The sequence below is a fragment of the Caloenas nicobarica genome, chromosome 1 (genome assembly GCF_036013445.1).
Source record: "Caloenas nicobarica isolate bCalNic1 chromosome 1, bCalNic1.hap1, whole genome shotgun sequence".
NCBI lineage: Eukaryota > Metazoa > Chordata > Aves > Columbiformes > Columbidae > Caloenas > Caloenas nicobarica.
The window spans coordinates 45,670,323-45,731,270 of NC_088245.1; the positions used below are offsets into that span (position 1 = coordinate 45,670,323).

At 40.0% G+C, this 60,948-nt stretch overlaps 1 protein-coding gene across 2 annotated transcripts; it reads right to left on the reverse strand.

Moving 5' to 3' along the window:
- Nucleotides 1-29,360: 29,360 nt before the first annotated feature.
- Nucleotides 29,361-55,824, reverse strand: NEDD1 (NEDD1 gamma-tubulin ring complex targeting factor). 2 transcript variants are annotated; one of them, XR_010606386.1, is made up of 16 exons: nucleotides 55,723-55,801; nucleotides 54,460-54,603; nucleotides 52,495-52,589; nucleotides 50,911-51,027; nucleotides 49,478-49,618; nucleotides 42,094-42,323; nucleotides 40,860-41,061; nucleotides 39,719-39,905; nucleotides 36,888-37,019; nucleotides 36,637-36,684; nucleotides 35,924-36,147; nucleotides 35,035-35,188; nucleotides 34,594-34,750; nucleotides 32,310-32,376; nucleotides 32,018-32,080; nucleotides 31,542-31,607 (listed from the first exon to the last, which is right to left on the reverse strand). XR_010606386.1 is itself a non-coding variant. In XM_065637846.1 (15 exons), the coding sequence occupies exons 2-15, from the start codon at nucleotides 54,593-54,595 to the stop codon at nucleotides 31,503-31,505; spliced, it is 1,995 nt and encodes a 664-aa protein (XP_065493918.1). In that variant the 5' UTR covers nucleotides 54,596-54,603; nucleotides 55,723-55,824; the 3' UTR covers nucleotides 29,361-31,502. The 2 variants fall into 2 exon arrangements, 1 of the variants encoding a protein (XP_065493918.1); XM_065637846.1 differs by lacking the exon at nucleotides 32,018-32,080 and having other exon boundaries at nucleotides 29,361-31,607; nucleotides 55,723-55,824.
- Nucleotides 55,825-60,948: the final 5,124 nt, after the last annotated feature.

Genomic DNA, 60,948 nt, shown 5'->3' on the forward strand with positions numbered 1-60,948 from the left:
AACATAACCTTTGGGCACCAGTGTTACATTAACTGTGACCACCACCAGTTCATTAACATGAGAGAGAAACTGCTGATGCTTCAACAGGATGAAAGAGCAAACAGAACTGGTACAAACAATTACCGATGTCCTTCTGACTAATTTAACAAAATCATTCATGTTAGAAGGGACCTCTGGAGGTCACCTCATCTAAACCCCCTGCTCAAAGCAGAGTCAACTACAGCAGGTTCCTCAGGGCTGCATCTGGTCAGGTGTTGAATATCTCCAAGGATGGAAATGCCACATATTCTCTGGGAAGCCTGGTCCAGTGTTCGGCCACCCTTAAAGAATAAATCTTTATTGCATTCAAACAGAATTTCCTGTATTTGAGTTAGCACCCATTGTCTTTCATGCTGTCACTGAACACCACTGAGAAGAGCTTGGCTCCATCTTCTTTACTCCCTTCCCTCACCATCAGGTGGTTACACACATGGTTAAGATCCCCATGAGCTGCTCTTCTTTCTCCAGGCTGAACACTCCCAACTCTCTCAGACTCTCCTCGCATGTCAGATGCTTCAAGTCCTTCCATCATCTTCATGGCCCTTTGCTGGACCCACTCCTTTAAGTCCGTATCTTGCACTGGAAAAGACATCACTAGACCCAACCCTCCAGCTGTGTCTGACCAGGGCTGAGTAGAGGGGAGTGAGATGAGTAAGGATTAATTTAAACCAGATTCAGTGTTGCACACACTCTTCCCACGTGGCTGACATGGAATAACCAATCTAAAAGCAAGAGCTATGCTTTCCCATAGTTCTGAACTACAGGGTTTGAATTTGTACATCAAAATGTCATTTTCTTAAATTGACATTCCTGTGAAAGTAAAACCACTTCAATCTGGTTATCCTGAGGTGTAAATCTGAAAGCTAACAAGGTCTTTGGGCCTTGTGCCACATAACCCATAAAGTACAATACAATCAAAATTGTCCTTTCACTTGTCCAAACCTACCAAGCTAAAGCCAACAACAGTACATTTGAACAAGTATATTTCCACAGTAACAGAGAATTACAAAAGTAAATAAAACCACAATTCATATAAAATTATCATGACCCTCAGCTTTCAGAACTGCCAGTACAATAACATTAGTCACCACTTGAGACTCGCATTAGCAGCAAGCCTTAGCCATGTGAAATCTACAGGACTCCATTTTTGTATTTGTGTATGTAAATAAATTACATACATACCCACACACATAATCCTAAAAAAAAAGGATCCAGTTCATCTTAGATCACAGATCTTACAAAAACTTCTGAGAAAGCACAGCAGTAAATATAGCTAAAGTTTGAAACTCTTCCTGCTATGATTCATTCAAGACACATGGCAAAAACAAAGAGATCTATACATTAGGGCAATGAAACTGTCTTCCTCTGAGTGGGCAGTACCTAGCGTGCTGTCAAGGCTACTGAAATACGAACAAAAACAATGAGACTAAAACTAGCTTTTGAACACAAGATGTTTACACATGATTTAGAAAATACATTTCCTGCCCGTTTTTTGGAAGCTGAATTCCACCTTACTGGATCACACATTCAACTCTTTGTACCAGAAAATTATGTAAGACTCTGCATTACAAAACTGAATGATGTAATGGGCATTTTTAAAGGAGCACCAAGGTAGTTATTAGAACAAGCCACTTGCACCTCAACATGAATACAGGTTCAGGCTTTTTTTTTTTTTTTTTTTAAAAAAAGGTCTTTTAACTCCATATAACTTTTCATTTTCTAATGCTTAATATTTTAAAACAGAACTGAAAGAATAAACAAAGGCATGAACATATCCCATTCTTGTACTATGACGAGAAATCTTGCTAAAGTAATGTGGTCCTACAATTCAAAATCTTGCCCAGGTCTCCAGACCTCCTCTGTACCTTCAGAACTGTATGTAATACCATATGAATAGATATGTAGATTATCCTTGATTTAGGAAATACTGGAGTATCATGCATTATCATAGCCAGCAGAAAATCTGTAATCTGAAGAAGCATCTGGTCAACTTCAAGTAGCTGTCCTTTTCAGCATTAGAACTTTTTATTTGTCATCTGTGACTATATATGTATGTGTATATATATTTATCAGCAAAGGTTTACAACTACAGCAGTCAATAAGTGAAAACTCACTCTGGCCGTGCACTCGGAAGACATTTCTTAGTGGGGTACAATCAGTTTGCACACAGCATCATACATACCACAATCCCACAGCTTCTCTGGCTTATTTCTGGCTGCTATTGTGCACCAGGTGTCCCTGCACCAAAAGACTGTTTTGGTACATGTTGTCACTTGTTTAGGTATTTTACTCACCTTTTGCTTTCTTTAGATTTTTCTAGATCTAGTTATGAAATACTAGTAAGTCAAAATCCCATTTTTCTAGCAGTTATTTGTAAAGTCTGAGTTTAAAGAATAAAAAGCTCACAAAAGGCTCTGTGCCTTCTTTACCATCTCCTAAAGTCCCCATGTTAAGTTCTTGGGATTCAGCAGGAGGCTGTGTTTATACCAGGAGAAATTATTTCAAGTTAAGGTAGAGATCTGCCAATGAAGTTCAGCCAAGGCAGAAGATATTTTCAGGACCAGTCCAACCAGCATTTTTGTCATTCCTCCCAGTTTCTGGTTCTCAGGTCAACACCTGTATGGAACTGACAATTTCGTTCAGTAAGAAGCAGGAACTGTTTTGAAAAGTGATTAATTCCTAAACAGCTATTCATTACTCCAAAACATTCACTCAATAGACTGTCACTAGCATAACACAACATTGTTTTCATGTATGTACTGTTGATATTCTTTCTTTGCTTTATACCGTCTTTAGGTACAAATTTTAATTTGACTTCCCTCTGCTTTGAAGAAAGAAGTAATGCAAATGATGTCTAATCTCTTTTTGTTCAGGTATAAAACTTGCTACTAGAGACTAAACACTGAAGTTAGAAGGCACAGCCTTATTAAATATTAATATTCTGCTAGATTTTTATATTCCATTTCAATATATTTGTGGCCAATAACCATCCATTTTCCCTCACTTGCAGAAGCCGAGCAGGTGTGCAGGTAGCTGGTTACCAAGACAACATACTGGCAAGGGATTAGAGCAGACACTTGTATAACTCTGAATAATGCAAACACCGTTAAGTGATACATTTTTCATTATCTGAACATCACATGATGTTTTATGGCATTTACTTTTTTTTTGCCTGTTGAACATGCTCCTGTTAAGAACCCAATTCAAACCTCATAAGCAAATGTAATAATAGTTTCATTATAACAATGAAAATACCACTTTACACATTTCTTCCATGAGCTAGATAAGTAGCTATCCAAACATCTGTTCCATTTCCTACACCTCACATTTAGAAGAACTAAGCAGCAAGACACAGACATTTATAAAAACAAAAGTAAGGTGAAGAAATGTATAATTTTATAAAATATACTTGCACTTCACCAAGAAGGCTGGGTACTTTGAAGAAATACATCTCTGCAGTAATTCTCACCTAGTTGCTCTAGTAACAGATACCAGTCCTTTAGCAATACCTTAAATTTGCCTTGTTAAACTCTGGAAAGCACTGCAGAACATTTGACAGTGTTATAGCAATGAACTATGAATTATAATGTTAAGCAACAACCTGTTAATAAAAAAAAAAAATCAACACAGGTGAATAGAAGCCACATACTAAAAGCTTTTCTGTTCTTACAGACAATTTGAAATGCACCCATTCAAAAGAAAACCTTTACATAGATTAGAATATATACCACTGCATGCTATTTTTAATGGTTCATTTTTATCTTACACATACAGCCAGAGGACACAAAACCTACGGCTTTCTCCATAGTTCTTATAGTAGCAGCACACTTCAACTATAGCAAAATGCATTTCGTAGGAAAGCACAAAGTAATGAGAAATGGCCCTTTTTTGATCCACTACAAATCAGATCAACAAATTCATATAAGATCGAACACCTATGCTTTATAATTCAGCAAACATCAGCCTCCACGTTACTCATTATGATCATCTTCATATGGATGGAAAATGTTAAGTGTAACTGTCATTCTGTCCTCTGCCACATGAAGGAGAAAGAGTTACAAGTGCACAGTCCTTCAAACAAGTATTTCTAGAAATGAAACTTGAGCAAAAGGTTTAACAGCCGCTACTTTACATTTGTAGATTGCAAAATGAGGAAGATAAAACCTGATGTATTTTAATGGGTACACCTACACTTTTCAAAGGAAAAGAGAAACAGAAAAGACAAGTTCATGCAGTTTTCATCCTTCTTCTATACTGCGACTGCTTCCTGCTATGAGCAAACCACCTTCACTTGCCCAACACTGAAGCAACACTTCTTCTGTCTCAACAAACGTTTTCAGGGATTTTTCAAAATCTTTATCAAAGTCAAATCTCCCCAAAATTCTGGAATTTACCTAGGCTTAATCTCATTTCAAATTTTTCACTGAACTCATAAAACATAGAGGCATCTGGTGGATATTAAAAGCATTTTTAGTAATTGAAATGCCCATCCTCCTTTTAAATACCTGGTGGTTAGATAACTCACTTGTCCTGGTGACTCTGAAAGTCCTACATATTCAGTAATTAAGGGTAGAACCTCAACAGCTGAATAATAAAAAGTGGGCTTAGGCTGCTGAAGTTTCTGGGAGTGAAGTAAATGTCTACTACATATATCTCAGTACTAGAGGTTTAGGGCCTTCGATATCACAGAAAGCCAGCAGAAATTAGACTCCTTGAGTTTTGACATGTCTTGGCTTGAAAAACCTTACTCTAGATCTTTGCAGACTAAAGATGCAAATCCTGGAAGCACTTCAGCACACGTGACTGATCACTGGAGAAATCCCATTCAATTCAATGAAGCAACTTGCATGGGGCCAAAATGATGCTTATAATTAACTATTTCCAGGATTAGGGTTTTGAATTTTGCTGCAGACTGCTCAGAAAAGATGAGAGACCCAACCTGTCAACTGCTTAATTAGACAGAATTGCAATTCTCTGACTAGCTTCCTCCAAAGATACAGCCATCCGTTTCACGTTGCAAACATCCCTAATGTCTCATCCTGCTTTCTACTGAACTTATGAGAAATACCTCTTAAAAACCAAGTCCAAACCATGCAAACAGATACTTGTAGAGTTAATGCCATCCATAAGCTCACTGAAGCCAGCGCAATTTTACAACAAAATTGTGGTGGGGTTTTTTTAACTGCTATAAGTCTTTTGTCACAAACATCAGCAAAATATCAGACAGGCTTTGTCAGGACCCCAAGGACACCCCCAGCCCTGACTGCCCCCAGTCCCCTGGAGCTCCCCTCACCCTGCCCAGCTCCCAGGACCCCATGTCACCCCCCAGGGCCATCAGGCCCTGCCCCAGCAATTTGGCAGCAGCACTGGTCTCCAGCTCCCCAGAGCCCTGCCCGGCCACGGACCGAATTCTCAACTACCCACGGCAGTGGGGAAGATGAGAGATAATCCAGATTAAGCGAAATTCCGGATAAAACAAAAATGTATTGAAATTAGAAACTATTAAAGACAATCTCATACTGTCATTTTTAAATAATTCAACCAGATCTCTGCTGCTGTTGCTTTTCATGAAATAATTGTTCCTAGCATGCGACAAGTGGTATAATACACAATTAAAGTTTCTTGCCATAAGAAGGCAGACCAGTATCTGCTTATTCCTCCAGAACTTTATCCTTCCTGTGAGTTAACCCTGGTGAGCAGCCAAATGCCCACACAGCTGCTTGCTCACTCCTCCTCCTCCTCAGTGGGATGAGGGGAGAAAATGGGATGAGAATGCCTGTGGGTGGAGATAAAGGCAGAGACAACGCTTACCAATTACCTTCACAGGCCAGACAGATTCAACATGGGGAAAATTAATTCAATTTATTGCCAAGAGAAACACAGACAAACATTAAAGCAGCACCGTTCCTCTCTTCCCTCCCAGACTCTACTTCACTCCTCCAGTCTCTTCCACATCCCCAGCCCCGAGCGGCACAGGGGGAAGAGAGGACCGGGCATTACAGTCAGTACACAGTGGTTCCTCCCCACAGCCCTTCCCTGTCACTCTTTTCACCTGCTCTGGAGGGGGTTCTCCTTCAGGAAAAAATTGTGTCCAGCATGGGATCTTCTTCAGGCTGCAGTATCTGCTTAGGCACCATGAAGCATCTCGTCCTCCTCCTCCTCCTCCTTCTCTGACCTCTGTTTCTCTCTCCCGTTTGTCACACTCCTGCTCTCTCTGTCTGGCATTTTTTGCCCCTTTTAAAAATACATTTTTACAGAGGTGCAAGACCCATGGCTGATGGGCTCAGCTGTGTCCTGTGGTGGGTCCACTGCAGCTGGCCGTATTCCCGCATGGGGCAGCCCCTGGCCTCTTCTCACAGAGGCCACCACTGCAGCACCCCACCCTCAAAACCCTCCAGGGACACTGGAATAGCATCTAGGTGCAACACCACTAAGTTTTTTGAAAGAAACTGAGACTGAAAGTATACCCAGAGTCTCGAAACTCAGGCAGAAGTTAAACATTGTGGCATCACCCATGAGGAATTACAGATGTGAGACGACAGGAAAACAGCCCTTATGACAGCAACGCAGAACTCCGGGGGTGTTAAGGAGCAGAAGAACAGAATCTGTTCTCTCAAAATAAAATATAAATAAATAAATATGTTTTAGTTTAGTTCTTAGGGATAGGGGCGGGGGAAGGGGATAGTTTACTGAACTTAAAACCTGGTCACCTTCGCAATATAACCACAACTTCTCAAGTGCATTTACAGCAGAAAGACTGCAAAAGGCTGAGCAATGCTGACCTCGGGGGCAGCGCAGATCAGGGTTTGTGCTGGAGAGATCAGAGGCATCTGAGTAATTCTCCACTTTGCTCCACAAAACCCCTTTCCCTCCAACCACTTCATAGCTTTTGGTTGATGAGATTTCGTGGTTCTTAACCCTTATTTTCTTCGGCTCATGGCATGGCCCAGTATATAGATTTTAGGTTAGTGCATTTGCTTAAGAAATCGTCATTTCAGTTACCATCTCTGCTGTCGTCAAACTTAAAAAACGTATTCTTGTATCAATATACACTACATTTGCCCCCAGCATTTCCCTTGCTGAAGGGGGCTCTCTTGCATATTTTCAAACAGGGGTTTTCAGAGATGTAATTAAAATTGAACAGGGGCACGTTTATGTTACATCAGAAAGAGGTATTCCCTGTGGTCTCTGGTAATCCAAACATTGCAGAGGAGAGACTTCAACTAAGAGCTAATCGGATTTTTAAAAAGAACTTGTTTGCAAACGCAGTTTTAGCTTAAGCATCCATAAGGTTCTAATATGTTATAAAATATTTTATTTCCTTGAGGTTATGTTTGTTATCTACTTAAGTGAGAATCTAATTCTGCATTTTTAATAATAAACCTAAAGCATTTAAACTAATAGCTTTAAGACATTCAACACACATATACCGATAATGGCCACCCTATTATTCATTATCACACACACATAGCTGCTTGTACAAACCATGATGGCCTCCAGTAAATAAAACTGGAAGAGAAATTAAATTCTCACACTAATATAAATACAACTCGGCAGCTTCTCATTCATAAATGATACTGTTTATATATCGAAGTGATATTTTCAGACAAAGGAAATTATAATATCCTACAGTACCATCTTTCCATATGTTTTGGATGGGTTTTTTAATTTTGTTTTTTAAATCAAAACACTGCTGTAATTTGATCCTCAAATTTTTTAACATAGCCCAAAATTTCTGAATTGCAAAACACTAAGTTCTGCATCCTGTTGTGGATTCTTCTTTGAGGAAAGAGAGCAAACAGTGCTGGTCATCCTCTCCAGCCTTTCAAGTACATTTTACGTAATCAACCTCGGAGCTATTCTGAATCCTGTAGAGTTAAACTGAAGGATTTCTAATACGGTTTTTATCAAATCCAGTGTCACTCCAGAAACTGAGCATTGGTAGTGTTTACAAAACTGTTCCACCATTTCCTCCCACCAATAGGAAAAAAAAAAAAAACAACACAAAAAACAAAACACACCACACACAAAAAAAAAAACACAAATAAACAAACAAACAAAAAAACCCACAAAATCACGCAACTATACAGGTTATAAAAATCTGGTAGTTGTCTTCCATACTTTAACTCTCTAAAATTGGCAGAGTTGCAATTGCTTCACACCCCTCTCTTCACAGCAAGAGGCAGTTATCGGCACCTGTAAAGGAAGTACTTTTAGCTGAGAGCTCTTAAAGGGAGGGTTCTTCCTGGACATCCATTTCTGTCAATGCATACACAAAGATGATGTGTGCTACGACACTCTCAGTGGCAATTTCTCATCATGCTCTCTCTTACATGTCTGACTTTCCAGGGGAACAGCTAATTGCTTCTATAGTTTTGGCTAAGCAGAGTGGCTGAAATTCAGTCCAGAAGAAGCTGAGGCAATATGAACAGAACAGAAGAAAACAAAAGTAAAAATTTAGTAAGCACTTCAACTCATGCTAGAGGGCGTATGCCTCCAGTGTGTATTACAGGCTGAGACCATGTTTTGATACTGAAATAGAAAACAAGTAACTGCATTCTTTCTGCATCCACAGGTCATCTATTATTCATGCTCACATTTACCACCGATGTAAAATTTCCAAAAATCCTAAAACAATCTCCACTTCTAGAGCAGAACAACAGGAGACAAAAATATGGTGTGAAACGGGAAGAGTCAGAGATCAAGGGGACTGTCGATGGGCACGGGGGACCTACAATAATAAGGAGCCAGTTTGCTTCCTCAGATGATCCTGAAAGTAGATTGTAACTAGAGTGAAAAAAGGAAAAAATCCCATTAAATTCTGCTGGCTCCTGATAAGCAAGCTACGGAATACTTGAAATGTACCTAGCATTTGTATAACATGATCATGGTGCATAATACACACATAATCAAACATCTATTCTTTCCTGAATACTATAATTGCTAAAAACATGAGCCTCAGCTCTTGCCATAGGCTCACCTCTACCTATCAGAGGACTTCTTCCATATATATGTTCAATGTCCTCTAGAAAAAGAACATTGTGTACACACACACAGTAGTCTTGGTGAGATGAAATAGCCACCTACTGCAAATGCAGCTCCAGCTAATCCAACTTGCCTTTGCTTTACAGTATGTGCAGTTTGCTCTGGGAACACTGCTTTCCCCAGCCAGCTACTTTTGGAACTAATCTCCATTTTCTCCAATAAAATTGAGGTTAGGTTACCTGAACCTTTATCATGAGGTATTACGGAAAAAGGTGCAGCTTTTGGAGCAAAAGCACAATCCACATGGAGTCAGCTCAGGTTCATAGGGACTAGTTTTCACACCCTGACTTGGCCCTAACAGACCTGTACTAATACCTGCAAAGACACAGGTGGATCTGCACTCAATCCTTCAGCACTCTAGCTCTGGGAAGACTGGCCAATTCAGCATTAGCATGATCATCTGGATTCATTTCAGGTCTAGTGTTCCAACCTGACAAACTCCCTAGAAACCCAAGCAGCTCTTCAGGGACCCAACCTGGCCCTACCAGGGCTCACAAGGCCAGGCAATGTCTAGGAACCATAGTACTGCTGAGATAACTCAGGAACAGCATAGCTCACTCTGAATCACATGACAGTGGAGCTACCAAACCCTGCCAGAACTGAGCAGGTTCTTCATAAGGCCAGCTTTGACATTGTCTTTTGTAGTCTGATCACACACTGATAGCTGGAACCCAACTCTCTTCCTGCACCAGGACACAAGATGTGATCATCTTCCACCACTCAGCACTATCTCTCTATTCCTACTTCCCAACCTTCTCGTGCAATGAGCAGTAATTGCTCACCTCCACTTCTGCATCTTCCTCTGTCCCACTCCAGATGAGAAGAAAGGGCAGTTGGCAGACACTGCATGATGCTGAAGCCACAAAAACAGGCTGGAGAGCGGACTTCTGGTCAGCCTAGTACAGCAAAGCCATCATCTTCTTTCTCAGGCCACAAACCATTTCAGCTTACAGAGTGCTGCAGTTTGTTGGGTTCACAGTGAACATACCTTACACACAGCAGCAGACATGGACCTTTGAGTAAAGCTAACAACAGCAGCATCCCACTTGCAATTGTTTTTGTGTCCTTTTAAGTGAGGTACCATTTCTCCACCTCTGTGTTTCCACAGAAATATCAGATGAAAACTAAAAGCACCTCCCTGCTACTTTGTGGTTTTAATTTGCTTGCAGAAGGTAATAAAGCATCCATGAGTTTTCCACACAGAATTAGACTAGTGCAGTTTAGATGAATTCAGGACTCTGTATAGCTAGGTCCTTGGTATGGAGCAATTAGAACTGGCTACAATTTTTTCAAAAGCATGCTGCTTCTGCACCCATTGCAAGATCAGATCATCCTTTGTGTGTGAACTTTTTTCAGAAAGAAAAAGCTGGCATTGAAAGTCTGCAGAGCCTCTAATTGCTAGACTTAAAAAACTGCCAGAAAGATAGATCAATGCATTCAAATTCTTCCACAGAAGCACTTTAAAATTATGGGGTTTATTTTGTGATCTGCTCCACTGACAATGGAGCTGCTCTCGATTATTTCAGAAATATTTGGCCTCTTCCACAGTAGGTCACAAAAGGCCCTATGCTAAAAGAAGTATCTAGCTTCAGATTAATGTAAAGATCTATCTGCAGTCCACCATACTTGTTACAGAGATGCATGCACTTGCTCTCATTGTCATCTTTGTTATTTACAAGACAACCCATGCCATCCTTCTACTATCCCACAATCATTTTCTTTGCTTCCACAAGTAGATTAAAAAAGAAGAGATCCCTCCATGACATGTACGCCGTGAAGCTGAATTTCTTGAAGGAAGCAGTGCCAGAGCCATTAAGTCAGCCTGTACCCCAAAGGAATAAAGTCTTGCAAGAGAAGGGTCCAGTCCCAACTGGGTACTTACTTCAAATGAAGGAGAAGCAATAAAAAGAGATCTCACACATGGGAGAGAGTAACTAATGAATCCCTTCTGCTGTCCTAAAACTCACAAGCACCTATGTCCTCAGAGTTCATGAGCTACGGTACTATTGCTGAAAATGAACCAGAGAGACCGTAAAGAGAATATAGTGTATGAGACAATCCTTTTGCCACATTTTACTTAAAAAAAAGAAATCATGACACACCTCCAAAAAGCACCACGCAGCACATGAAAGAAGCATGGAGTTCTTAACTGGAGTAGGGTAGACCTCACAGGAAATGTACACACGGCTCCCAAAACAAATTACTATCTCCACTCATGTTCAAAGAAACAAACTGATGCTGAATAGTGGACCAGACACATGACAGCTAATAAGAATGAGTTTGCAGAGACAGAAATTGCAGAGATGGAAGTAAAATCCAAACACCTTATTGCTGTCAAGTCTGGGTGGCAGAGCAATCTTAATCACAGAACACCAAAAGAACTGGTACATGAAATTGCAAGTCTGATAGTATGGTTATTAAATAAATCCATCAAATGAGGGAGTACCACATGACTGAAGAAAACCAAATACGGTGCCTATACTTGAAAGGAAAGATAGAGGGCAAAAAGTCATTTTGACAGTACAGACAAGTCAGTCATCTACAGATAGCACACAAATTTTGAGAAAAGAATGGAAAAACAACAGAAATCAAATAAATTACAAAAGACAGATCATGTCACACTAGTCCAAAGTCTTTCTTTTTTATTTTATTCCCACAAAAAATGTCATGAATGTAATCTATCTGGATTTTAATAAATCATTTTTCAAGACACTGCATAGGCTAAACTGGAAAAAGTGGAAAAAGACAGAAAAATACGTATAAATCAGATAAACTACTTAAGGAGAAATGAGTAAGTGGAAAGTACCAGGCAGAAAGCTCCTTACTAAGCAAGTTCCTTCAGACTGATCTGCAAGAACATGAAGTTGAGCACCAGAAAGGAAGAAAAGCATGACAATGAACAGAAGAGAAGGTCTAACAGTGCAAGACGCAGTGCCTGTAAGAATTGCTACAGTGCAGGATGATTCCAAACTATCAGCATGGCATCATCATGAGACCAGGAAAGTGCAGGCATAAGAACAGGCAAATGCAACTGATGATGCTTTCAGAACTGCTTTGGAGAAGGGCCCTGAGGCTGGCCAGAGCTTTGGAGGTGAATCACGTTATATTGAGCCTTCTAAAGAAGACCAGAAGTTTTCTGCAGCAGACTTAGGTACTCAAGCTCAAGAAAGCCAGGTTCTAGCAGAAAAAACTAGAATACTCAAACTGGTTAGGGAAAATAATAGAAAAAGGGACTCTACACAGTCCTCTTGGAGGCCACTACTGTCCATGCTCCCCATGACAGTCTCTTTCTGCTTCAGATACAGACTCCCCTCCCTGCTCACAGAGAAGCGCTTCTGCCTGTGCACGACCATAGCTCCCCACAAAGGAGCAGCCTCCCCCTCTCGAGCAGGTTGAGAACCTCTTAAAGCCATTTGTCAAAGGTGAGCAGACCAAAACCAAACACTGTACATCACAGGCAGCAACAGGATGCCATTGGCAACATCATCCAGGCACACAGATTGCTTTAATTAAGGACAGTGTGACTGATTCCGGTCAGCCTACCGTGGAAAAACAAACTCAGAAATATGGATTCTTTAGCCTCCTCAAAATCCTGGGTGCAGCTGGCAGCACAGCACAAACAGCAAATTCCACCCAAGAAACTCTTGAGCATGAACCTGGTCACCTGGCACTGATTTTTACACTGCGGGGACTGTGTTGCTAACAGTCTGTCAGCTGGGGAGCTCAAAGGTATTTCAGGTGGGTCTACAGAGGCACGCTTGCAGCACCTCTGCTATAAAGCACACTCAGGAGATAGAAGCCTTGTTTTTGCATGTATTATAAAAACCACTACGATTTGTCTAAGTTAAGATGAGAAAGAACAGTCCTTCAAACCAGAGGACAAAGAGAAATATATATTTAAACTCAAAATTACAGGGGTTTAACTGCTAAAGAGTTTGGTTTGAGAGCAGCTTTTCAGTAAAAGGAACCAGAGGAAATTGTTCAATTGATGCTGGGATAGCGCTAAGCTGTTTCTGAGAAGATGCTTCACCCGTAGAGGAATACACTGTGCACCCGACAGAGTTAATAGAGACTGAACCTGATGACAGGGTGGCCCTGCCCACCAACTTCAACACCAAAAAAAGCCACATATGACCACCCTATCCCGTTCTCATTTCTTCTTTTCCCTCCACTCGTATGCATTACAGACCTGTTGTGCCTTCCCCAGTTCAGATGGCAAACCCTCCAGGACCATGACTGTGACTTTTTAGGTATAAGTATGGTTCCTGACAGAAGCCCCAGCAAAGCCTCAAGGCTTTACCCAACACACTTAGAAATTATGCAGCAGTGAAGCTTAATGGTTCCGCAGGATCCACAAGCACAGTCGGTGAAACTGGTGTCTAACGTGGCAGTTCAGCAGGAATTTAGACTGGTTGAGCTTTTAGATCACATCATTTGTATTTGCTGCCTCCTGTACGGAACTGGTAAAGCCCACACTACAATCTCAATCACATAAAACATGAATCGAAAACCTTTGAAGATATAAAAAAGCTAACCCTCAAGACAATTCTGATTTTGGATAACTTTCATTCTATTCAAATCATGTCTCAGATGCATGTCTACTAATAACAACGTTTTCCCATAACAATGCAAGAATGGAGTAAAATATATGTGTAAACAGAGCTCAAATAAGGTACACAAGGACATTTTACCAGACAAAAAGTATAAACGCTCTCTACATCTCAGTGCCAACAGACACTTATCTCTGCGTGAGAGAACTCAAAGTACAAACGCAATGCCAGTGCTCATGTTATGCAGACAGGCAGAAATCAATGTGCAAAACCTGGTACTCAACCCCTGCCTCAAAGACAGAATTTAGGCTCCCACAGGGATCCCTTTGTCAGGCTTGTGTAGCTCTTTACAGAAACCAGAGGGCAATGTAGGCTGAGGACCTAAAAAGAGATTCAGAGACACATCTCTGAGCAGCCACGGCATCTTCCAGTCGAGCTCCTATCTTGCAAGGCAACTTCCCTCCCTTTCCCACCCTGAGTCACCAGGGCCCATGCCCAAATCCCTACTGTCTCACTCCTCCCCTCTTCCCATCTCCTGACACAGCCTAGCTTGTATTTCTTCTGCATTTAGACAACCTGCTGGTCACTTGGTGCTTTGGAAACAGAAGCTCCCTCTTCTGTTTCAGGGTGCAATTCAACCTTCGGAAGGTCTGTTTGAGCTCCCAGTAACCCTGGGATTCAACATTCTTTCTTGCTCAGCGAGGATGGGACATCCACTATTTAATTGCAGAGAGATGACAGGTAAGCTTTCAGGATTTTATTACTGGCACATATTTTTCTGAGGCTTCTAAACTTGGCAAGAATTAAATAGAAGCAGCAAAAGAACCGCTTTCCTCTAAAAATGCAGACTTCTGCCAGACCTACCCTGCAAAGCCCATGACACTGTGTTTGAAAAGGCTTTAGCAAGTGGCAAAATAATACATTTTCTCGCCACAAATTCATTCTCAAAAAGAACCCTAAACATTTTGATGATACAACAAACAAAAAAAGGCAGCTGGCATAAAAAACTTCAGACTCAGTGCTTAAGAGTTTACTAAAGCTTACCTGGAAGGAGCTTGCAAGCCTAATAGAAGAGTATTTCCATCTTACAGTTCAATAAGCCAAATGTTTTTGATGCCTCGAGTCCCATATTGAACTCACTACAAAAAGGAGACTACATGTAGAGTAAAAGATGTTTACTCTAGAACAAATATCAGAGAACATTTAGAATTAGGAAAACTTCACAGATAGGGCTTTCTTTACTAATTGAGAAAAGACTAGATAAACTCAAGAAGAGTTATCTGGTACTGATGAAACTGGGATGAAATTTTAGGCCAGGAAAAAAGATACAATCAGCATCAAGAATGACTTTCAACTGTATAAAAACCACAAACGGGAGGCTTACAGAACAGAAATACTAGCTCAATCAGCTCCAGTGGTAGCTGCAGTCAGCAGAATGCCAACTCCATTGTATTAGGGAAAAAAAAAAAAAAGGCACATTGACTAAGATGTAAACATAAGGCTTAATGTACAATTGTGTTCAGAAAACTGTATAACAGTATATGCCAGCCTGGTACCTGGCAGATTGGTTCTGTGTACCCCAAATTACAGTAGCACACTGAACACACTGCTTTAACCAAACTGCGGCACTACAAAGCCCATACATTTTAGAAGGACCAAAGCAAGCAATTCCTGAGTATATTAAAGTTCCATTTGTAAAAGGACAAATATCTCCCATTTGACCAGGGTTAGGCAGCGTAACAGCAGAAGTGACAATAACTAGCTTATGCAAGTGCTTCTGGTTTTGATGGCAAGGCTAGAGGTGAAGGAGCACCAGAGGAAATTACTCAGGAAGCCCTGACGATGATGGCAACATCTGCGCCTGACAGAAGAGGGAAACCAGACAAGTATTCATCGCTGATGATGTTTGCACAGTATTGTTTACCCACAACCTACCAAGTTAGCCACAACCGCCCATCCTCCTGGACTAATGATGGCTCAACACATACCATGCAGTCTGACAGTTTGTGCTCCTCTAATAAATTCTGAGCCTGACAGAGTTTCAACCATCTACAACACAGGGCTGGAGTACTGCTCACTGGTTTCAGGGATGTAGGGGGAGACTGCAAGTCACCGTGGGGAACCGGAGGAAAATGAGAGGTACTGAAGTATAAGGGCAACTGGGGAGTGGGGGATGCCAGATATCAACTTGGGTGGGTAGCTCAAGTGACAGCAATACTACAGAAAACCAGACTTTGCTGACTGAGATATTCACAAATTACTGTTTCTTTGTTTGTTGTGGTTATGTCCCACCCAATCCAAACTCGCCATGGTGAGGGATACAGAAAGAAAGAAGAGGTATAATACAGCAGTCATTCTGTATCCCACTCTGAAAGCCTCTGCTTCCAGCCCCTGCTACTCATGCATACCACCTTTCCCTCCTCTCCATGATGCAGTTTTATGTCGGTGTGAGAAAAACAAGGCTGCTGGAGCACACAGGTGGGACTCTCACATCTAATAACTTCTCAGATATTACTGCAAATCCCTCGCCATTCTCTCCAGAGGCATCTTACTCCACTTGTTATTTCAGTTCCTGTTTGTAAGCTTCCTTTTATTTAATTTCATGCAGCTTAGCTGAATAGCATCAAGCAATTAAAATAAGGCAGATATAACACTCACAAAAATACTGAAGAAGTCTCCAATGTTCTCTACATCGTTCGAATTAATTCATCTTTCACAGATACAAGCCTACAATGCCTCTTTCACTCTGCACTTCACTCCCGTTTGCAGATATTATAGTTAAATGATATAATTGAATCAATATTCATCAGTAAAACATCTAATTACCCACCAGTTTTACACCTTCAATGTCTCTCATGTTAGAGTCAGTGCAGAGATGACACGAGTCCTGAAGCAGGAGTGTTTCAGCAGCAGGAACGCAACCATGGATCTTGGCACGCAACCACGCATTAGTCTTTTGTTCACTGCAGAAATTGCTGGAGAAATCACTCCTTGAGTGTGGGACCTCATCAAAACATAACCTTTAATTTGAAAACAAAACACATTCCCTGTTCTCACAGTTGTGAAATCACTGACATGAACCAAATGCAATCCAGTGCAATATCATCTTCCTTACTCTGGAGACAGTCTGAGCAAATCTGAAAAGTTAAGAACGGAGTAGTTCACCTAGTCAGGTTTGTTCAGAAACCTAAATGAGGGGGCAGGGGGAAAGGAGGTAGGGTCTTAATCAGTTCTGTGTCCCTGACAAGCTTCTTGGGAACATCCATTAAAATTTTCAATTTAAATTCCAAACTGCTGAAGTGGTCACTGTCCCTTACAAAGCTATAAAAAGCCCAAACTCTTTCCAGCTCCTCTTCCAAAATTCAACAATGTAGTTAAGCAGTGTCAATATAAAAGCATAGCATCTTGGCAACAGAAGATGCAGAAAAACTGTGTGAAATGCAACCCAGTTTATAAGTTTCGGGCATCTGTTTACAAGCTGCACTCTCTAAGTATCTGTCTTGCTGTTTCATTACACATTGCTAATTTTTTCTAGTTTACTGCAAAATTAGACCAGGCTATATATTGTACCTTCTATCGCATCTTTGCAGCCCAATCTTAGTGCTCCAAAAACATGAATACAAGAGCCTGCAAGGAAAGCTCCACTGCAAGTTGAAGTTGCCCAGAAATCTCGTTAACATAGAACAACCTCTCTGAACTCTGTGTTTCAAAATACAATGCATTTATTCACGCAGTCCTTACAGAAGGACAGTTAAAACATGCATGAGAGGTTTAATTTCTGAAGCTACTAATAAATATGATTTTCCATAACTCCAAATCACAAGGGGGCACCACATGCACTGCACTATTTCAGCACCAATTAGCACATTGTTTGGAAATAAGCTCTCAAAACAACCAGTGCGTTGTATTGTGGAAATAACAGCTTCCCAATTGTTCTAATGAATACAGAACAGGAAACCTGAAGAACCTCTGCTGGTGTGGATCCATCTACTTAGTCAAGCTCTGTTAAAAATAATTTCAGCTTTGTCACTTAGAAAGTATGCAAGCAAAGTAACAATCCCTTTGAAATTAAAATTCTCTGGCACTTTGTGTGGATCACCACATATCTATTAAGATAACAAAATTGATCATGGTTTCTCTATCTCAGCCCTAGTTGTTTTCATGACTTCCACTATTGTAGCAGCAAGTCCATGCTTCTCTTGGAAAACATTGCCTAGAAGTTAAAGCAGTTTCCTGAGTATTTCCATTATCACACTCATTCCCAGACTATGAAGCTCTCACACTTTGTTCTACTTGGTTATGTCTCTCCCTTAATTTCAGTATCACCTGATAACTTCACATAATGCAGCTTTACGATTGCAGAGAGCAAAATCCAGCCATTCGTCTTCAGCCAAGCAATTGAGAAATAAAGAGAACATAATAATTTTCACTTTTAAAAGCTGCTGTTCCTTAAAACAGTATAATATCCTAAATTGTTTCAAATTTATTTACAAGTTGTTTATCTCATGCATCTTAAGGAAATTAGAGGCTTATTATTCTGCCCTGCTTCAGCCACGTTTTAGGTGCTTTATTTTGAATCGTAACCGCAGGTTCATCTCTGCTTGCTTTCGGAATACATTTCAAAGCAAATAACCATCAACCTTCACATATGGTCTCAAGCATCCATTTGACTTTGTTTTTGTTTTCCTCAGCTTCAACACCTCCTCAGATTACTCAGCTTAATTCTCTCCTACCAAACACACATTAGCATTCAGTCTTGTTTTATTTACTACCTCCTCCTGGGTTTCACCCACTTAAGATCTCCCTTATGGTTCTTCAAACCCGAAGCTGTATAGCGCCAAGTACACGGTGCCTGTTTTTCCTGTACTACAAATTCACGCTACAAGCATCAGTGTGAGTCAACTCCAAAAGAGCATTAGAACAGTACTTGCATTAATTATTAGTTATTTCTGACAGCCCTGGAGAGTCTTCACTTTAAGAAATGCTCTCTTGAAACCATTTTAAGATTGCTCCCACATTACATGGCAACAAAAGGCCAAAATGAAAGGAAACTAATAAGGGGGCACACACTAGAAATGTGCATTAAGAAAAGCTACAGAGAAGGTAAAGGAGATGCCACCCTGTCTCAAACAGAAAATGCACACAATGAAACTACCATAAACTGAGAAGATGTCATTTTAAGGAAGAAAACCCACTGAACTCCAAATTAATTGTCATAAAACATGATATTCTTATAGTCCACTGTTAAGAGTGAAAACAGTCATTCACATTGAATGTGAAACATTTCCCATTATAATGTTTAAAAGAAGAAGACATTTTTATATATAGATATATATACTATATATATATAAAAGCAAATCTTTGTCCAACGGACTCAAAGAAAATATTTCTTCTGGGCTGGTTATTCAGTAATTACTCACAACACTGTGCCTCGTGCCTTCCTGAGGCACCAGATTCTAGCTAACATCAGAAACAGAGTATTAATTCAAACCAGGACTTACCCCTAACAATTCAGAAACATGGAGTAAAGCAGCAGTACCTCTTTCCCCAGCTGACAAACCTTGATTTTTTGTGACAGTGGCTCTTTATTGTTTTATTTCAGCCTATTAGTTAGAAGTCTACTGCTTTTCTTCAAGTAAACAGAATAGCACTCTACTAGATTTTCTAGAAACAAAAGGAGAAGCTCAACACCAGTGCAGTGATAGATGAAGAATAAATAAAAGCCATCATAAAGTAGCTAAGATGAAGAAAAATGTTTTAAAAATAAATCTTCACAATAGCTTATAAAGAAATATGCACATACACAGCTTTAACCAACATTATTAAAATATATGAACCCTGAATCATTGCTTTTGCGTAATGTCAAATGAAATGTGGGTGTTTTCTTGTTTCTGCTTTAAATGCCAATGGCCATCACCATTAATAAACAAGTGAAAGATTAAAACAGTCCATAGACTGTAGGAAAGAATGAGAAAAGGGGAGAAAAAATATCTTTCAGTCATGTGAAAATGACTCCTCCATGGTTTCACAGGCAGCCTGTTCTTTCCTTGTCCTCATTCCTTTAGCTATACTATTAAACGGCGACATTCAGGACAGGCGGCAAACCTGAAACGAGCCAGGACATGAATGCAAATGGATGAAGGGGAGGATGTATATGTACTACCTAGCTTTGAGCTCCTGAATTATCTACCCGAACTTCCAGCTGTACCCCCAATGGAGGGAAACATTCCCCCAGGGACTCATGCTCCCATTCGCACCCACAGGAGCGATGTCTCCTCACTGGCTGGAGAGGAGGCTCAGCAAGGCCGGCCACTCAAGTGCAGCGTCTGTCCCCTTCTCCAAATGTCAAGGACACCTGTTGGTTTTGTTTTTTTTTTTTTTAAGCCAGCCACACTAGGAAGGTAGCCAAATAAAGTCTCAAACGCTACACTCCATTGTCAGTGTCCAAGATCCTCCTCCAGCCAGAGCTTGTTAGAACATATGCATCACCATATCTTCCACCAGTGAACCCTTCTGCCCACGGATGGAGGACAAACACCCACAAACATTTATCATGGACTCTTCCATAGCATCTAGAGCACCAAACATCAAACCTCTTGTGTCACACCTATGATGCTACCATGGACACAACATCCCCAAACATCTTCTCCTACCCAGAGCGTTGTTATAGGACAACAAGCCAAAGGCTCATCTGTGAAGATCCTCTTGAACACGTTACCCAGGTACATTGCTCCCTCCTGCACCTCTTGGCTCTTCAGTGAACATGAAGTTTAGTTCAAAGTCTCCCTCATGATAAAAAAAAGAAAGAGAAACAAAGATCTTTGTGTTCCACATACCACCTACTGAGGTTTTTTTTCACCCTATGACCACAGCTCTCATCACAGTCGCATGGTCTCAAAACTAAGAGATTACCCCAGGAGAAGCCAGTTCCCCTTATGTCATCCACAAACCCATGCAACTCACTCCTGCAAAGGGTGTGAATGACCGCCACAGAATCCGCTGTCTTCACGAATTTCCTCTCCCTTCCTGCACTACAGCCATTTCACACATAAACACAGTCTCAGAAAAAAAAAAAAACTCCTGTCAAGTTGAAATGGCTACCAAACAAGAAAAAGGTGATTCAGCTCTGAGGACATGCTCTGCTGTGCTCTAATAAGCACTGAAGCCTAAAAGAGTGGAAACCAGTGAGGCACAGGCTTTAAAAACTCCCTGTTGCCTTCACTTCTATTTCCTCTTCTACTGAACAGAGGCTGATAGGAAATTTTGTTATTGTTAAAAGATATAAACAAGACAGTTGAAATAGCTCAGAATTTGATTGACACCCTAAATTGGGGCCACAAATAACAATTCCAATCACAATTTCTCACCCTGTATAATTAACTTTAAGTTCATCTGGCCTTATTCTATTTCTTCTCACCTCTGTAGATATTTTTTTCCTGTCACATTGGTAACTCCTTTAACCCACAAAGAATAGCCTGACGTGAATTTCCAACAAGTGAAAACAATTGTATAAATCTATGTGAAAGCTCCAAGACTGTAAGGTACTTGAATGCCCCTTTAAGGGTCTGCATCCAAAAGGTGAGCACTGAAGTCGCCACCCAGGCCCCATAAGCACCTGACAGACTCCCGCTCTCTGCTGCAAGGTACACAAAGAACTACTAAAATCCTGACAACACTGAACAACCTTGTGCTGTAACCCAGGCTCTGGAAGGCACTAAATAAGATCGTCCCATGACTCGGCTTGTTCACAGAATCCACGTGAAGAGAGATGGACTCGATGATCCTTGTGGGTCCCTTCCAACTCGGGACATTCTATGATTCTGTGATACATCTGCCATTGCAACAGTGACCACTGAGGGAGCATAGAGTCTGTGAGCAAGACCTCTCCTTTTGGAGTTGAGAGATGCTGTCTTCAAATCCCTTCAAAACCCACATCAAAAGGAAGATGAGACTGTACATACCCACTCCTTTAAAAGAAGGGACCAAGCCATACTGAGCCCTAATGTCACCAGAGCAGGCACTCCCATGCCTGCTGATACAGCCCGGCCACCCCAGAGTCAAGTCTAGTGCTTTTTCTTGGTTACCTCACACAGATGCAGCATTAACAAGGATGGCTGTTCTCTGGCAGCTGTCAGACCTTGAGTTAAGCAGGGAATAGTTCCCCCATCCTATGACTGTTTCAAGACTCAAGATAACTTCTCTGGTGAATGAGGGTGAATTTGACAACTACCAAAAGCTTATGAGAAAGACATGTTCTTAGAGTGCTTCTCATGAATGAGGATAATTTTGCTTCTAGTTCCTGCTCTACCTGAATTGAAACAGAAATACTGACTAATCTTTCAGTTTGACCTTCTTGAGCTCCACTACATAACCATTCACTGCAGCCATGAGTTGAAGCAGGGTACCCCAAAACATCAAAAATCACATGGACCTTTGACTATAGGGACATATGCACTGTGCTATTAGAGCTGTATAAGTACAACAACACTGAGTTAGAGAAGGTCTGGTTCTGTGTCAGAGAGGTTAAAAATACTCACTAAAATACCTTAAACTACTTTTTCCTTACTTCCTTGCTCTTAGCATTAGGAAGCTTACTGTTTTCACAGTGGAAGGACATGAGCAAAGGCAAAAGAGATCACCTGGTAGCATCCTATTTCTTCTTTCCCTTCTTCTTTCCATCCCTAGAAAATAACATACATCCTGATTAATACATCATATTTGAATTACTAAGAGCAATTACCAAAATAAAAAAAAATCATTAAAGGTCTTTGAAATCCATTTAACATTGTGATACTGCTTTCATGTAACTCTGAAATGAAATCTAAATTACTTCACATCTCTTCAGTGTAAAGTGTTGGAATGAAGATTTATTTAAGAGGCTTCTTCAAATAGGACTTAACCTGCTACACAAAACCGGTGCCGTGATTTGCTTATTTCAGAGGGGTGGAATTAACCGCCCAGCGTTTCGGCTGCGGGTGGTTACGGCTCCCGCTAATTAATCACTCACCTGCCGCGGCGGCCACCGCTCCCCCGCACCGGCCACCGCTCCGCAAACCGGCGCGCCCGCAGCCAGGTGTGAGGCCGCCGTGTACGCACCGGCCCCGCGGGACGGACACGCCGAGCGCCGGACCCACCCGTGGGGCGGCCCCCGCCCTGAGGGGAGCTGGGACGCGCGGGGCGGCCCTGCCCTCTGCGGGGGCCGGCGGGTACTGCCTGCTGCCTGCCCGCGCTCCTGCCCGACTAGGGGTCGAGAAGCGGCAGGAAAGGGAAAGCCGGCCGTGCGAGCATCTCTGAGGCCGGTTTGTCGCACCGAGTTTTTCTCAGAGCGGGTGTAACAGGGCAGTATAACCTGGAGAACGGGAGACATCGTCGCGGTCTACAGATTCCTCACAAAGGGAGGAGGCCCTGATCTCTTGTCTGGCGACCAGCAATAGGACGCAAGGGAATGGCAGGAAGACGTGCCAGGGGAGGTTTAGGTTGGACGTTAGGAAAAGGTTCTTCATGCAGAGGGTGGTGGACACTGGAACAGGCTCCCCAGGGAGGTGTCACGGCCCCAGGCCTGACAGTGTTCGAGAAGAGACTGGACAAGGCCCTCAGACACATGGTGTGAACTGTGGGGTTGTCCTGTGCAGGGACAGGAGTTGGACTCCGTGATCCTTGTGGGTCCCTTCCGACTCAGGACATTCTTATCATTCTGCAACCGCGCGCTCAAAGCACGGCGCCACAGACGGGCTGCTTTTCAATCATTACACGTATAATCTCTATGAAGTGATAACTGACAGATAACGCATCTTCAGAGATGCAGAAGCGAAAGCCAGTGTGGTTTGGCTTCTGCCTGACCGCTGAGCGTGCCCCAGCCCCGCACACCGCGGCTGGGCGAGCCGGGGAGCGGCCGTAAAGACAGCCCGGGGGCTGCTCCGCGTCGCGGGGCTCGGCCGCCGCCGTCAGCCCTCTCGCCGTGCCGCCCCGCGCCCGGGCGAGCCCAGCCCGCCGTCCCACGCGTGTCCCCCCCATCCCCGGCAGCCCGTCCTGCTCCAGCCCGCCCCGGCGGGTACCGGCGGCAGCGGCTCCCACCTGCCCCGCCAGGAGAGCCCCACGGCGGGGGGGGAAAGGCTCAGCCCGAGCGGCCCCGGGAGCTGGGCGGCGGGGAACGGAGGCCTCGCCTGCTTTATCGTGTGGGCTGGGGGGGAAGGATGCTCTGAAGCGGGGCCTGGACCCGCGAGGTGGCAGCACTCCGGTCCCAGATCTGCCGCCTCCCCCAGGGCCGCAGCCTGGCTGTCTCATGTTCCCCAAGATGAGCACAGGTCCCTTTCGTTCCCCCCCCGGCACGTTAACTCCCTCCTTCCCTCCACCTTTTCCATGACTGTGCTCATCACGCAAACTCACAGGTACTAATTTATCTTATTTCTTTTTTAAAAACTCTCAGACAAGCCCTCTGAAGTTTCGCCACTTAAGGTATCGCACCCTCAGAGGTTTTAATTTGATCCCTGATGCTGAAATAGTGCCAGGAGTAGCTGCCTATACTGCTTTCTCCTCTCGAACTTGCTGTGGCATTATCAGGAAAAACCAATGGGTGGCTGAGATAAGTGTATGGATAGAAAACTTTGTTTACGCTTAGCCTTGGTGTGATGAAGTGGATGCTCATTGAAAGAAGCATTTCAAGGACCTGGAGGGCTCCTGCTATTGAATCCTCGCTGCTGTGACTCAGTGTGTGGCAAGGGCTGTAAATCCTCTGAGAGCTGTTTTCATTCCTAGGTGCTCTGAACAGCAACAGCGGCAAGAAATGTCTCCATCTTTTCCCCTGCAGCTGGAGCTGGCTTCTATTAGTGGAGACTTGCAGTCCCTAGGTTAGGTTACTACCTAGCAATTTCCCAGGAAGAACAAAGACTAGAAAAGCAGCTTCAGCATAGAAAAATATAAAACAGCCTATCTGCTGTGTAAGGGAGACACTAGAGGGATTTTTTTTTTTTAAAGCATATCAGTTGAGAGGAGCTGTTGCACTAGTAGTTAGGGTTTTCTCTCCAATTGCAGATCAGCTTCAAGGTTCCCATCTCCAAAGGGGATTAGCAGGCGAACCAGGTTAATTGCACAGTCATCATTAGGTCTGTCTTGCCTTCTCGATTGTTCCTAAGGATGCTATCTGTGATCAACAAGTACAGTCAGGTTTCTCAAGCCCAGCATCGATACCTGGGAAAGGAGGGCAAGATACACACAACACAGTAATCGGAAAGGTGGATTCTCCCCCATAGTCATATTCTCTGTCCAGAAAAGAAGCTGTTGAACTGATTGACAGCATCGTAATCAATACTGAATGTCTCAGAAAGACAAACCTCCATGGTCCTGTTCAATATTCTTTCTAATCAGTCTGGTACTGTCTATGCAGAGACTAAACTGGTGGAAACAGGCAAAAGTCACAAGCAGAGCAAATCATCAGTGCAGGCTAAGGACTAGGTTTGAAATATTTCAGTTTCTTCACCTTGCACTGAGACTTATTGACAAAGATGATTATTAGGTGGTGACGAGACGTTTGTCATTCCTGCAATTATAAAAGCTCGGATCATGTCTTTGTTGGGATTAAAATACAGACAAGCTACCAATTTCCTTGCTCAGCATGTGGTAACCATTTCCATGAAGTCTGCCACACAACTGCCACTTTCTTAATTAAGGCAGAAACCCAAGTCATCTGCTTTAAACAGTGAAATAAATGCATATACTACATGCGTGGACTTGGCATTAAGCATGTCAGGGGTCAGCGTCAATTAAGTACTTTCAATTAACTACATGAAATTTAAGTACATTTCAACTTGACAAATATAAAGGATAAAAATAATAATTAAAAAGTAGAACAATTCTTATCGTGTTTGGACCCAGTGGTACCCTAATGTGGGTTGTATACTTAAATTCCTGTATTTCTAAAAAGTGTGCTATAGCTTTGAAAGCATTGGTACCACTGACCCCCATATCGCACTTACAGATGGAGATACCCAAGAGTCACACCAATACCATCACTGTTTGCCTAACAGCTGGTGTAGAAAGTAACTATTAAAAAAGAAAACCAAAATCAACAAAATAAATAGCAAAATCAACTATGGGATGGACAATTACAGAAATTGTAACATCATTACTGCAGAACACTCGCCTTTCACAGTTTGGTTCTCTGTCACCCCAGAATAGCACATGGCAACTCAAACACACCATTGATCATCTCCTGGTTTTCTTGGCTTTTTTTGTCTCTTTCTATTTTGAAGCATCAAAGCTGCTGTGGCAGTAAGCAATAGCATTTATGTAGGTATTTGTGAGCCCCCCACATGCACACCGTGTGAAGTGAGTCTGGATTAATGCTGTGACCTACACCTGGGGGGCCCATCCCTGTGGAGGGAAGACCTGCAGCGCGGCATGGCTATGGGTGCTGGTAGAAGGAGACTTTGCTGTGCACCACCCTGGGGATGGGGTCTAGGAGCAGGGCCGAATGCCTCTGAGGGGAAAGAGACTTGGAATTGCTTCTGCCATTGCCGAGAGGCAGGGAGTCGGCAGCTTTCCCACAGCCGGAGGAGCCAATAAGACATCAGACTCAGGGGACAAGTATTTTGGACACAGCACAGAGACATTGCTCACATTGTGAGGAAGAGTGGGAACGTGAGCTCCAGTGATTCCTTTAAGGCCAACGTGGCATGGGAAGAATTCTGTGTATTGTGGCTTGAGGTTGTGGGGTCTATTTAATTTAAATTTGCTGTTATGTTTAAGACTTGCTGACTTTTCTTGCCAAGAGGATAGACTTCAGTAATAAAATAGCTACAGGAAAAATCTGCAGATGCTTGTGTAATGTTGGAAATTTACAACTTGAGTGGATGATAGTAGCAAACAAAAGTGGTCTGACTGTTGAAGCATTAGATAGATCTTGCACCATTTTGTGAATTCAGATAGATTTAGATAACAATTTGCATCAGCATTTTGACTGATAAGGAAGTTCAGTGATGAGATCTGGAACAGCATAAACCCAGAACTGCTTGAGTTTAGAAGCTATGAAATTATGGGGACAATTTCATCTACTTAGCCCAAAACCTTCAAAAAATGATTAATAGGGTTGGTTTGCCCTAGTTTTTGATTGGCCAGTCTGAGACCTTATGAAAATATGAAGAACTTGCTATTCAGAAAATACAGCTCACCTTCTGCAACTTGATAATTATAAAAAATACCTCCAGCTGGAGACCTCTGGGTATTTAGCCATTCTAGTAAGTAATGCTATAGTAATGCAACTGAGCACTAGTATTTATTTATAGCACTAATTTTTAAAAATGGATTCTGAAACACTTCCGGCCTGCATTAGCTAATATGCGTTCTTATAATCTGTGAAGGTGCTCATATGTAAATAACCTGTATAGGAAAATGTGTTCTTTCCTCATGTTTCCTTTTTTTTCTGTGTAATTTCTTTCCTTCTCCATTACTGGGAGGACAACTAGGGATGAAAAGAATAAATCGGGCTTACCATTCTTGCAATATAATAGTCTGAAAAAGCTTTGTCTCTCCGTAATATCCATATGGAGACAGAACTTAGTAGTGTAAGAAATGGGATGGGAACCACAGTAACTTTCAATTACATAAGCCTTGGTATTTTTAGCTAGAATGAGAGGACAAATGATGAATCCAAGAGAGACGTAGAGCCCAAAGCACAACTGTTTGTGCTGCAGCTCACACCTGTTGGAAATGAGGACAATATTCTGCTAATAAGAACAACAGAAGTTTCTACAGCTAGAACAGATTTCATGTGATCCTCGAGAGGTATAAATGACAGTTTTAAACTCCCTCCAAAGGCAGTCGAGTCTACAGCTAGGCTGGGGACTACATAGGACAGCAAGTGATACAAAGCTGGGAAGTCGTTTCTGAGAACTGCTGGTGCTACTACATGATGGAGAGTGGATGGCTTAGGACACTCATCAGCTGATTTTACAGCCCAAAGACAAACACAAAATTCTGACATGGTGGAGCCCCAAAACACCACAGGCATTAGTGTTTATGCTGCACCAGCATTTGGAGACCAGGACTGCTTCAAGATGGGCAGAGTCCAAAAAAAAAACCAAGGGGCAGTTGTTGCTCCAAACATCTCCAGTGCTGATAACAGTTTGTCCAGATGAGAGAGTGACACTTTCTACTTGAGTTAAGGTCTGAATGTTTGAAGTACAACCTGTCTTCCTTTTGCTTTAGTCACCAGTTGTCTAAATGCAGGTGAAGAAATAATAATCTAGAAGCTTCTGCAGATTTAGTGGAGGTTTCTAAGCTTGCTCTCAAGTCTGTGATGCCTTCTGGACCAAGAATAATTTTCCTTGTGTGATCAATCCCCAATCTCATAAAGATGCTCTTAAAAATCCAGTTTATTATCTGCACTGCCTCAAAAAGGCTTCTGTCAGGTTCTTTTAAAACATTGGGTATGCATTCTAACCCTAGGCTAGCTTTCCACAGGAAGAAAATATCTCCTGTGAGCCCACAGCTTCAGTCAAAGTGACTATTTAGCAGAAAGTGTTATTGTGTCTGCATCAGTTGCCAATAGTAGGTATGACAGACCACTGTCCACACATGAATGATTGTTCCTCACGGCTCTTAGTCCCACAAACATATCACTGTTTGGACTGCCAAAACAAACTAAAAAGAATGTGTTTACAATGACTTTTGAAATCTTACACTGAGCATGATTCCACTGTTGCTTCCTTGTGCTATAGCTGTGCCAGAGACAAGTAGGAAAACATGAAGTGTCAGAACAAAAGTGCTGCCTGTACTTTCTTGTTTACAGAGACACATCCAGACTCACAGTTAATTTCCCAGTTTATCTTGAAAACACTTCAGAATTTTTTTCTTCTCATCCCTCTAGCCTCATATCTTACCTTTGCCAGCGGCTCGCAGAGAATGCTTAGGGAAGACTATGGGAGTCTTTCAACAGTTTGTTCTTGGAGAATTTGTTAATCATCATCCCCCAGATGTACTGCAAGTGGTAACACGAAAACTGCCAGACTGAGCCAGACCAGGAGGTGCAGCTTCTGATATGCACCAGCAACGATGACAGACACAAGTACACTGGTGGGCAAGCACATAGCATGTCACCTGTCAGTCTTAAACATCCAGCAGTATCAGATCTATCTTTATATCCAATTAATTTGCAAGAGTTTTTCATCTTGAGTTTTAGTACCTAGGGTATGTGCTAGCAAGGAACTCTAGAGTTCAGCGATGCCGTCTGCAAAGCATTTTCTTCCTTTTCATAGGTCCTGTTCCTTGTGCAGAAGGGGCAGTGAGCAACTTCCAAATTCATCTCCTCACAGAAAGTCTGATTATGTACATGAGAGACAAAGGAATTAAAGAAGTATCCAGAAGTTAAGTATTAGGAAGATGCGGGATCTCCAGCTCACCAGGAGTTTGGGTGACAAGATTATTGCCCCCACCCAAAACATCTGCTTGGACATTTTTAGCTGTGAACATGATCTCTCTGTCATGGCTGTAACAGTCTCCAAGTCAGAAGGTGGAACTGTACAGCTGTTCTTTATTCCAAAAGCTTGAGGTAATGTGAACATTTCTGTGAAAATGATTTGACGGTCTACATGAAGCCACAGAAGCAGAACAGAAATTACTGCAGAATTTTAGGTAGATCTCTACCTATTCTTTGGCTCAGGCTCTTGCCTGCTAAGGTAGGACAATTACAATATAGATTATTTTCTTTAATAAGTAGGTCACCACAGCATATTTTTTTTCTCAAAAAGGTTAAAGCAACCTTTATTTTAACATACAAATCAGATTTGTGTACAAGGCAAACCATGCCACTATAGGCATATTGGGTCTCCACACAGCACGTGTACCCACTTGTGCTACAGTAATCCTGAGACATGGAAAAAAAGCCCTAAAAATCTTAAAAATAAAGGCCAAAATGTGTCCTTTTAATCACTCTTGCTATAATCACCTCCATTTGGGAATTAAGAAAAACATTATACAGTTCTGAGTCAAGAAAACAAATTATCTACAAGCCAGATACCCAAGACACCTGTCTGATTCCCTGCTGTCATCTGGGTATAATAGCAAGAGCACTTAGGGAACCAATGAAGAAGATGTAAATATGCAAGGTTACTTCATTAACACTGCAAAGCATGTAGAAGAATGGCAAGATATTTTTGCTACCTTCAACTACTATTGTCTTCATAAACTGTGCGTCCAATGTGTTGAGCATACACATCCTATGAACTTTTACAAAATTCTTGACATTGTGTGTTAAGTTACTAAAAAAATAATTAATTTACTTTCCTCCCTCTCACCATGAAGTTATACATGATATAGAAGTATTTTTAAAAGCTTACAAAAGCAGCAGAACTGCAGACATTTGAAGTCCTGTCCCTAATATTAAAGGCTACTTGAACACCCTCATTTTGCTACAAGATTGTATTTGTCGTTAACTGATGTGAAAAAAAGGAATAGTCTCTTTTTAAAAAAAGTTAGAGAAAAGGTATAGATATAGGCGTTTTTTTAGTTTTACAACATATAAAAATAAGTTATACTACATAGTATGGTTTTCTTGTATAGTAGAAGAGTGCCATCAAGGATTTAAACACTAGATATTGTAACTAGTTAACTCACCATGTTGTCAGACTTCCCTTGTTTGATTGTGTGAAAAGAAACAACCAAATGAGAAAATTAAGAAGCCTCCAGAACAATTTAAATAGCAAGAAGCACTTGTAGAAGTCTTCCAGTGAAATTTTTAATTTAAAATTTTAATTTTATTTTTAATTTAAAGTTGCCATTTTAATTTAATCTCTTGCCACAACTCCCATGAACTTCAGCAGAGTCAGGACTTCATACTGAGCTTCATTTCAGAAATGTTTACACACTAGTGTGATATCATTATGCTACTGAAGTAACGATTTCTCTTTCATGTTTATGTTAATCATACAACTAAGACACTAGCTAGATTTGGTATGCAGCTATCTCAAAAAGGCTGCAATGATACTAATCCAAAAAGATTCAAACCAATACAACTGCTCAATATTAAGTGTTGTCCACTATGAATGAAAAGGGGGTGGGGAGGGGGCAAAAAATGCTCGAGTCAAGGACTGAAAGACTGCATTTACACAGTGCTACATTATTCATGGCTGGATATAAAGTCTAAAGTTGCATTCAAATTGGACAAGCTATGACAATATTCAAATAAATGTAAATAAAAAGAGCTCTAGTTTCATAGCTAAAGTTGTAACAAAAATATCATTGTGCAGTTGAAGTAGCATTTGCAACATCAAAGTTCACAGCAGACAAGCACAAATTTCAGACTTACAAATATAATAAGATCACGGCACTGAATCTGGGAACATTTTCAAGCTCTCGTTTTACTCAGAATAGAAGAGTTGCCAACTGAATAAAGTTAACTGAATGCTGTACTTTTCAGCTCTTTATAAACAAGGCTCCGCATCATGTAGATGAGCTTTCTCCCCTTTTTCTCCAAGAAAAATATCAGAAAGGCAAGCTATAATGATTGTTTCTGACCGCAGTAGATAGAAAAGTAGTTATATCAAAAAATTCTTACAGAAAAGGCATCTGTCCTGGTTTGATTTTGTTTACAAAAAGGCACTTCACATATTGCTAAAACTCTGATAATGTACTTATCCTTTTCAGTTTTGTTAGAAGGATGTATTTCAAGGTGGTTAGCAGGACTACGCAAACATTCTTTATACAGTGTTTATCTGCTACAAATTTTATAATTATGCATAGTATCTTAGACCATTAATACAGAAGAAAAGATTAATGTTCAAAATAATAGCAGGTCTTCGTACAATACTTCAGTAATGATGGATGATCTGTCACAAGCCTGTAGTGAGTTCATGCTAATAAAATTGGCAAAATCTCTCAGAAGTGAGTCCTCAGTCTTTTGTTTTCCTCTCGTAGTCTCTCAATTTCAGCTACTAAGCTTTCATTTACAGAATATCTTTCAAGTAAAGCTTGCATTTCATTCTAGAGAAAAGAAAAGAAGCCCAATCAGCAGCTATGAAGTTAATTATTCCAGTTTTAGACTACCCGTTTTCATATCCCTTTTGAAAATTAAATAACCTAGATAATACTGTTTTTAAAAACTTTTCAAAAGAAAAGTAAGACTTCTTTTTTTATCCTGACATACAGTATTTTGATCATTAATACATTAGTGAATATTTTATCAAAGGATATTTTGCACTTCTTCAGGATTAGAATCTACTAATGCAGGTTCCGTTAAAATGTTCAGTATCAAGACAAGGTCTTTTTAATGCAGATCAAAAGAACAAAGATTCATAAAAAGGTGAAGTTAAAGAACACAGAATACAGTTCTGTATGCATGCGCTACCTGTAAGTGAAGCTTTCTATTTGAATTCCATCTATCTCCTCCTTACCCCAGCTCTCGGTCCTTTCCAAAGGAAAGTTGCATTTGTTTCCCTTTTGTCTTTTTATAACTCCTGAAATACGGAATTCATGAGACCTACCCAATGCAAACCTTCCCTTTATTTAGCAAGCATAAACCAGTTTAACAGATTCCAGTTCATAGTTTCACCCTCCTTCCCATCCAGTCCTCCCTTTATTGCTCTTAATAAGCAAAATTGATTTTCAGTTTTGAGAAAAGATGTTGGACATGCCTTGGTATTACTAAAAACTGAATTTATTTCTCCACATGCTCTTTGTACATACCATCTGCATATGAAACTGCTTGATCATCTCCACTTGCAAATTCACAATATCTCGATGACACGCTTCTCTGGGGGAAAAATTTCAAAAGGACAATACTTAGTTTTACTTAGGAAGCACTAATTCTCTCCAATCCTCAGCACACAGAACTCCACACTTCCTCACCTTCACAACACTGTGAAACATGAGTCTAAAAACCTTTAAGCCATGAAATGTACTCCTCTACCGTTTATTTTCTGGAATACTTTGTTATGACATTGACTTCCATAATGACCATTTTCCAGTGTACAGAAAGACTTAGGATCTTTATTGTTTAGAAATATACAAATATGTGGTGACAGAGAATTTTTTTTTGCTTGCAAGCTGTAAACGTCTCTCATTTTTACCATTCAAAGCTGATTTTCAATCCCTTGATCACAAGTATCACAGAGAAATATATTTACCTGCAACTGAAGATACAGCTTTTCAGTACATCACTTTCAGCACTCTTTTGTAAGAGGGCCCAAAACATCAACTGTGACAAATGACACATCTTCCAACCCACAGAATGCTCCAGGTCAGTCTACATAAGAAGCGTTGTTCAGGAATTAATATGAATTTGTCAATTCATGGACAACTCTTCCACACTGTAAGAACCTAGTTTGGAAATACCCTCTGAACACTACACTAATAACAAGTGTTCCAGATGCTGAGGAAGAACAAGAACAGCTCACAAAAAAGCAGGTGAGCTCATACGCTCTTCCTGACCAGCGCATCACAGTGCAGTTGTCTGAGACCAAATACTGTGCGATGGGTATATTTCTTATGTAGACACACACAAAGACCTTGTTTCATTCTCCTTTCCTAAACCATATAGCAAACCCAAAGAGAAGATATTCTTTACTTTCTATTTCTACAGCTTATTGTGCTTCAGAACTCCTATGGGAGACAAACAATCTTCTTTGGGTGTATCGAGTACAGATGCCAGCCAGCATCTTAGAAACCCAAAGATGTTGGTCATTTCCCAAACACAGAAAGTTCAAGAAACAAGCAGCTTTTTGGAACCAAATGAGTTATTTATTCCTCCTGGTCCTTTCTAAGGTCCTTGTTTTTTACCCCATTACTTGAAGACAAATGAGTTTTAGGCAAGTGTGATAAAATTCCTTTCCTCAGATTCCAGAGTGTGAAAGGTATTCATATTAATGAGAAGCTTGCAATGGCTCCCTTCCCCCAGCCACTCCAGAAGTGTGGGTCAGAAGAGAAACAATATCTCTGAGGCTCCAGATCTCAGATACTGGAAGCACAAGACTGACAGGCGTACCTTCCAACACTGGGATGCCTGAACACAGACTTGAAAGAAAAACATCTGTGATCCATAGACTGCATTTTAAGTCATGTGAAAGTTACGGTTCTTAATCAGATGTGTGATTATCCCCAGAAAATCCCAGGGGAGTTTTACTATACTATGTTTTTATTTAAAGACATTTAATAACATTCCATGTGTTTTTTCTGTTGGCAGATCCAGAACAGCCGTAGCACAGGGATCTACTAAGCTAGTTTTGCGTTGCTTTTTGTCATCAAGACAGCGATACTTCCCCTGCCCAGCAATCTTTTTCCCCTCCACCATCTCAGCCAATCTATTTCATCTTAAACATGGGTTGGAAAGCAATCCCCTACATAGAATTCTCTCAACTGCTTCATCTCCTTCAAACTCCACTCTGAATCCATGTTAATTTGACTTACTACTTCCCTGACAAGTGGAACTTTAGTTAGGTATCTGCAAACACAAAGTAATCCGACATCGATCATCATTTACACCACAGACATTATTTTCATGTAAAGCTTCACCAGTAGAAATACACACAGTATTTTACCTCATACATGCCAAGCTAACAACAATCAAAGCCAATACAAGTCAACTGTCTAGACTTAACTCTCCACAATGCCAACATTAAGAGAAATTTCTCCTCCTGGGACAGCGGATGAGCGGGGTGGGGGGGAAGAAATCAGCACAAGGCTTCACAAAAGCAGTAAGGACCTCATTATGCAGATAAATTTACCAGCTGAGAAGTATTCAAACACTCATTCTGAAAACGTTAGCAAAGCCATGCATTAACAGCCCTCAGAGACAGCCTAACTAGTCATCAGAGCTACTAAAAACAAAGTTTCATACCTAGATTTCCAAGATTAGTGCTATTAATGGTGTCATTTTCTAGTACAAGTAGAAATTTGTTGAAGTAGATGCCAAAACATCTTACTAAGAAAACATGTCATTGAAAAGAAAAATGTTCTGCAGGAACACCAGTACCTGAAGTCATCCATTGTTTCTTGTATCATATTCTGAATGAAGTTTATTTGGATTGATGTCAGAGGTGCACTTGGTCTGCTGCTCTCAATGGTTTCGACTATTTTTTCTGACAGTGAACTTGCAACTCCAGCAGTGACAGGTGATGTTATCTTTGGACCTTAGTAATTAAACAAACATTTTCAAAAAGAGTCAGTGTAATGGGGAGGATTTTTTGTCTTGAGCCTTGTCAATATTTTATCTCAAATATTTCTCAGTAAAAAAAATAAATTAGACTTAGAACGACTCTTTTCAGGGACAACTAGAGATGTTCTAGGAGAGCTAACTGGATTTACAGAAGAATCAAGATCAGATGTTCTATTTCAGTGCTAAGGCCATTTAATCAGGTTTCACATCAGCTCACAATCAACCATGCCTAAAACTGAGCCAAAATGATCAACTTACTTGTTGAGGTAGTACCATTTACTGGTAGATCATATGCAGGATGGGCCTGAATATTCTTCAATAGTCTCTCATTTGTATCAGGAGCCTTTACAGCAGTGGATGGTGGAGAACTTAAAGTTACAGATTCTGCACTTGATGAGCTCGATTTTGAAAGCTGACAATAAAAATAATTATTAAAAAAAAAAGAATATGAACTCTACTTGTTATAATTATCTAATTGTGCCTGAAGACTAAGTTTTCAGGAACACACCTTCGATCATGTTTGCTTTTAGGAATCTGCTCACAAATATATGTTTTTCATTTTCTAGCAAGACATCTTAAAAATGGATTGCTAAAATATTCAAAATTGCCTCAAGTGTGCACACACAGAAAGGAATGAAAAAGCCAGAGGACTCACATCAAACATTACGTGGCAAAGTTATAAACATAATTCCTAGCAAACCCGAACTTCTCAAAAGCAATAAAGGCATTGAGGGTCTCTGCAGAAGCATATCAAAGACACCTCAAGAAGGAAGAAGAGGGAGATGGAGAACAGGGAAAGAAGAGGGTGGAATTGACCTAGTATACAACCACCAATCACGCTGGTGCAACCAACTGATGATCATTCTTGATTTTCTAGAAAAATCAAAATATTTCTCAGGCTGACCCGGTTTTGTTTCATGCAAACTTTTGTAACCTGAGCTTATTTAAGAGAAACATACATTTATCTTGCATTGCTGAAGGCCAACACACTTAAAACTGCACAACGCTATACAGGCTTGTGTCAATAGCGTGACCAGAGTTGCAAAATAAGATTAGATGGGACACTGCTAAGGATTTTTCCTTCAAGTAGCAGTATTCTATCAAGCTTCTAAAACAACGTGTCATAACAAGAATTAGTATAGCATACCTGCTTTAGGACTTCTTTAGATTCTTGCTTTCCAAGATTCATTTTCCTAGTGTCAGTCTCTAGATGTCCTTCCTCTTCTTTAACTGGAGATCCCACAAGTGCGTGTAATGGGCTGGACCGTATCCCCTGTGCACTACTGCCCACAGGGTTTCTTTTTACTGGTAAGGCAGTGGTGAACTGTGGGAGAAAATCCAAACCCAGAAGGTAGGACTGGAAATCCAGAGCTAAAATGAGAAGTGAAGGTTGAAACACACAGGGCAAAAAACAAACACACACACCCCAAATCAAAACCACAATTAAAATGCCTGCACAGCTACACAAATGAACAACAACAACAAACAACAAAAAACACACCACACAAACCACAAACAAAACCCCACCAAAAATGCACCCCATAAAAAACAAATCCTTAAATCACACTTATGCTGTCACTGTCCTTATGAAAGTAATACAAGCATGAAAATCCTCTACATATCATTATAAATTCCACAAAGGAAAAGCAAAATCACTTTAGGACCATATTCTTTATTTCCTGCTACCATGTTGTGTCTTGGCACCTCAACATGTTAGACAATTTCCAGAAGAGTTTGTTTCAGTGTCTACTTTCATAGTTTGTTTATTTTCAATGGCATGACAAAATTAGTGTGTAAGAACTACGCAGGCCTCCAAAGGCCTACCACTGACAAAGAAAAACATACTGAAATTATGTTTACCGTCTCCTTTTCCTTGAGGATCTTCATTTGCTTTACTTGCGATAATATCTACAAAATACCAGAACACAAACAAAGTGTTTATTAAATGAAACCTACATCAAGTTCATAATCAGTTCATCTCAGCATCAAGTTCATAATCAAAACCAAGTTAAAATATAAGTAGGTGCAGCAGTAGGTAACACACAGATGTCAACACACCATGCTATATACAGATGAATGATGCTTCACAAATTTCAGTATTAGAAACTTACCATCTCTGACTGGAGAAAACACATCTCCAAAACTACTCCGACTCAAATCATCAGCACTATTTAAAGTAGCACTTTTCCCATGATCTGTTTCTTTAGATGGAATCACATCCAAGCTGCAACTATGGGGAAAGCCTTAAAAGGGCAATAACATTGTTAGTAATTTATGTTTTCCAAAAATAATATATTATCCCCAAACAATCTCACAGCAAGCACGATGCCTGGTAAGCCCAGCAAGCACTCTGGAATCTTCTACAGTTAGAGGGTCAACGTTATCATCCTCATTTGTGCCATAATCACAGGTGAATAACTAAAAGCTAAGTTACTTATTAACAAAAATAAGATACAGTTGGATTCCTTTCCTCTTTTTAAAAAAGACAGTTGTTAAACCAGAGAATGCACTCGTTTTCAGAAAAATCTACATGAGCGATGCAGCAAATTTACAATGTATCAGGTGAAACGAACACTAGTGAATGCATCTTCTGCTAAGAAGGTGACCACATTCAGATGATCAAAATTTACATTTATTCTACAAGATGAGAAATCTGCTTTGCTCTAGCCATTAGGCATTTTAAGGGTATTTCTATGAAAGATCTATTTTAAAGCTTATCTGATGTTAGGATAGTCTCTACTTGTTTCTAATATTAGGAAATCAGTTACAGACAAAAGAAACTTGTTCTTCAACCTTTCCACACTCCACCCTCAAGCCCCATCCCTGGCCCAATCCAGGAGATAAAAGTTCTCTTTTGTATGCATAGTAGCAGGGACAGTTGTCTGCAGAATGGAAGCGTATCCTGAGTCCAAAAAAAACCCCAGTAAGTATTCAAAGCACAGTTTTAGATGAGGAATCCATGGAGAAGTGAACTGAACTGCTAAGATAACCACCTAAATAACTTTCAAAATTTAGTATGTTTGAAAACCAGATCAAGCCTGTAAGGAAGCCGCTACTGCACCCTCACTGATCCCCTAATTCTAAAAGTGCCTAGATTTTGCTAGTGTGAGTTAAGATCTATGCAAAGTACACTAGTGTCATGGAATACATACATCTCCTATACATACAATAGCTTTATTTAAAAAAAGAAACAAACCATCATTCATAAAACCTGTAACTACCTCTCAATGTGTGATTACTTGTTCAAGTGATGCAAATGTGACTGGGTGGATGACTACAATTACTGATGTCTAAGTATTTACATAAAATGGAATTTGAGTCAAGTTTCAGATTTCACTTCTAAATGTATTAATATATCTTTAGGAGTGCAAAACGTGATATATCAGTTGTGACACACACATAGGATTGCACTTGCTAATTAAGTAAATACTTGGTGCACTGAGTCCAACTAGAGGCGCAGTACCAACCTGTGCCAGGATCTACAGAGGATCTACACGGAAAAAGCATAATATAAAAGAGGGCAAAATGTCTTGTATATTTTTACAAATTCCCAGTAATCTAAATGTAGGAAGTACCTAAACCAGAGGCCTAATATTAAATAGAAGTTTACGGGAAACCAGATCAAAGTGCATCCAAACTGCTTATCACATTCTGGATTTGTTTATACTTTGGTACTTCAAAATATCTGTGACAAAAAGCCCCAGGACATTTATAAGCTATATGAACAGGTGGGGTTTTTTTGTTTGTTTTAAATATGCCATCAGACCACTTTGCTAAATGCCCCAATTTCTCCAAAGTTAAAGCCTATAATCAGGGTCTAGAAGAGCTTCCCCAGAACAAATGCAGTTTGTGGTCTCTCAGCCATTCCCATTTTTAACTTAAAGACCATTCCTTCTGAAGCATTCAGAGGTCTTTACCTCTAAAGTGAACATTCAGTTTAATGAAAAAATATTTATTTTACTTGGTAAACCTTTATTTTCTTAAAACATTTTTTTATTATGAACAGTCCTATTTAAGGGGTAACAGCCACTACATCATCAAATAAAGATAATAAATCATATATTTTAACTAAAATAAAATTTTCCACACCATTCAGTAACGTTGATTAGTGACACTTCTTGCATATATAGGAAGCATTCTACTTCACCTTGTACTTCACTGCATACCCAAGGGAGGTCATTAATACACATCCCTAAGGACCGCAGTGGCTATTGCCTAATTACTGTTGCTAAATGTATTTCTCCTTATTTAAAAAGGGAGGGGAAAAGTGCTGTTACATTAAAATGAACTGAGGACTTTTTTCAAGAATCAAACCAACAGTGTTAGCTATTTGACCGTATTTTGAGAACTCTTCAATTAAATAAAATTTTAAGAATACATTTCACACACTGACAGAATTTTAGAATAATGCTGAGAATTCTTATGAAGAACTTGTTAATTTCAGAAGCATAAATAGCAAGTACGGTTATACAACTAATCGTACTTGCAACTATATTTAACATCTTTCCTATCATGTGATATTGGAATCATGCCTCATACAAAAAAAAAAAAAAAAAAAAGGTTCAGTTCTCACTTGGGTTTTTGGCCTAGGGTTTTTTTTTTTTCCTGTGGTTGGTTTGGTTGGTCATGTTTTTGGTTTCCTTTTGGTTGGTTGGTTTTTTAGGTGAGGTCTGTTACTCCTGTTTATTAACAGAATTACAAACCATTAGCTCTACATTCCATACAGACATTGTGTCAGAAAACACACCACGTATACAAGGATAATCTACACGTCAGAATGCAAAAGACCATCCCTGGAGATGCTCAAAAGACACATAGATGAGGTTCTTAGAGACATGGTTTAGAGGTAGATTTAGCAGTGCTGAGTTAATGGTTGGACTCGATGATCTTAAAGGTCTTTTCTGACCAAAACAATTCTATGATTCTATGAAGATGACGCTACCTGTTTTCTCTTGAATAACCTCTCCTCCCTTATTCTCATTTGGCAATGTCAGATGAGGTGAAACTGTTGCCGATGCTTGAGAGGCAACATTTTTTATGCCAATATTTTGAATTCCTCCAGGATTACTACCAGCTTTGACTTCTGCTTTTTTGGATACAGGTTTATTTGAAGAACCTGTAAGGTTAGACTGAAGAAAAAAGTAGAAGAAATTAAGAGAAGTTATATATTTTTACTTTTAGCTGAAGGAATAATGCCAATATTCTTTCTGTTTCAAAATACTAAAAAAATTCAGTTCAAGTTGCAAAGGTTGCCTAGGAGATATGACTTCACAAATACAAAAAAAAACCCCAACAAACTTAACTTCAAAGAACATGTGAAACACCTGCATTATATGAATACCGTGTGGACCTGCAAAAGAATAGCAACAGAATTTAAAGTAACAATGAAGTGACCTGGCATAAGCTATTAATAATTTTGATCCTAGGCATAGGAAAAACAAGAGATTACATTATTAGGGACTCCAAACAGTAAAGGAATAGTCAATTATAGCAGCAAGTGTGCTGGAAGAAGAAGAAAGTCTCAGAGCAGTAAAGAATCCACTTCAAAGGTTGCCTCCATCTCCACTGAATTGATGCATGAATTTTCTGGACAGAGTAGAGCTTAATTAAGTCTTGGAAGAACCTCATAAGACTTCTCTATTATTTAATCAACTTCTACACTGTTCATATGTGTCTGCAAAAGACCATATATGAGACCATGAAAAATACCTCAAGATAGGCAGCTGTGTCTCTTCCCCTTAAGCAGACGGGCCATGACAGACCCTTCGGCTACTGCCTACAAATGAATCTAAGCCACCACAAACTGAGCTGCAACGACAGCATATTCACACCGGGAAATTTAAGACTGAAGTTTTATTCATTTCTACACTGAGGCTAGAGGTGGGGGGAAATCCACATTAAAACCCCCCAAAATAGCACTTAAGACTGTGCAGTTTATAATTTCTATGTTGGTATGAACCACTTCTGTTGGCATCTACAATGTTTCGAAATAAAATGCTAACTTTTTTTTTTTATAGAACTTAAACTTATGCTTTGCTTTCACTAATCTGCATATTGAGCAATTAAAATGAAAGGTTTTTTACCTTGGAAAAAGTGCTACTGAACTGAAGACGTATGCATTTCACACAGCCTTTGTGAGCAATAACTGTTTTCACTGGTGATGTCAATTGTCTTAAGTCATACTGGCAGATTTTTCCTCGGGAACATCCTATAGCCAAAGTAGTTCCATCAGGCATGAAGTCTACTGTTGTCAGAGGAAAATCAGCTACTATTGTTGTCAGTAATCTTCAAACAGGAGAAAGGACAGGATAAAGAAGCTTTTAGAGTTCAAAAGTTAGACTATTCAGAACAGAGTACCTAAAAAAAATATATATAAAACCTTTCATAATTCAGCTACGGGTCTGTAGTTCCACTTCTCTGGTGCCAAGTAAATTCAGTGAATTATCTTAGAGAACAGCGGATTAGGTTAGTGAAATCCCTTAGAAAACAGTGGATTAGGTTTATATTAAGTGCTCATGCTTAACAAATTAAAGACTGCATATACACCCCAAAATATTTCACCAGGAGAGGATCAAAATGCCTTCATAACAGCAGTTGTGACACGTAAATTATTTACTGGTATCATTTCCAGCAGCAATCATACCACATATATCTTCTAACTTCCCCAGCCCATCAACTCTAACCGACCCCCACCTCTAGGAAGAACTTCAGGTCTCACGTTTGCACTCTACTGCACCCTCTCCAAACTAAAGCCAGACTCCTGCTTTTCTTCAGCTGCAGTGAAAGTACCACCCACGCTAGAACCAAAATTCTATGAAACCACTTGCCATCCTACCCTCCTACTACACGGCCCCGTAATTCCTGCTTTTTCAGCCAATGCCCTCCCACATTTAAGGCTCACTATCTTTGCAGCTCTGTGCATGTTACCACAGTTATGTCTTGTACCCTGAACTAGAAAAGCAGCCAAGCCAAAGCTCAGGTGGGTGCAGGGCCTCACAGAAGCTACTTGTCCTGTATCAACAAGCAAAGCCCATATACAAGCACTTGGGAGGGGTCATTTGTCTGTAGCACCTCAGTCAGTTCCTATCTGCCTTGGGTTTTTCTGGTTGTTTGCTTGGGGGTTTTGTTTGTTTTGTTTTAAATAAAAAAAGCGAAAAGGACTATGGAGGAGGTTATCCAGCAGTGATACGCCAACCACTTCAACTGCTCTCAACGTGGTCTGAATTAAGTATTTCATGTTACCATTCAACATGCTTTTTCAGCTTATAAAAACCAAATAAAGATCCTATAAAAATCAAAGGTCTTTAATATACTTACTTTTTACTTGAAGTGTCATAGAGAATAATTCTTTTATCCAAACCTACAGTTACAAGCAGCAGCTTATTGACTGGAGAAAAGCAGATTTCTGAAGCTGGTGCTTTATGAGTGTTTTCAAAATTGTGATATGGGTTCTGGCTATTTACATCCCACAGAGTTACATTGCCACTGTCAGAAACACTGCCCAGCAAGGATTTCTTAAAGGATGAATATTTCAAGTGTCGGATAGGCTGTAAAACAGACATAAAAAATGAACCACAATACCACTATTAAACACCACATTAAATTATTTTATAAACATGCAAACACATTAGGAATACAGTTCTTACATTAAGTTAAAGTAGTTTACAAAAGCTGGCCACTCTGAAAAAAATAGTAATAGTAATAATGATAAAATGTTCATTTGGCATTACAATGTCATTTTTGCGTGTGAGCCGATCAGCAAAATGAAGAACAAGGGGAGATAGGGGGAAATAAACAAAACTTCTGGAAAAGTTTATTGATTTTTCAGCATATCATGCCATCATACACACTATCAAAAAAAACCCACCACAAAACAACACACCACAAACCACCACACAGAAAACCCACCAACCACTACATCTAAAATTAAATGAGTAGAAAGCTACATTATTTCATCAATTGGTCTCCTGCCAAGAATGTTAAACTTAAATCCCCTCCACTGATTTCAAGTACTTGGACATAAGCGAATTTGATATGACACAGACTACAGAATTAATGCAATTATGTAGGTCCTGCATAAGAACAGACTTCACCCTGTGAGCCAGGACCACAGAAGAGGATAACATGGCCGGTTTATCGCACACAGCCCTGCTGTCACAGAACCATGTAATACAAGAACTTAAATTACCTTTCAGAAGCAGGTAAGTATTTTGTTTCCACCACATTGTTTCAAAGGATCTTTCAGATAATAAAAAAAGCCACCACACCATCTTTCAGGCTTTATTTTGATATAAACGGTAAGTGAGACTCCATCCCCAAAGACTGTGTTTTTGTTACCATCACAGTCTCTTTGCAACACTCAGTTTGAATCTTTCTTGAACATGGACAACTAAAATCCCACAGGATCCTCAAAACATTTTGCTACTACCTTTACAAAGGCTGTAACACTTCCTCCGTTTTGTACTGTAAATACTTGTCCTGACACATCCTACACTGCAATTACCTTTTTGTGATCCAATCTGTTTTGGTTGCTCATTACCATTTCATGATCAAGAAACCCAAGTCCTCCTTTCCCTTCAGAATTTTCAAATCCTAGCCTAATACGAAAAGCCTCAGTTGTAACCTGAGTCTGGTAGCTTCATTTCTATACTGCCACAGTTGTTCTCATGTCTATTATTTTAATCATTTTTAGATACTATCAAAATCCTCTCTCGTTCGGGCAATACCTTCCAACTTTGTCTCATCGTAGCTCTACTCCTCATATCATAACCACTACTGAAAATATTAAACAACCTTATATATCAATAAACCAAGCAAGTATTTTTCTTTTAATATTACCTACTGTCTTCTTTCTTACAGCCAGTTTCTTACCCATCCTCAAGTCCTTTCTAAAGCTCCATCCTCTCTAACATTTTCTCATAAGACACTGAATCAAGTGCTTTACTCAAGTCCAGACAGATAAAAGCCTGAAAACGCATTTATCTGAAAATGCTCTCAAAAAACTCTTATATTATTCTAGTATAATCCATATCACAATGCACTCTACTGGATTTTGTCCTGTTTCTCTCTTTAACTCCATTTTAATGGAGATATTTGTTGGTTCGTATGCTTCCAACATAATTTCTAGCCCTTGTATTGCATGTCTTGCTGGACACCTAATTGCTCCACAAAGTGTCATATCCTCAACTGCATATCCAAATATGACAGAAGATGACTGTTAATAATCAATACGGTCCTCTACTGGGCATGATGGAGGCATTTTTATCAGCATTTTTCTCTTTATTTATATTAAAAAAAAGAAATATTGAGAAACTCGGGAACAGCAGCTTCAATTATGTGCATGATCTACATGGGAAACATGTGCGTCCCTCACAGTTCTCTCACTTCTTCACCTCAAATACCTTCCTTACTGCCCTGGCATCTGCTCTTGTTCTGTTTTCTCCCTCCTCTGTCCTCCTGCACACCAAGATTACTCTCTTCTAGCTCTCCTCAAACCTCCCTTGCTATCCTACCAAGTCTCCCATTTTCTTCTTGCGTTTTTCCCTCAAATCTCACAAGCCCAAGGCGAGTTCTTCATTTTGTTTTTATATACATATTAATATCTTCCCCATATTACCTCTGTTCCCCACTTCTCATTGAAGTCATAGTGTTTCCTCAGAGCAACTTCACAGTTTAATTTCAGGATTTCAGGCTGCTAATGAAGGAGGTGCAAGGTGTTGGGAAGCTCCTACTCACTCCTCCCTTTCACTGAATTAGGTTAGCAACAAACTTCACTTGCAATAATGCAATTGCTCCAGACGACTCAAGGAACAGAGGCACTTAAATCCATGCACGCTTCTATGAGACAGTCTGATGCATCATATTGGCATCCCTGACAGTCTGAGTTTCAAATTCTTGCCCAAACAGCTGGAGGCATGAAAGAACGTCATTTCTGAAAGGCTGCTAGACAAGACAAAACTAAAAAATTTCTCCTCCCAGTAGTGAGTCACTTAATTTGAAGTTTTCTGGAAAAAAAAAAAAAAACAACACAAAAACAACCAAAAAAACCCCCACAACCCACACAAAAAAACCACACCACTTTATCTGAGAAACATCTGGGTGAAAAAATATAGCTTTAAGCTTAGCACAGTTAAAAACAGCAGACAACCAAGCCTCATATGGGGAAGCATCAAGTATTAAGATGCAGGTGGTCAAAGCACATCACTTACAACAAGTCTTAGCTACATTTTCCTCATTTCCCACCCATAATCAAAGCAAATTAGAAACTGTATTTTAGAATGAGAATAGGTTTCATGAAGTAGCATTCTGTCTTTAACTTTAAAATATTGACTAAATTCTGCATGAATTTTGTAACACCATGAATGTAACAACATGCTATTGAGTGCTCACTGGAGTGCAGTTAACACACACACAAGCACTATAAAAACTGACAAGTATATACAGAAAAAAATATCTTTTTTGTGACCCAGTGCTGCAAAGGAATGGGACTCCTTGTACAGGAGGAGATGAACTACTACACTTGATCAGATATCTGAGCTATTTAGTCCTACACCGTATGTAGGAAAGTGTTTTGATACTGGAGTTCTGAAAAAGGTAAAAAGGAACCCTCCCCATCCACCACAGGAGACAGATCCAGGATAATCTAATGCTCAGCGTAAGTCTTCCAATTTGTTAAAACAAAAACTTTTATCCTTTATATTAGCTTTCTATTAGTTACTTTTCCAGTGTTCTCCCTCTGATTACATTTATTGCCAAAGAGGATGCTAAAATCAAAAATCATTATCATCAACTGTGTTTTCAAAGAGGAAATGTTAACTTTTATGTCACAGAATTTAACATTGTTGTTTAACTGTGTATCCTTTTATGTTAAGTGTTATTTGAGAAGTCTTTTCTCTTTACTTGACTTCTTCCCTACTTCTAATCCCTCTGTACCTCTGCCAGTCCTAATTCTGTAAACTTTTTTGAGCTGTCACACACACTATTCTAGATCAGATTCTATCACCTATTTTTTTATTTCAATGCATGTTTACTTTATTTATTATACTTTCTAATGTTTTTGCCTACCTTATTGACAAGAAACTAACACATAGTTAGTCTTCACCAAATAGTCTTTAAAGAAATACTAATTTTTCCTTGTCATGATGAAGGCACACAGAACTTTAGTACACTCCTAGTCAAGTTTTTCCCAAAGAAGCTGAACGTTATTTGTCACCTCCTGTCCCTTTTTGTAAATTACGGTTTAGCAACAAGAGCTCTGTTACTCGGATTTTGAACACTCAGCCCAGCTGAAAATAACTGCGATACAGTTCCTTGGCTTTTGTACTACCAGTGATAGGAATCCCAAGCCTAAAATGGGAATAAAAAAAAGTTCAGATTACTTTTTCATCCACAGAATCAAATGGCAAAAGGCGTTGGACATGTTTCATTGGGGAAAATGTGACTAGGCAAGCTTAAGTATCTTACCTGAATTGGATCTGGAGGGAAATTTTATATACTTGCTTTATTTTAAGTCAGCATAGCTGTTCACTAGGCGAAACTCAAATATGCTTAAGTAAACGCCTGAATAGGAGTTGGAAGGGGTCATGAGTTTTCTAATGATTTCAGTCACTAATACAAAAATAATTTCAAGATTATTAGGTATGATGCAACTATTTGGAAAGAGTCATGCTTTGGAACTAATCTGTCAAGACTGGAAAAAAAAAAAGGCAGGAAATACGAAGCAAGTTTCACTACATCTTAGTAACAACAGGTCCTTATGATCTCTGGAAATTCTGCACACACAGGACTACCAGAAACATGTTTAGTGTGAGGTGCTGAACCCACAAAGAGAAAATTAAGTTCTCTTTGGAGCATTTTACCAGTCAGTATAGCATAAAAAGCCATATATATCTTTTTGCCTTATCTGTGCTTGGAGTAGATTTTCCATAGAAAATAAAAGTATGTTTCAACTTTAAGCTTCACAGTAAGGCAGGCAAACAAGGAACAGAGCACTTCGGAAAATGGTTGGTCCATTGCTAAGACAGACTCGTTACACTCAGGGTTTTTCACTGCCAGAGAAACAGTGGAAGGCTCAAAACTAAACCAAAAGTAGTCTAGCATCATTGATTACCTTGTTTAAAGACAGCAGTTTCTTAATCTCCTTTACACCTTAGCAAGCCTTATAAGTGAGAAGGCGGATGTAAACACAGCCGACAGTCTTCAACTTCTAAAGCTGTTTCACTGTATGGAGTAACCAGAACTCATCACACTTCCTTACAAACCAGCCAGCTGTTCAAACAACCAAACTAAATCCTGTTGCTAGGAAAATAGCACCAGGCAATGAAGACTTGAACAAACATTATGTTTCAAAACAAACCTTAATTCATCCTCACAACAGCAAGCAGATAAGAATCGTGTAGGCTAAATGAATACCAACAGCAAAGACAAATTATGGGATCTGCAAACAACCCTGTGCAAGAACTCAACTCTAATAAAGCACAAAGGTGTTTCTAAATCAAAATCAATTAATAGAATATAGGCTGATACTCATATGAAAGGAAAATTGTTTAAAGCCACAGAGAGCACTGCAACCTTGGGCTATTCTACTACTTGTGAAGTCTATACAATATCAGAAATTAACTGGCAAGGAAACTACATTCCATCACGATGAATCAAAGAAAGACAAGGTAAATGTTATAAGGTTAGTTTGACCTCACATTCCTCAGTTGTAAAAAAGTTACTAGGGAGTGTTGACCCCTTACTAAGTCAGACAGCCAGTGCCAGGATCAAGCAGGACAACACACAGTGCATCTATTCAAGCTTACTCTTGGAAAACTGGGCCCCTAAACTATAAATCAAGTAAAGGTTTTTTAAATTTAACAGCATTACATCTTCAGATATTTGCTTCACTGTACAATTAATCCTGCAATTCTCTACAAGTACCAATTAAAACCCAAAACCAAAAATAAAGCTATTTTTGCACCTAAGAGCAAAGATAATTTTTAGGATATAAAGTAAGCTGATAAACTGGGACATCCAAGTAGCCATCCCATTACACAATTATAGCTTGACTCCATTTAAATTAAGGCTGCAATCAAATAACTGCCCCCCATTTAGAAAATGTTAAAGGCCCTTCAGAAAGTGAATAGTAGCTCTGTTCTAACAATTACTTTGATTTAACACTTCAAATATCTTTATCCATCTTAAAGGTCACTTGGTTTTGCAGCAGGCCTCTTGATTTTATCTGCCAAAATAGCTATTCACTGCATCACTTATTCCTAATCACTTTTGGGTGGAAAGAGTTGAATATATCAAACAGGTTGATGCAAATTATCCTCATAAGAGGACTCATCTTCCAATTAACTTGCAACATAGTGCCCACTCTGGGTATTCACCTCAGCTGTGTAATCCAGCCACGGATATCCCTGTAGGTCCTGCCTCACATCCACATTTTTCATAAGATCATAACAATCAAACCAGAAAAAATGATCTGACTATATAGATGGATTTCTAAGACCAAACCAAGTATGAAGTACAATTTTGCTTCACTATAAGTATGAGACTATGGTGATGGATCAAAGACACTGCAGCACCTAAGAGCAGAGATAGTTTGAATTTAATAGAGATTTTTCAACAAAAAGTGTACCACAATTCCCGTGATGCTATAAAGTTGTAATAGATTCTTCAACAAGTTACATTGTTCATGCCAGACAGGAGAAAAATTTAACTTCACACTCTATCTACAATCTAGGACTGAATAAAGCTGTTGCAGTAACAGAAAATGAGTAAGTCACAACTTCAGGATTCCTTGTGACATTTAAGGTCAGGTTTACAACCAAAGCAATGTTTCTGCACCCCCTAGGCAGCTCTTACCTCTGTAAAAAATGTCTCAGTAAACAAATAAAAGAATCCTCAAAACACAAACACTTGGCTGTGCCCAAGACAACATTCACACTAAGAACATACCCTGGAACTTCTGATGGGACAACACAGCACATTTACTACTGCAGATGTCTTTACATCAAGGGAATTCCCCTAATGATACCCACTAATTCTCCAGTATCTTTCAAGTCTGCAAAAAGGAATTACAGTAGAAACCCTTACCAAGGCCCTTAAGTAGTAGTACACATGCTTTGTGTTTGTCTTTTGCCCAGTTTTCCTTCAAACTAGTTATCCAAAAATCTCACCTAAACACCTAAGTGGGTAATTAAAATCTCATTGCTTTTCTCTTTGAGAAGCTGTAGAATTTTAATCTCCAGATTAAATAAATTTATTATTTCCAAATGCAGGCTTATATTCACCCCTACTGTACAGATGGCTCTGTTCAGTTGTAAATCTGATTACTTTGCATAAATCAGAGCCCAGACTATGTCGTCTTTGTTCTTTGCAACAACACGCACTGAGTCGTGCATTGAAATTCTGCTTTGGTTTACAAAGCTGACTGGTTTTTGTTCAGCTCTTGAGGAATTAGCGTCTACAAAGTAAAATGTGCTGTAACCTGTATATAAGTAAAGGTACTTGAGAAATTTGTATTTCAATGTTACTTATTATTTAAGACTAGAATACACACAATAGTCTGTTTGTCCCTTTCTGTAAGTGTACTCCTAATAAATAAAATGAAACAGACTAACAAAACTTGAAAGCTCTTGATACATACTTGCAATTTCTAAAGACTGTAAATTCAAGCTTCATACCTGAAAGGAACTTAATACTGATAGCCTACCTGACGGCTGCTGTGACCAAAGGGAGTACTTGATAAATTGGTGGTAATGCTGTGTAGGATGATTTCACCACTCAAAGATCCAGAAGCGATGTAGCAATCATTCCAATTATATGTAACACAAGTGACTTCATCTTTATGATCCTGTGGAGGAGAGAGGTTAGACGGAGAGGGCTGAAGACATTCAGGATAATCCTTCCTAATCTGTGCTTTTGGAGAAAAGGTTCAGCTTGATTTTTTTTTTCTAATCATTTGTAACGTTTAAAAATATTATTTAAGAGTTATTATTTAATATCTCAGAAAACAGCAGCAGAACATACTGAAGATCAGCCATTATATTTTAACCACTGTTTTCAGAACACTGTTTTAATAAATTAATAAATATGATGCTCTAATTATATACAATATTTTAATAAGACAACCATAGAGATATGTACAAGTGTCACTAATGTTATTTTAAGAGAAAAATCTTCCAGAAATCAGTGATACTTGAATATGCTTTCTGTTCATCTGATGTACTACTGCCAGCTTCCCCTTCTGTCACTTTCAGTATTAACACATTTATTTATCAAATAGCTTTTCAGTATTTGTAATGATGACATGTTTACTAAACATACAGGGGAAGACAATCAAGTACTTCTATCCCAGAAAGAATAAAAAGATATTTAAAGTATTGTATTAGCTACTTAGTAGTTTTGTTTCAAATTGCCCCTTTAAAAGCCCAAGAAAAAAGAATAAATCAAAGCTAAAGCACTATAGTCTCTTTAACAGCCGTCCTAAGAGAGGGCAAACCATCTACTGAAGGCATCATGGAAATAAAATAGATCATCCTAAATTCTGTGCATCATAACAGTGTTTCAGAAAATTCATACTGGATCAGTTAGAAGAAGACAATCATGTTCTGGTTTTGCATAACATTAGTTCTACTACAGTATTCTACAAATACAAAAGCATTTTCTTGTTTGATGTATCAGAAACAGCAATTATCTGAAATGCTGCCCTGGGAAAAAAAATCCCCATCAGAGAACATCAATACAAATTCACAAAATAAGATGCCTATTCTGAAAATTTAAACATACATTGTTACAGAATTGTACTCTGAAGACATCAAGTTAAGTATACTTGTTAAATTAAGTTTGCTATTTACAACACATAAATAACAAACTTGAACAAGACACATCCATGTGCTAGCTCCTATTTGTGAACTTGATCCTACAAATACATGACTTAGAGAAAGTATATATATATATTAAAAGTGTGTGTATATATATATATAAAAAAAGTGTATATATATATATATATATAGTGTGTGTGTGTATATATATATATATATTTTTTTTTTTTTTTTTTTTTTTTTTTTTTTTTTTTTTTTACACACAGTGGGCAGCAAAACCTGGAAGTCGTGAAAGCTACAGTTCTTCCCGAGTCACACTTACCTTAATGCTACGGTAAACCTTTCTGGATTTCAGATCCCAGATATTAACTGTGTTATCAAGGCCTCCACTCACAATATATGAAGAACTAGAATTCAAGCTCACACATGTCTGTTTTGCCTGATGGAGAAGGGAAAAAAAAAACCCCATATGTTAAAGATAATTAAGGGATTTATTCAAATCTACTTAGAAGCATATTCATATGTGTTTCCATCTCCAGTAACACTAACAGTCCCACTGACCAACTGAACTATTGGTACGCCATAGACATTTCCCATCAAACAGCACTTAAAATCCAGATGCGTTTAATATACTTTGAGTTTTAAATACTTTAATTAATAAACTCAAATGGCCACGCTTTCCCATTCCCATTTCAAATTTTTTTAGCACCTTTTCCTTCATTATGCATTTTCCCTTTAAATTCTAGCTCTCTAAATTGTAATCATAGGCTTCTGTTCAGGTTCTGAGTTTTAAAAAGAATATGCTAAGTTTAGGAAAAAACTCCTTAAAAGAAAATCAAAAAGTTGTCTGAGTCATGTACTTCACATTCCCTAAACATTACACAGAATATTATAGCAGCAAAGCTCATAATTCGATAAAGTGATTCTTTTTAAAATAATCACTCAAGTACCAGCTTTCGAAAAAAAATGTCAATCTTAATGATAGTCCTACGCTGAGGACAAATTATTATTCAGTTCTGTCATGTTGAAAATTCAGTTTTAAGTTCCTGAGATTTGAATTAAGGAAAAACAAGTCCATCCAATTATTGACATGGTAAAACTGGAAATCACTGCACTAGCTATACATCGGATTTAGTGAAATCTCCAGGACAAACACTCCACCTTTGAAAGCATTTGCTTCAGCAACCTAAAAGCCCAGTTTGAACACCTCTTCAGAAAATTTCCAGTCCAAATTAGCATTACAATACCTATCCAAGGAGAATAATTAGAATGGTTTACAATAGTAGCAAGTCATTCAAGCAACCATGTCAAGAGACTCTTCTAAAACGAAGTCCAGCTTTCTGAGGAGTTTATAGCTTGCATTTAACAGGGAAAAAAAAAAAAACCACAACACAAACCACACCATAACAGAAGTTCTCCTATTTTACATATTTTCAGAAATTTCTAGCGCACATACACTCTGAGAACAACCTTTATGTAGACTCTTATGTTTTCCAATGTACAGGAATGCAGAATACTGGCAATTCAAGTTGGAAATGGAAAATGAAGTTCAAACTTGAGCTCTGTTCTGTCACCTACCCATTAGATCAAGGTTGCACCACTGTGCCTTGGGCTGTCACACTGAGGCTCAGCAGCCAAATTCCCCCAGCAGGAAGCCATCAGCATCAGATGCCAATATAACCGCATTTGTATTTTCTTACTGGTAGAACTATTTTAGAAGCACTATTCTCTCCACTCATTATATGCATTTAACTATATAGGCAAAGAAATGTCTTTACATACGTGTCACAACTCTACCAATACTAAAATTAAATTGATCCAAATACGCAAAACAGATGTGATCCAAACAGTACACAAGGTGAAGTGGGAAAAAAAACAAAACAGTAATGGCATTATTCATACTTACTCCTTCAGCAATTTCAAAGAGTGGAACAGGTTTGCTTTTACAGCTTGAAACAACTATTTTATCACCAGCAGCAGAAGCAGTGACCAGGTATCTATCTTAGTCACAGGTTATGGACCATAATTGTGTTACACTGGTGATTAATAAAAGCAACAGTAAGCTTTCCTTACTGAACAGAAGACAGATTGGCTAAACAGCCTAAAGTCCTGTACTTTGAAGGGACCTAGAAATAGAAACATAAGGCTATTTTCCAAGTTTTCATTAAGAAGCTCTTGCATTAACTACAGCCCCTGCTTCCCGACACAAGGCAGAGCAATTTCTTTCAGAGAGAAGAGCAGATATTATAATATCTGGCAGATATTATTTAAGAGTTCTTTACCGCTAAGGCAGCTTATCTGGTCTCCAATTTTGTTTCCCCACCACCCCCAAGTAAGAGCCCCATTTATCACTACAGTTCAAAGAAATACCCGTTGCTGTGAGCAGACTAGGGATTTAAAGAACAGTCTTGTTCATGACAAACGTTAAACAACTTTACCGTATAGTTTCTAGAGTCTATGAACATTTGCCAATTTCTCCCTCTCTGTACTAAGAAAAACAAAACGCCAAAAGGAACTTTTATAACACTAAGTACCCCAAAGTAGTAAAAAAACCCTTCAATATAGAGATACAGAGCAGGTCAACTGCCTCTGCACCCCCACCAAATTGGATAATCCTTTAGATCCCTGTTCTGTATGCCTTCAGGCCAATGCCCATTGTGATTTTATATTTGCTTATTTAAGAACACGGGTTAATTGGCTGGATTTAACACCAAAGACCTGGGAGGCAGATTAGTTCTGGCTATCTCTTTCATTATTTTAAGGCACCATTTTAGCTTACAGAATTATGCAGAACCAAAACCAATAGTTTACCCCTAAGAAATTATCCACCGTTCAAAACCATATAGAGTAAGACACTTCATTGTTCCAGTTTTGGGGGCGAAGAGGAGACTAGGCAGAAGAAAGCATGACAATACAGTCTGTATCTAAAGTTTACTAAACAACATATGTGTATATATACAAAAATACATCTACGCATCAATTTCTCTGCAAGCTCCACAGCTAAAACATTCACTATTGCTTTGTTTTTTCTCATACAGCCACTTATTTGCAGACTTAGAGGGCACTCAGAACTTGCAAGACTTAGTTGTTCTGTGCCAGCATCCTGTCCTTCTTTTCCATCAAGATCAGACATGATCACCTTTTTCCTGTGACAGCCATATGAGCTGTTCACCTGGCAGTCCGCTGTTTCCACGGAATTTCTCATATATTCACCTAACACGTGGCACCTCACATAACGGGCCTCCAAGACAGAGGTGAAAAGTCTTAATAGGCCAGATCCATTTTCATGCATAAGTCACCACCATTCAATGGATATTTTCTTATACATCCAACACATTTATGCTTCCTCTCTAAATGCTGCAAACAGCGCAAAGAAAACCCATGCCTACAAAGTAAGAGGTAAGTGCACACTATCAAAGACTATCAGAATCACTGAGAAGGTGTTCGAGGAAAACAAACAAAATCTTTCATTACCATTTTCCTCTCTACACTATGTATAGAATTTTACTACACTAGCAATTGCTTTGTTAAACCTTAGCAGCAAATTAAGCACTGCCTAGAAAGTGAATATTGTAATCAACTATTAAAGAAACAAATGAGTAATCTTTACAGTTGGTAGGCAATTCAAGCATATCATAATCATTAAATAAGTGTTAGCCTCCTAAAGGACGAGAAACTTTAGAAGCATTTAGCAGCATGAGCTTATTTTGTAAATCACTTCAACACAGAGAACCACAACATACACAAATCTTTCTATGGAAGACTTCAAAACTGCATCAGGCCTGATTTACAGACATTTCAATTAAAACAAAACAAAACCTGAAATTTTGCAGAACACCCACAAAACTATGGCTGAAACTGTAAAGGATACTATTGCTGGCCCAGCATAGCGAGCTGACTGGATGTGGGGGTACGTGTGGGTTGAACTGCTCCACCACGGTTAGAGACGAGGAATCCCATATTTTAACATCATCTCCTGATGAAGCAAAACGTATGCTTTCTTGCATGGCTGCACCTGTTTTGCAAAAATAAATTTTAAAAAGAAATATATATTTATATATATATAAAAGTTTACAACAGGCAACTTCACAAGTCAAAACTAATTTCATCTATACCATTTAATACTGTTTTATTGAAAAATGGGACATTTATTTGGAGAGTTACATGCTTAGTACCATTTGGCTGAATATACTACTGAAAGCAGCAGACACTCCGCACTCTTGTTACTAGAATCCCTGCAGGAAATGTGTGCTTGCCTTTTCACAAGGAAAAGCCATCAAGAGATCTAAATCGAAAGACTAAAACGATGCTTGTATCTCCGCAGAGTTTACAGCCGCCTAAGAGAATATCGGGAGTATTTCAAGGACCCGTTTCCCACCAGTAGATGGAGATAGACCAGCGAGAATCAAGCCGACTGTTGCACGGAAAGGCTGGAAGTTTGGACCTAAAGGACTCGTTTCGGCGTTCATCTCACCACCCTAAAGGAGACACCCGAGAATCCTTTAAACTAAACCTTTAACAGTAGAATACGATGAGAGAATCACTTTTCAAGGCAGCTTACACAACATTAAAAAAAAGCCACCACCAATTTGTTTTGACTGGCACCGCGTTAAGAGTTAAAGCCAGCCCAACCGATTCCAGGTTTGCAAAGTCTATTCTCGGCTTTTTACTCTGAGTAACTTTAAACTAGCAACAAGCACGGATTCAAGAGGGAAGCCTTTGCTTCGTCTGAAAGCATAACCCCCCTTTAGCCAAAACGTTCCGGGACGCTCCTGCACAGCTTTAGGCCACTGATTCTCACGGCCTGGCTGGTTAAGAGCTGCGGGACGCTGACAGCGTTAGTCAGGAACCTCAAGCTCCACAACCGTCCTCCTCGGCCGCTGCCCGAGGCACCAGCCCGCGGAGCTGCTCCCCGCACTCCCCCTCCCGCCTCGCACGGGGCTCCTCTCCCCGCTCCGCACCTCCAGCCCCGGAGGCCGCGGGACGAGCCGCTCGGCGCTCCCGCGGCACCGCCACCGCCCAGCCCCGGGCCCGCTCCCGCCAGAGCGGGGCCCCGCTGCGGGCCACCCCCACGCTCCGCGCTCTCCCCACGGCCCGTCGGAACGCTCATCTCCCCCGCGCCGCCACTGCCCACCTGGCAGGGCGGGCCCCGGCCCGAGCCCCAGCCCCTTTCCCTCCCGGCGCCTCCTCGGGGATCGGGCCCGGCAACAGGCGCCGGCCGCCCCGATTGGCTCCGGTGCTCCTGCGCGCGGTTCTCTACGGGGTCCGCCCGCACTCCCAGCCAATGAGCGCCGCCCTCCCGCGCGCCCTCCCTCAGGGCCCGACTTTCCGCGCCGCATCCAACTTAACCGCCCGTCCCAACAGCCCCCGCGCGTCTTCGCGGCCCCCGGCGACTACGGTGGCCCGGAAGGGGCGAAGGGGACTGTTCCGTGTGGGCTGAGGCCGCAGCCCGGGGCGCCCGCCGGGGAAACGGGCAGCGCCCCTGCGGAGGCCGCGCCTTGGCGGGGAACCCGAGCGGGCCCGCCTGAGGCCCGGCCCGAGCCTGGGTGGCTGAGGGGACCTGTAGTGCCGGGAGGGCTGACAGGCCACCGTGCCCAGGCGGAGCGGCCGCCCGGCTGGGGCCTTCGGGGAGACGGGGTCGTTTCAGAGGGGAAGCGGGGCACTGACCCGGCAGCAGCACGGAGCCCTCTGGAAACTGCTGGAGGAGGCTGGACCCAGCCGGTGAGCAACAGGCCCAGCTCTCCACAGCGGGTTCATGTAGAGCGGCACCACATTTGGTATCTGCCACGCTTTAAGTTGGAAACTGGAGGAAGAGCCGTATTTTCAGTACTGAGTAAAAAGCATCCAGCACAGCTGGCCCCGGTCCTTATTGCCATATGAGGAGCAGCTAAAGGCAGTTGGTTTGTTCAGCCTGGACAAAAGGAGACTGAGGGGAGACCCCGTTGGAGCTACAGCTTCCTCACAAGGAGAAGAGAAGAAGGAGACACCGAACCCTTCTCCTTAGTGAACAATGACTGAACCTGGGGGAATGGCAGGAAGATGTGCCAGGGGAGGTTTAGGTTGGACATTAGTTAAAGGTTCTTCATGCAGAGGGTGGTGGACACTGGAACAGGCTCCCCAGGGAGGTGTCACGGCCCCAAGCCTGGCAGTGTTCAAGAAGAGACTGGACAACACCCTCAGACACATGGTGTGAACTGTGGGGTTGTCCTGTGCAGGGACAGGAGTTGGACTCAATGATCCTTGTGGGTCCCTTCCAACTCAGGACATTGTATGATTCTATGATTTATTCTTCCCTGGGTTATCTTGGTGACAGGTAATAACAATAGTAATAAATACATTAGAGCCAGAGAAGTTCCTGATCTGAACCTGTCAGCTCAAGTCCATTTTTAATTATGTTCACAACATACATATTTGTACCCCCTTACATACTTCATATTACTGCCAATAACTGATCAAGTAACAGAGAATCATTGCATCTGTATCTTGACTTAGAATATAGTTGTTATTCTGGTCATGTTGAATTTTATAAAAGGAGGGATTTTTTTTTTTTTAATCTGCTAAAATAAAAGCTAGCACTTCTTCAAAAGTAATACTATTTTAACTGTCTCTGCTTTCTAAACCTAAGTAGAAAATTATTTAGTAAAAGATTGGGGATATCTTTAATATCTTTAAAGGGATATTATATAAGGAAACTAGCAAAACTAAGTGTTTCTGTAGAATTCTGGTTTCAAATGGGTCTTGTGTACCCTCAGAACTGGTAGATCTGGAATGCCCTGTTCACTTTACTGATGGAGTTTCGATTTTCCAAGTTTGTGTCATTTCTAGTCCATATAAGTGAACTCAGAATCAGAAAAGAATCTCATGTCACTGTTATACAAAATGCCATTATTATTCCGCTCCAGCAATGAGGAACATGTTCTTATTGCATCTCTCCATCCTCATTAACCAATCATTAGTCACATTTTATATCATCATCTGTCTTCTTAGGTATCTGAGTGTTAAGGGATATACAGCATTCCTTCAAGCCTTCTAACCCCACTCCACTTTATTGTTCTCATTTGCTTTTAAACCATCTTTCACTTCTAAGGCCAATGCTTGTAACTCTGTTTTGTGTATCATCAATACATAAAATCAAAGGGTTTTTTTCCTGTAACAATATCCTCTGTCTTTTTATCTCCTTACTTTGGAGCGTAACTATGTCTACAGACAGGCAGGTGAGTACCTTCCTTCCAAGCCCTGAAGCCTTGAAGCTGAGCAAGTAAATATGACCAGCGTTCTTTTTGGTTCATTCTGTGACATGCCCCCAGTTAAATCAGTTTTTCCTGCTTCCAGGACCTTTATTGGCACTTCTTTAATGCCACTGACTGTTTCTTCTTGGTATTTATAAGAAAACACTGGGACATCTTGGTGTATCATCTTTGAGGAAAGGACAGCTGCGAGAAGCCCCTACGGAGGCTGTAAAAGACACTCCAGAGGACGTTCCCTCACTCCTGAGACGGATAAACAGCATTCTTTCTTTTCCCATAAGAATTGGACCTGGATTAATAATGATTATTGGATTAGGCTAAGATTTCAATTATACATTTTTGGCTTTAAACATACTTTGGCTTCCTCTTTGCCCATAAACAAGGTTTTCAATGTAGCAGCAGTGACACTGAGTTCTGAAAGATAAGCTGCAAGAGTTCCTGGGCAATCAGACCAGTCAGGACACTAGGAAAAAAACAACCTGGATTTTTCATGCTTATAATTGTTCTTTAAAGCAGTTCTGAAACAGTTGGTATTATTCTGCTTGGTAGTGGAATCAATCATAAGAGGGTAGCAGAGATAATTAATACACTACATGTTATACGATAATAAAATGTATACAGTGATTTTATAGCATCAACAGAATCTTAATTATTACCTCTAGCTATTCCGTGTTCTGGCTATAGGATGGGGAATGAAGCAAGGCGCAAAGCACGAAGTGCAGATCCCACTCTGCTCGCACATCACAGAGGAGCAACAAGAGCCTTCAGGCACTTGCAGCTCTCACATGTGGAACACCCACAGCAGAGTCTCCTGTGCCAGCCCCACCAGGTGTTGATGAGGAGAAGACATGACTGCCAAGACAGAAGGAGCTTTGCCCAAGACACTGGTATTTTTTGGTGGTTGCTGAAACGTTCTTTTCAATTCTGGACATCTGGCCAGGAGCTAACCCAGTCCTGAAGGTGCACTGACTCTTCACAGAGCTTCACCTTCCCACACAGCTGTCCTGAGATCTGCCCAGATGGACTAGAAAGCCAGGTCTATCACCTTGTGACGATTTCTTATGTAGCATATTCTGGTTTTCCACTGTGCAACACTGAGATTTTTTGTGTTTTTTGCTTCAACATGTATTTTTTTTTCTTTGCACATTAAGTAGAATCCTAAATCATGCTGACATGGGAGACAAATGAGAATAATTTTAATTATCTCTGGGGTTTCAAAGTGGAAAATTAAATTGCAGTGGTAAATATTTGACTTCAGCACTTGCCTCTGGACCCTTTCACCCACTCTGTTTTAAAGATTAACCTATGCTTCATATTTTCACTTCTCTCATTTGATGATGTACTCAGTATCTTTAACTCAGAGAGAATCTTTGGCAAACATAAGTGGAACTCTTTGCTGGCTTAATTAGTTCAGCATATTAGCCTGTAATTCCAACAATTAATTCTAGTTCCATCATTATTCTTTAAAAAAAATCTTTCTTCTTGGATTTCACTGAAAATGGATTTGGAAACAAATGACTCTCTCTTTTACATTGTGTCTCAACTGAATAATAACTTAAATTCCCTGCCTCTCATTTAAGGTTCTGAAAATATTTCCCAAATGCTGATGCAGAAAACTTCAAGTCCCTCACTGATTACGGGATTACTGTTATCTTCAGATAAAGAAACTGAGGCGCGGTGAGGCTAATTACTAGGATTATTCTGTTTGGTTGATGTCATCCAAAAACTGCATAAATATAATACTTAGGCCAAACAAAAAATGAGCGTGAGTTGGAGTTGTAGTGGAATTTAAAAAACAGTCACATACAATTTAATAAATCTGTGTGAAATTACTAATTTGCACATCACAAAATTAACTTAACCAGAAATAATTTCAGGTTTTTATATATTTGTAGGCATGAGACAAATCCTGTGAATGCCTTGAATATACAACTCTCTATCAAGGCAGAAATATAGTTTAAAACTATCTTGAAATAGCATTTGAAAAACAAATTATTCTAAAACCCATTCCAAGCTGTCTGTGTTGAGCTCCCAGTTCAATTTCAATTTGGGCCTTAGCACATTCTTGATGATACAGTTATTAATTACAGGACCAGAAGCTCTTTTTGTTCTCAGGACTCTTTCTTCAGTTCGCAGAACCAGCACCACCAAAGGAATTTAAAAATAAAAAAGAACAAAGAAGAAGAAGAAGAGCCAACTCTTTTTACTATTCTTTATTTCCCTGTAGGATCCTTCTTGTCACTCACCCAGGGGATGCACTGAAGATAAAATCTCATTCATTTCTGAATCCTTTCAGGTTGTCCCCACAGTGTGTGCTAGCTCCCCGTCCCCTGCCCCATCCCACAACTTATCAGATAGAGAAACACTATCCGTTCCTTTCACAGATGTGGAATGGAGAGATATTTCAGTTAAAATTTGAAAAGAATTGGTAAACGTGCCAGTGGTTCCAAGCTGTTGAGGCAGTAAGTGGCCCTTCAGCAATGTTGTATGGGGCAGATGATGGAGCAAACCTTCACCTGGCAGGAGAGCCCTCTCTTAAGCTCCAGACTGTGAAAAGAAAGAAGGTGCCTTTCCCCTCTTCCTTTTTAATTTTGGAGACAGTGACACAGACAAGTATTCTATAGAAACTTAATTGAGCTTGGTGCTGACACAAATTTATTCTGGTCTCACATATTGAAAGCTTTAGTCTGCATTCGGTGGTAAGGGAAAAGCCACCACAAACTACTATAATACATTAAACAAGAAGCAATTTACTTTGCAATTAGCTTTATACTTTTTTTTTTCTGTGCAATTACTGCAGACGTTTAGATATGAGCTTTCTTCCTTACAAACAGATTTTAACTAAAGAGTTTAATTATATGCAAAAAGAAAAATGTTTTCTCTGATGTTTTCTTCTGAAACCTGCATTGAATACTTAATTCTGTGTTCATGAGAGTAAAATCTGCTGCTATGGATACAGTGAGGTCAGCATTTCAGCGTTATTATTTTACTGTGCTGTGTTAATGGAGATGGTAAGATAGTATTTTTGTTTCAACAAAAATATCTTAGAAAGTGTGATGTATTTTAAATTCATATGTAAAGTATTTTATTTAATATTTCTCTTTCAAGTATAG

Bases quoted from the DNA above. Each gene is read 5' to 3' on its own strand.
- NEDD1 (XM_065637846.1), bottom strand. From the start codon at position 54,595: ATGCAAGAAAGCATACGTTTTGCTTCATCAGGAGATGATGTTAAAATA. The intron at 52,590-54,459 runs GTATCCTTTACA...CCTGTGACTAAG, and splicing joins GCTATGCTGGGCCAGCAATA to ATAGATACCTGGTCACTGCT. The intron at 36,148-36,636 runs GTAAACATAATT...TTCTCATTTTAG, and splicing joins TCCTCAAGGAAAAGGAGACG to CTCTGGATTTCCAGTCCTAC.